The sequence below is a fragment of the Oncorhynchus mykiss genome, chromosome 20, assembly GCF_013265735.2.
Source record: "Oncorhynchus mykiss isolate Arlee chromosome 20, USDA_OmykA_1.1, whole genome shotgun sequence".
NCBI lineage: Eukaryota > Metazoa > Chordata > Actinopteri > Salmoniformes > Salmonidae > Oncorhynchus > Oncorhynchus mykiss.
Genome location: NC_048584.1, coordinates 27,417,313 through 27,478,182, shown reverse-complemented (window position 1 = coordinate 27,478,182; position 60,870 = coordinate 27,417,313). Strand labels below are relative to the sequence as shown.

At 42.1% G+C, this 60,870-nt stretch overlaps 1 protein-coding gene across 1 annotated transcript; it reads left to right on the top strand.

Annotated features, from left to right (window-relative positions):
* The first annotated feature begins 27,452 nt into the window (after positions 1-27,452).
* Positions 27,453-59,731, top strand: oprm1 (opioid receptor, mu 1). Its single transcript, XM_021576318.2, has 3 exons — positions 27,453-27,876; positions 56,533-56,900; positions 57,721-59,731. The coding sequence occupies exons 1-3, from the start codon at positions 27,632-27,634 to the stop codon at positions 58,251-58,253; spliced, it is 1,146 nt and encodes a 381-aa protein (XP_021431993.2). The 5' UTR covers positions 27,453-27,631; the 3' UTR covers positions 58,254-59,731.
* The last annotated feature ends 1,139 nt before the right edge of the window (positions 59,732-60,870 follow it).

Sequence of the window (60,870 nt, the reverse complement as noted above, 5' to 3'; positions counted from 1 at the left end):
CTTAAAACATTCCCCTACTGTTGGGCCCTTGAGCAAGGCCCTTAACCCTTCAACATGCTCTCCATTCCGGGGCGCTGCACTGTAGCTTGAACCTATGCTCGTCTCAACTGTATGTGTGAGGTCTGCTGTTTATGGGGGTTGAGAATGGAGCAGAAGACACATTTTTGTTGTTCATTGTAACTAATGGGCAAAGTTGTATTGGATTGCATGATATTCTAAAGAAGTCAGCCAGAGTTGACATGGGCCATCATTCAAACAAAGAGATGTCTCCCTGGCCACCAGTGCACATTTTCAAACTCTTTGAATATAATGATAATACATTCCAAAAACTATGCTGGTATATTTTTTTCCATCATTTAATCGTTTATTAAATGATGCTGTTAGTTCAAAAATATGACTATTTAATAGTAGCAGCCATAATTCATAAATGGCACCATGCAGGATTCTTTATGGAATCATTTAGGTTCAGTGAAGAAGAACCTTTAGGGTTCTGATCAAAGAACCCTATGAAATGGTTCTGTATAGAACTTTTAGTGGTTCCATATATGAAGCAAGCGATATAACCTTTTTGGTTCGTTAAGGAACCTTTTTTCTAAGTTTATGAGAAACCTGTTGAAACTAGCTGTCAGTGGACTGACATGGTGTATGCTCCCAGGAGGCCAGACCCACTCTGGTTTGGTCATAATCATAGCCAGTTGCTAAATAATTTTATCAGGAAAAGATTTGTTTTGGGAATTTTCTAAATTCTTTCAATATTGTGTATTTCCATTTCGGCTCTATGCTTAGAAATGCCCGTCTGGAGCAAAATATCCCAATTTCAAACGCTCCAAAAACAGTGTATACAATTCTAAAAACAGGCAATTATGGATAACAACTGAAATTATCTTTAATGAAACTATCTCAAAACAGTGATTTCTAAAAGATGTCCGGAGAGTTGGTCAACTCCGTCAGATTTGTCTAAAATCCTAAATTAATCAGGAATGAGTAGGGTCAATTACACCATAAGGACCATTCATGTCTTCATTGCATGTAGTGCAACAAGACCACTCATGGTCTGTAAAGTTCTATACTTTCGATAGATTTAAACATACACTATTGGAATCACCATGGTATGGTCACAGTCACAACAGTTAACTGTCAATTCCATCTGCCTGATAGATTACAATAGAATATACATTTTGGTTCAAATATGTTACATTTTATTAGGGTTTAGAGTTATAAAGCAACTTAGGAAAATCTAAATTGCTACTGTATAACACTTGAATGAAGAAAAATGCAATTTTTGTCAACTTTGTAAAACATCAACTCATTCATATATGTGTCTAACATCAACTCTGTCAGAGTGCTGAAAGATCTGATAGAATGGATATGTTTTTATTAGGGATTTTCAAATGAATAATTTTCTATATTTTGCAAATGTTTGTATTCAACTTTTATTTTTAAAGGCAAAAATATGTCTGTTTTGAATATCTGTTAACGACTCCGTCAATGGCTTGTCAAGTTCGTCACTGATGGCTAATACCCTTAAAGTCGAGTTATTTTTTGTCAAAAATCAGAGCAAATATTTTATTAACTTCTCTGCAACATATGCTTAAACAATTGAAGCATTTGCTGTGCTAAACCTAAGGAATCATGTTTATTTTAGAAATGTTTTATGTTCTAAATCTAGTACAACATGCAAGAATGCTGACAAAATTAGCCCTGGAGCACTTAATAGGGCTATAAAACTAAACAAAAAGATGTTTAGAAATGTGCATATTTAAATAATCTAATGCTAAAATTAAACAATCAAGGCCTTCAAACACTTGTTGAACAATAATTGTACAAATAAAATGCCCTTTATGGTGTCTGAAGTTAAAATACAATTAGGTTGTTTCTTTACATGGTGTGATAGCTGATACTTTGGTCTTTGTGGGGGAATTTAAAAAAAAATAGCATGAGATTAGCTATAAAACTAAACATTTTTCTCTCTGCCCCATGGCAAAAAGAGGGAGCCCTTGCTGGATCACCCGGATCAGCATTATCACAATACAGTATGTAATTACCAACTGGATTTAATAGGTAATTGAAATGACCAATAGCAAAAGTACAGCAAACACTCATTAAGAGAGCTCTACATAATTACATTACACAAAACAAGCAAGGATTAAAAACCATAACATCCCTCAGTAGAGAAAATTGCTCCCCTCAGTGTCTAATTTACATGTACTGCTACTTAACACTGGCTGTATATGACACAGGTGATGTTATGGAAACTCCAATCCCAACAGATGTATTACATAATACTGGCACATACAGTACACTCTTAACACACTCACATTAACAGTGTTAGTGTTCATGTGAGTGTATTAAGAGTGGACTGTATGTGCCAGTATTATGTAATACATCTGTTGGGATTGGAGTTTACATAACATTACCGCTCTCACGTTCAACAATTAACCTTTTACCTCTCTCACATTCAACAATTAACCTTCTCTAACCCAGAAACTGTTTATGATGAAACAATTAACGACAAACTGGGTTCTTTATTTCCATCATACATTCTTAATTTAAATAATGAATAACAAGTGTGTTTAAAATTGGACATTGGTCAAATTGGGTACTGCAGTCCAATGTTAGACACGTGTGTGCCTTTACTGCATCCCATAATAGTTTTGAATCAAGAATGCTGCCTTTTTAATGGAATTTTTTTTGAACATTTTGTTCGAGTTAAATATTGCCCACCACCGTATCCTGTCTTCCCAACAGATTAGACAGGATCGATTCAGCTCTATTAAAGTGTGTTCCTTGCACAAAAAGCTAGAGAAACATTGCATCAGCTCCCAGAGGAAATCACTGTTGGGCTATTAGGCTCCACTGGTCTAATCAATCACATCTATAGAGTCTCAGTTCCATTTATAGCAATAATTAACCTTGGCTTCAATCAAACACAGTGGTACATTGCCCATTTAAATAAATGTTAACTCACCTTCAAAGAACACACACAAATACAAAAAAACAAGAAATCTAAGCCATACTTGAACATGGAATTAATGGAATGTTTGAGTAGGTCTATGAGTCAGTAATAATAGCTTCCTGGAAAGCGGGCTTCTGGAAAGTCACTTGTGGATATGTCCAATAGACACCAATTGAGCTGATAGTATAGTCTATTACGGCAGACGAGATTGTCCTTCTCCTGGGAATTTAGGAAATGGGTGTTTATCAAGGCACAATTACAGGCCTGACAGCTCTAATGGGGGAGAGAACTCTTCAGTAACTAGTTTTTACTTAGTCACAGCCAACATGGGATATTATTCAGTTTGGTTTCTATTTAAATTCCTAAAATCCTTCACATGAAATGAGTGGACCATGATTCATTTACATACTTCTAGAAATAGGGATGAACTAACTATATATTCTCTTGTCTAAATACATATAGGTATACAACAAGAAGATGTATACAGGCAAATACTTCTACAAATCCTCTTGTCTGTCCTCTGTAATCACTCATAGGTAGATACTGTACATCTCTGTTGCCGAGATTAGTCCTCTAGCATTTCTCAGAAGTAGGTAACACTTATCTTAGCTTCTATCAAATTATTGTATTAATTCCTCATCAATCATGTTGGCAAACACAGAACTGCATCTGAAGGACTATGACAGTGTCACGGCTGTTGAAAGAACTGGACCAAGGTGTAGTGTGGTGAGCGTACATATTCCTTTTTGTTTAGGATGACGCAGACAAAACAAACCATACAAACACAACCGTGAAGCTTAAGGCTATAGTGCCAACAAACAAAGACAACTTCCCACAAAGACAGGTGGGAAAGGGCTACCTAAGTATGGTTCTCAATCAGAGACAACGATAGCTGTCCCTGATTGAGAACCCTACCCTGCCAAAACATAGAAATATAAATTATAGAACATAGAATACCCACCCCAAATCACACCCTGACCAAACCAAATAGAGACATAAAAAGGATCTCTAAGGTTAGGGCGTGACAGTACCCCCCCCCAAAAAAATCTGAACCTATAGGGGAGGGTCTGGATGGGCATCTATCCGTGTATCCGCGGTGGCGGCTCAGGAGTGGGACGCAGACCCCACCCCACCACCCTCGTCGCCGACCATGGACTGGGGACCCTCGTAGCGGGCCCCGGACTGGAGGCCGTCTCTGGAGGCTCCGGACTGGAGACCGTCGCAGGAGGCTCCGGACTGAAGTGCGTCGCTGGAGGCTCCGGACTGAAGTGCGTCGCTGGAAGCTCCGGACTGAAGGGCGTCGCTGGATGCTCCGTTTCATGACTACTCACTGGAAGCTTCGTGCCATGACTACTCACTGGAGGCTTCTTGCCATTGATCATCACTGGAGGCTTCTTGCCAAGGATCATCACTGGAGGCTTCGTGCCATGGATCATCACTGGAGGCTTCTTGCCATGGATCATCACTGGAGGCTTCGTGCCATGGATCATCACTGGAGGCTTCGTGCCATGGATCATCACTGGAGTGGAGAGACATACAGGAGGCTTAGTGCTTAGAGCTGGCACAGGGCTTACCGGGCTGGGCAGACGTACAGGAGACCGGGTGCGTGGAGCTGGCGACACAGTACGTGTAACCGCAAAGCATGGTGCCTGAAGGGTCACATGCTCCTCAAAGCGACTGTCTTGCTCCACACTCCAACCCCTCCAAACTCTTTCGTCCCTCTCCACTGCCAACCACTCCTTGCTCAAACGGTCCAAGAAATCCTCCTCGGTCTCGGACTCACCCCTCAGCACCGACGCCCACGTCATCTGCCCCCTTCAAAAAATATTTTGGGGGCCTCCCGGGTGGCGCAGTGGTTAAGGGCGCTGTACTGCAGCGCCAGCTGTGCCATCAGAGTCCCTGGGTTCGCGCTCTGTCGTAACGGCCGCGACCGGGAGGCGACGCACAATTGGCCTAGCGTCGCCCGGGTTAGGGAGGGCTTGGTCGGTAGGGGTGTTATCGTGCACCAGCGACTCCTGTGGCGGGCTGGGCGCAGTGTGTGCTAACCAAGGTGTCCAGGTGCATGGTGTTTCCTCTGGCGCATTGGTGCGGCTGGCTTCCGGGTTGGATGTGCGCTGTGTTAAGAAGCAGTGCGGCTTGGTTGGGTTGTGTATCGGAGGACGCATGACTTTCAACCTTCGTCTCTCCCGAGCCCGTACGGGAGTTGTAGCGTGAGACAAGATAGTAGCTACTACAACAATTGGATACCACGAAATTGGGGAGAAAAAGGGGTAAAATTAAAAATATATTTTTTTGGGGGGCTGCCGAGAGGTTTTCGTCGTGTCCTCTCCTCCTGACCATGCTGCTTGGTCTTTTGGTGGTGGGAAGTTCTGTCACGGCTGTTGAAAGAACTGGACCAAGGTGAGTGAGGTGGTGAGCGTACATATTCCTTTTTATTTAGGATGACGCCGACAAAAACAATAAACAATACAAACACAACCGTGAAGCTTAAGGCTATAGTGCCAACAAACAAAGACAACTTACACAAAGACAAGTGGGAAAGGCTTGGTATGTTTCTCAATCAGAGACAAGGATAGACAGCTACCCGGCCAAAACATAGAAATACAAATGATAGAACATATAATACCCACCCCAAATCACACCCTGACCAAACCAAATGGAGACATAAAAAGGATCTCTAAGGTCAGGGCGTGGCAGACAGCCAGTGGAGGAAAAAGTGCTAAATTGTCATACTGGAGTAAAAGTAAAAGATACCTTAATAGAAAATGACTCAAGTTAAAGTGAGTCACCCAGTAAAATACTACTTGAGTAAAAGTCTAAAAGTATTTGGTTTTAAATATACTTAAGTATCAAATGTAAATGAATTGCTAAAATGTACTTAAGTATCAAAAGTCAAAGTAAAAGTATAAACCATTTCAAATTCCTTTTTCAGACGGCACAATTTTTCATTTGACGGATATCCAGGGGCACACTACAACACAATTGACAAGAAAGCATTTGTGTTTATTGAGTCCACCAGATCAGAGGCAGTAGGGATGACCAGGGATGTTCTCTTGATAAGTGTGTGAATTTGTAACGTATACGCTGGGAGGCGGAAAGCAAGTGCAGGTGGTGAGTTTAATAATAACCGGTGCATCAAACAATATAACCAACACGAATAGAATAAAGATATGAAACGCATAAACAATACTGACTGGGGAAAGAAGCTAAGGGAGTGCCAGATATAGGGGAGGTAATAAGTGAGGTAATAGAGTCCAGGTGTGTCTGATGATGACATGCAGGAGCGCGTAATGATTGATACCAGGTGTGCATTATGATGGATCCCAGGACCAGTGGTTAGTATACTGGCGAGACGTCAAACACCGGAGGGGAGGAGACGTGACAGAATTAGACCATTTTGCTGTCAAAAATAACAACGAATACTTTTGGGTGTCAGGGAAAATGTAATGTGTAAAAAGTACATTATTTTCTTTAGGAATGTTGGGAAGTAAAACTAAAATTTAGCAAAAATATAAATAGTAAAGTACAGATACCACAAAAAACAACTTAAGTAGTACTTTAAAGTATTTTTACTTAAGTACTTTACACCATTGATGATAGCAGAATTTACATTATGTACCTGAATGCTACAAACGTATTGCCTGATGACTTATCCTGAATTTAATTCCGCTGCTCTATTCATCGCTACATATTTTCAGTCTGAATTTTCCATCATAGAAGTTGTTTTTGTGACGTTAAAACGAGGGGCATTGTACAAAACAAATTAATCAGCAATTGGATTGTCTAACAAATCTAGCCAATCAGAGTATCAAAGTTGATAACGTCATCATGTAAGCGGGCTCTTCCCCAGCCCATCAGTTTCTGGGACCAATCAGAACGGTCAGAATGTGTTCGCGTTCCAGAAGTCGCCGGGCAGGGAGGCAAATCCAGACTCACGGTTGAAAAGAAACGTTTGTGCGCATGGCGTTTGGCTGGAGCGATGTGGATGTGTAGCCAGACAAACTAATTTAGAGAAATGGCTCAGAAATTATATTCTTTCACAATGCTAGATTCAGTCAACAGACCGCTTCACACCCTATTCCCTATGTAGGGCACTACTTTTGACAGGGCACTGGAAAAAATGAATACACTATATAGGGAATAGGGTACTGCCGCAGGTGTGACTGATTGCCTCGCTAAATCTCATAGCAATCTCATTGGTTAATATGGTTCCTGACCTACAGTATTTAAAACCCCCGTTTTCTTTCTGTTTGAGGGGCGGCTGCTCACGGGAGGTGATGCAGTCCAGAGGTAAGGTTGGTTCCGGGAGTATGGGGGGGGAACAAGATGGATGCTTGCCTTCTGGGCTGCACCGCCTCCTGTGCTATTTTGTTACTTTGATTGTTTGTTGCATGGTTTGTGAATGTTCCTGGGCCAGTGAGAATGCCCACTGCTATAAAAGTGAACTTGTAAACCATTCCCTATTATTTATTAAATGCTGAAACTGGTCCTTGGTTTCTACTTCACTCTGCCTGCTCAACTCAAATCCAAAAGAACCTGTCACTTTTCCACCTCTTGACATTTGGCATAGTCTGCAGGATCTGGGCCACTGAGTGGACAGTTGTAGAGTAGTTTGTTTGCTTTTGACGTTTGTTTCCCTACAGGATGACCTATGTAGTCCTGGGAGTGGCAGGGCCGAAGATGGAGCTTTCCCCTATTGTTCTCTATGAAGACCCAGCATGTCCGAACTGGCCTTGAGCATTTTGAGGTGCCCTACAGGCTCAGCAGCCCTGCGACATGGTGTACATTGTGATGCCAAGGGGGTTAAGAGTCCAAGACAGCACTGCCATGTGGGCCATGACTGCCAGACAGGGTGGTCCACTCAAGTGGGTGATGGGTGTGGCTGTCAAGGAAAAACGATTACTCATTGAGATTCAATGAGTGAGACCATAGTCAGCTTTCTGAGGACATCAGGACAGGTCTTAATTGTCTCCCCCTGGTGGATAGATCAAGATGCTCCATCTGACAGGCTTAACTTTTTGCTGCTTTTTGCAATTGTATGTACAGAATATCACATTGTCATCAAATGGTGAGCCCTTTATCAGTCTTTGAGGTATGTTTACCAAAATAAAGTGACTGGGTGACTGTTTTGTTGTTTGAATTAGACTGCAGTGTTAAGATTGTAAATTGCGACCCTTTAGAATTCAGGATAGTTTCACTAATAAGCATTTTCATCCAAGCAACGTTTGCACCTAATATTTCAGTTGGGAATAACAAACAAAGCGAATGGAACAGTATTACTCCTCATTATAAATATCAGCACTTGCACTTCCCAATTAAAAGGCCTGCACTGTGTTTTTCTTTCTCAGCACTGAATAATCTGAATACATTTGGGGGAACCAATAGTCTGTTGAACAGGAAAGCTGAAAGGGGGAAAAGTGTTTGGGCCTCTCCAGTGTTCCCTCCTGGGCTTCTAGATTCGGACTTAGTATAATGCACCCACCCTTAGCGGCATTGGTAGAAAGCGGATGTTTCCGGTTTTCAAGGATACAGTATTTTCAACCTAACTTCCCTTTCCCCTGAAAAACCGATGTGTGGAATCAGCCCAGGCTTCTTTTACGCCTGCTACTTTAGGTTAAGTATAATGTAATGTACAGGGATCCAATCACATCTACCATGCTGTACGGCCCATTTTTTGGCAAATGGGATTATATACATGGAAATTAGCCTCCCCATCAATTACACATTGCTCAGCAATTTAAGAGCCCCCAGGTTCGTCTGGTTTCATCACCATGGAAACACTGCAGTTCATTGCACTCGTATAAATACATTTGAAATGTAAATAAGATGAGTATAATAAAGCGTTTCATGCTTTCTAGTAAGCATTCTTATGAAGACAAATGCATGTAATGGGTAGCAGATGGTCTAGTAGTAACTTTACAATAGGTCTCCTGCACACACTTCAACAGATGGGGCACTCAATTAGACAGTCTGACTGGTGAAGTTGTCCCTTTGTAAACTGTCAAACTGTCAATTTGTGAGGGAACCTATAACTTTGAAGAGGAGACTGTCAAACGCACCCCAGTTGATCTTGATGGTGTATATTTATTTATTTATTTATTTACCTTTATTTAACCAGGTAGGCAAGTTGAGAACAAGTTCTCATTTACAATTGCGACCTGGCCAAGATAAAGCAAAGCAGTTCGACAGATACAACAACACAGAGTTACACATGGAGTAAAACAAACATACAGTCAATAATAAAGTATAAACAAGTCTATATACAATGTGAGCAAATGAGGTGAGAAGGGAGGTAAAGGCAAAAAAGGCCTTGGTGGCAAGGTAAATACAATATAGCAAGTAAAACACTGGAATGGTAGTTTTGCAATGGAAGAATGTGCAAAGTAGAAATAAAAATAATGGGGTGCAAAGGAGCAAAATAAATAAATAAATTAAATACAGTTGGGAAAGAGGTAGTTGATATACAGTGTCTTGCGAAAGTATTCGGCCCCCTTGAACTTTGCGACCTTTTGCCACATTTCAGGCTTCAAACATAAAGATATAAAACTGTTTTTTTTGTGAAGAATCAACAACAAGTGGGACACAATCATGAAGTGGAACGACATTTATTGGATATTTCAAACTTTTTTAACAAATCAAAAACAGAAAAATTGGGCGTGCAAAATTATTCAGCCCCCTTAAGTTAATACTTTGTAGCGCCACCTTTTGCTGCGATTACAGCTGTAAGTCGCTTGGGGTATGTCTCTATCAGTTTTGCACATCGAGAGACTGACATTTTTTCCCATTCCTCCTTGCAAAACAGCTCGAGCTCAGTGAGGTTGGATGGAGAGCATTTGTGAACAGCAGTTTTCAGTTCTTTCCACAGATTCTTGATTGGATTCAGGTCTGGACTTTGACTTGGCCATTCTAACACCTGGATATGTTTATTTTTGAACCATTCCATTGTAGATTTTGCTTTATGTTTTGGATCATTGTCTTGTTGGAAGACAAATCTCCGTCCCAGTCTCAGGTCCTTTTCAGACTCCATCAGGTTTTCTTCCAGAATGGTCCTGTATTTGGCTCCATCCATCTTCCCATCAATTTTAACCATCTTCCCTGTCCCTGCTGAAGAAAAGCAGGCCCAAACCATGATGCTGCCACCACCATGTTTGACAGTGGGGATGGTGTGTTCAGCTGTGTTGCTTTTAAGCCAAACATAACGTTTTGCATTGTTGCCAAAAAGTTCAATTTTGGTTTCATCTGACCAGAGCACCTTCTTCCACATGTTTGGTGTGTCTCCCAGGTGGCTTGTGGCAAACTTTAAACAACACTTTTTATGGATATCTTTAAGAAATGGCTTTCTTCTTGCCACTCTTCCATAAAGGCCAGATTTGTGCAATATACGACTGATTGTTGTCCTATGGACAGAGTCTCCCACCTCAGCTGTAGATCTCTGCAGTTCATCCAGAGTGATCATGGGCCTCTTGGCTGCATCTCTGATCAGTCTTCTCCTTGTATGAGCTGAAAGTTTAGAGGGACGGCCAGGTCTTGGTAGATTTGCAGTGGTCTGATACTCCTTCCATTTCAATATTATCGCTTGCACAGTGCTCCTTGGGATGTTTAAAGCTTGGGAAATCTTTTTGTATCCAAATCCGGCTTTAAACTTCTTCACAACAGTATCTCGGACCTGCCTGGTGTGTTCCTTGTTCTTCATGATGAAACTGAAATTTTTCAGTTTTTGATTTGTTAAAAAAAAGTTTGAAATATCCAATAAATGTCGTTCCACTTCATGATTGTGTCCCACTTGTTGTTGATTCTTCACAAAAAAATACAGTTTTATATCTTTATGTTTGAAGCCTGAAATGTGGCAAAAGGTCGCAAAGTTCAAGGGGGCCGAATACTTTCGCAAGGCACTGTAAGTGTCTCTCCCATTTCTCTCATTGGCCTTGAAAAGGGCTTCTTGCTTGAGGCCTCGCTCTGTCACTGGAGAAATGGGAGCGTGACTGATTAGTGCATCATCACTTTTTTCTGATGTCCTCTTTCATTTGCATTTCAGAATACATGCTAAATACTCAAGAAGGAGCCTTGGGATTTTATTTAACCATTCACTTCAAATCCAATAGTGCAACACAGAAAAATCCCAGGGGCTGAATCCAAGTATTACACAACTACTGTAGTCTAGTTATCAGTATAAAAAAGACACAAAGAAATATAAATTAGAAATATGTCGTACTCTCTGCTTACAACAGCAGAATCCTCTGAGAGCAGCTTGATCTCACATGCTCTTGACAATATTCTTTATTTTTAAATGTAGAAATGTTACATTCTTTATGGGGGACATGCCTCATAAAAAATAATCACATTCACTCAACAAAATTAGGACTTCAAGGATGCAAGAACCGTGTAGGGTTAAGGTTAGATAATAAACCCTGTGTGGTTATGGTCAAGGTATGGGTTAGGTACAGGTTAATGAAACAGAAAGAACACATTCTGAAATAAAAAACTAAAACTAAACTAAAACATGTGCATGTTTGTTGCTTCATGATGTAGAACAACCTTGGACAAACACTTTTTTTTCAATGGTCAGAAGCTAACAACCTGCCTGCCTTGCCACATCACCCCTTTTACCTTCTGCAGACATGGCATTAAACTGACAAAGACTTCATTTTTGTTAGAAGAAGATTGATTGCATTTGCATGGATTTTCTGCAAATCCGTTCAACTCAGAATCCAACAGACTCCAATGACACATATCAATGAGTGACGTTGTATTTGTGTGAGTGTGTCTGTGCGTGCATGCGTGCCATGCGTGCCATACATTTTTATGAATATCCTCTTCTCTGGGATCAAGCGGTATCTCAAAGGCATGAGATTAATTTCTATGACATTGAGCTAAAGATTGAAATAATCAGACTAAGACGCATTTAGTCATTGTGCAAGTCATGAATGCATCATGTCAATACTGTAATAACTAACTATCATTAAAAGGAAAATATGCAGGTCAAACAACAGCAAAGCGACCATCCCACCACTGTTTTGGTAAACACTGAGGCATGGGGTTAAACAAATGTAACCACACATAAATTCATCGACATGGCTATGGATGGAAGGACTGACCATCCATTAGATCCAAATATTGTTTCTCTAAGCAGTGCAGAGTGTGAAGTCTCTTCTGCACATCAAACACTCTGAAGTGCTGCATCCTCTTTCCCTGGTCTGTCTGTTTTAGATAAGCTCTGGATGGAATATTTTCAACTAGGCAGCACAGCAGTGACAAAAGAGAGCACTGAAGACTGAATCACCCGCTAGGGAAAAACAAATACATTTGTCTACCACTGCACCAAGGCAGGGTCCTATACATACTGAAAGGCGTATGTCCAAGATGAGCAAACTCAGAACATAGTCTGCAGATTGTTTGGAGCAATGTGAAATGGAAGAATGTCAAGCTGTAATCTGAGCTCTGTCACCCATGTCACGTTCACAGGGGAAACTAAAGAAATGGCACCAGAATTAATTTAGCATCTAATTGGTCATCCAACCAATTCCAAAATGCATTCACCTCAAAGGGTGTTAAAAGTAGGTGAGCAGATCAATGTGGCAACGAGGGCATTGTGCTGTGTTTTCTGCAAACTGTAAACATGGAAAGTCTGTTAGCACTAACACGTTAGCACTAACACGTATCCAGGACTGCTGCTCCTGCTGAACTTAACCTGTGAAATCAATGACAGTGGTAATAATGAGGACCCAGGGCAGAATATTACCAAAGTGGTTGTGTGATGCATGGTAAAGCTATAACACAGCAGACCGACAAACAGTAGCTATCATCCATTGTAGTTTAAAACTGTAGTGTCCCAATTGATGAATAATCAAGAAGTAATCACAGATAGATTGTAAATCTTATCTACATGGTTGAAGACCAACTTTTTAAGATAGCTTTTTCTATAACTTGGGCAAAGTGATCATTTAATTTATGGACCTTGAAAATAGATTTAATTTTCTTTAAATGTTCAAACATAACAGCTCAGCATTTAATAATGTAATGAGAATAACATAAGAACCCTAATAGCTTTGTTCGAAGTATGTGTGCTGAATATCTAGTATTAAAAAGAAGATGAAACTGGGTGGGTGTTTGTTTGTAAAATTAATATTTCCCAATGCTGGGAAATTCATTTATGAGGATGCTCTAGTGTAAAATAGACATTTTTAATTTGTTGTTATGAGGTTTATTGAGTCTCCTAAATCACTTTTCCAGAGGTTGGGACATGCCTGGGGCATGTTTTAAGTGTGTGTGTGTGTGTGTGTGTGTGTGTGCGGCGTCAGAGAGAGACAGCGGACGACCAAGAGGGAAAAGACACTATGTTCCATGAGCACACATTCTATTATTCATGGTTGACTAGGACCCATTAGAATGTGTCAAGTCTACTCCCGATCCTCCCCTCCATTCGACGGTATACTAACTACCGGTCCTGGGGTCCATCATTACACACACCTGGCATCCATCATTACACGCACCTGCAGATCATCATGATACGCACCTGGACTCCATTACCTTCCTGATTACCTCCCCTATATCTTTAACTCCCTTGGGTTCCTTCCTCAGTCAGTATTGTTCCTGTGTTCATGGGTAAATGCCGCTGGTATGGTGTCTTGGTTCATATTTGTTTTTTATTAAAATGTTCACCTGCTTCTCTACTCACAGTGTCTCTGTTACTGACTTTTACACTTTCTTTGTCTCAAGACACTGTCACGTCCTGACCATAGAGAGACCTTATTTTCTATGGTAGAGTAGGTCAGGGTGTGACTGGGGGGGGTTTCTAGTTATTATTTTCTATGTGGGGTTCTAGTTTAGTTTTTCTATGTTGGTGTTTGGTATGATTCCCAATTAGAGGCAGCTGGCTATCGTTGTCTCTAGTTGGGGACCATATTTAAGTAGCATTTTTTACACCTGTGTTTTATGGGATATTTTTTTTAGTTAGTGCATGTTACACCTCTTAGTTACGGTTCTTTCTTTGTTGTTTTGTGCGTTTCTAGTTAATATGTGGAAACCATATTGCGCTGCAGCTTGGTCTGATATTTATTCCAGTGAATGTGACAGACCCCACCTCATCAATCAGTGCATATAAAGAACTAACTATTGAATGCATTAACGTCTAATTCTATTTTAATTGACTTTTTAGCATTTTTTGACAAAAGCAACAGCAAAGTTGTTTGAAGTACTGCAGATCAGGTGAAAAAGATCACTGACTTTTAATGGATATGGCCACATGGTTTGTAAGGAGCTCTGTAAGACTTTGATTTATGGATGACTAGCTACTTCACCAAGCCTCTCTGCTAACAGCTGGTATGCAGAGTGAGCTCATAAGATGTAGAGTTATAGTCAACTCACAGGATGGCAAACAAAGGACTACAGTGCATGGAGCTCCAACAACCCGTTAATGTCATTCATGCAATGAATGACCCATGATTGGACCACCACACAAAACGGGTACTGCTGTGAATCTGCTCTGTTTTGTCATTGCACAGAGGGAGTAAAACACTGCATTTAAAATAATTAGCTTTGTTTGACAAAGGCAGAACACATGAGCATTATTGCCTGTATAGACCCTTCCAACTGTTGCCTAGTAACAGTCCAAGTCCTCTGCCTGCAGGCCTAATAACTGAGGAACATGTTCGAGATAACACGTCACAGAATAATATCTGTAATTGACATTCATTTCAATTACACCACATGAACTATAGCCTCTTATCAAGATATGGGCAGGAGTCTCTTATGGTTGTCTAACTGGAAATGTTAAGTGCATATTTTGCTTCAGATTTTAGGTAATGTATTAGGCCTACATTCTATATATTTATAAGTACAGTACAGAATAGCTGATAACTAAGGTAGCATATACGAGAGTAACATTTGGGAATTGAAATGGTTTTAATTTAAGTATATAAACTGTAAAACCAGTTTAGGATCTGAACATAAATACTTTTGTTACACTTTTCAAATGTGTCAAGGCATTTTGAATTTCAATGAAAAGACGTCAGTTTTTAGATTGTAAACACCCGAACATGTTGATTCACTAACACTTTTTAAACAAATGAACACGTTTATTCTAGTGATGGAAAAAAACGATAGTTACATATCAGGATATTGTTTTTGACGATATATCGTATTGTTTTGACAATATTGCAATATTATTTTTGCATTAGTTGGCAGTACCTGCACCAAAGCTCTAGTATTTTTCCTTCCATATTCTTTTTAAATGATTTTTTTGACACTTTTATTTCCATGATTGATTAAAAAAAATGTGTCATGCTCTCTCTTGTCCCTCCGCAGCAGACATATGGTGAGCAATATGTTTGGAACATCGAATCGCAATAATATCCAAAAATTGAATCAAAATACTTATAGAATCGCAGTACATATCCCATCGGCAACAACGTGTTGTGATAATATCGTATTGTGAGATCCCTATCAATTCCCCAGCCTTAGTTTAAGGTGTTTAGGTTTCAAACACTAAACACCGAGAGTGTTGTTTTAACACTGTAGGGTGTAAAGCCATATTTGCATATTTCCCAGCAGACCTTTCAAGTAAATGTGAGATATACACAACCATGACTGTGTTTATTAGTGAAAAAGACATGGTTGTTGCATTCAATTATTTATATTCCTGAATCCTTCACCAAGTGACTGTGTAAGTGAATGCCTTTAAATTAAAAGTAAACCCTTCATGACCACACATATACACGTAAAGTGGTGGTGTTGGTTTCATGAACTGAAATAAAAGATTCGGTATATTTTCCATACTCACAAAAACCTTATTTCTCTCAAATGTTGTGCACAAATTTGTTTCCATCCCTGTTAATGAGCATTTCTCCTTTGCCAAGATAATCCATCCACCTGACAGGTGTGGCATATCACCTTGTGATGGGGACAATAAAAGGCCACTGTAAAATGTGCAGTTTTGTCAAACAACCCAATATGACAGATGTTTTAAGTTTTGAGGGCATGTGTAATTGGCATGCTGACTGCAGGAATGTCCACCAGAGCTGTTGCATGTTAATTTCTCTACCATAAGCCGCCTCCAACATCATTTTAGAGAATTTGGCAGTACGTCTAACTGGTCTCACAACTGAAGACCAGGACCTCTACATCTGGCATCTTCACCTGTGGGATCATCTGAGACCAACCACCCGGATAGCTGATGAAGCTGGGGGTTTGCACAACCAAATAATTTCTGCACAACTGTCAGAAACTGTCTCAGTGAAGTTCATCTGCGTGCTCATCATCCTCACCAGGGTCTTGACTTGACTGCAGTCCTGCATCGTAACCGACTTCAGTGGGAAGATCTGTACACAATTCCTGGAAGCTGAAAATATCCCAGTTCTTCCATTCCCTGCATACTCACCAAACATGTCATCCATTGAGCATGTTTGGGATGCTTTGGATTGACGTGTATGGCAAGGTGCTCCAGTTCCCACAAATATCCAGCAATTGGAGCAGGGCCGGCCTGCTCGACATTGTGGACGGAAAATCCTGGCTCATGAGCCACACCCAACCTGCAAGACACAATACACTGTTTTGTGAAGTGATCAGTAATTCCTATTGAAAACCATCCAGGGAGAGGATATCCAATCATTTTCTCATCCACAAACTGCACTCAGAATGACCGCTATGGTGAAGGGTGTAACAAATAAGACTACCTGTCATACTAAATTAAAACTGGAACAACCATCTCAGTAATGGGTGCAATAGATCAACCACTCACGGATTTAATTAGTTTAGAAAAGTATTTATTATCATTATTATTATTATTTATCTTTGTATAGTATAAGATCTAATAATCAATCAATGTGCATAAGAAAACATATAGTAAAACAAACTGTTCTAAAAATCAACCTGCAACAAAGCATGCTGGGAAATATGATAATAATGCCCTCCCACATATTTTTCACTCAGAGAGTTAATAAAATTAACTCAACACAGTCGAGGAACAACAACGCGATTGAAACAATTTATTGAATCAAATGTTCTGTTCAGTTGTGCTGAAATGTAGCTAACACTGATCTGAATAAAGGGATGGAAAGTCACACTAGTGTTTAAAATCGGAATACTTAGGAGATATACGTGTTCTCCTGGTTGGAATCTGACTGGACAAATTGACTGTCATGTTTAATCTTGCATTTTAAATGCCTGTGTTTAAGATGAGACCACATATTGGCAAATCTAAATGCCGAATGTTTAAGTTTTAAACACTGACGTGTAGGTTATAAATTTGTCACATTTCATGGTTTTACAGTGTGTGTAGCCGTGAGGGTAGAGATTCCAAGTCCGAAAGGAAATTCTGGTGGGGAGTGTTTTGATGGCAATTGTATCTTAGATGCCATCTACCTTGAGCAAGGCATTTGTTTACAGTTTCATGAAATGTTCTTGTTTCTATTACAATGTTTGAACTGTAGTTTTTTTTTATTTTTAAAGTCCCTAATATAGCTTGATTGCTGTCCATTGAGCTGAAGAGAAAAAAATCCAATAAAGAAATTAAATAAACCCTGGCTTTCAACTGCTCAGGTTGTGTGTGTTTTTCAGGGAGTTGGGTTTAAAAGACAGTGTGATACAGTCTGTGATTATCTCACCTACCTTTGATGAATGCACTGACTGTAAGTTGCTCTGGATGAGAGTGTCTGAGAAATTAACAAAATGTCAAATGTAAATGTAAAAAGAAAAAAACACACATTTCCATGATCTGAAAAGAAAATGGACAATAGTCTCCTTTTGATGTCTCAGATATATCAAACATCAAACAGCAAATAATAAGAATGTATTACAAGAAGATAGTTGAAATGTCAAGAGATCATTATGGTCTATGTTGTTAAGGGAGACCACAGTTCCAAGCTGATGCTTGAGGCATGTTTTTGAAGCTCCTAAAAGAACATCTCCATAAGAGATACAGTAATTACAATTTCAATGGATCTTCACTACAAGAGGGCTCTGTTTGACAGACCTGGGTTTAAATAGAATTTGTTTTATTTCATATACCTTCAGTGTTTGATTAAGCTTTTCTGGTGCAAAGTTATAGTCCCAAAAGTACATTTCCCGCCCATTTAGCACTCCTGGCTGGCTTCATCAAACCTTTTCAACGTTTTTGAAATATGTACTATTTGAACCCAGGTCTGACAGCCCTCTTGTTGTGAAGATCCAGCTTTGGTTCCATTGCACCAGGCAAGCTCAAACAAACGCAGCTAAAGTTTTCACAATAAAACTCGAATCCTGGTCTGCACAATAATGTTACAGAAAGTACCTCTTTATTCACCTCAAACACTAGTTAAACTTACAACACAATCTCTTTAGACAGTATGGGGAAAGGGAATACCTAGTCAGTTGCACAGCTGAATGCATTCAACCCAACCCCTCTGAATCCCCATCTACAGCACCTAGGGAGTTTACTGCTTTCCTCAAGGCCAGAACATCAGATTATTCCACCTTGGGGATGTGAACCAGCAATCTTTTGTTTACTGGCCCAGCACTCTTCACCGCTAGGCTACAGCTAAAATTACGATCTAGTTTTGCCAGACCGTAATTGGAAATAAGAATTTGTTCTTCCCTCAGCAGGAATAAGTCCAGAACCAAATATAGTCCAGAACCAAAATATCTGTTAACTATAAGATGCCATCTACTTGCCTGAATTCCACACAATGTATAACCTTAATCAGATAGCAATATAATATGGGACAAAAATGTGCCCTTTTGTTAAGAGAATTATGTTATCAATGTTCATAAACTGAACTTCAATTAAAGTTTATGACCTAAACTGGGACATGCTTAAACCTCCTGACCAAGGCTCGGCACACGCATACTCAGGCTGACTGGCGTTCGTTCAGGCAAATGAGAAATAAGTGCACTCAGGCTATCCGGAAGGCCAAAGTTGGTTACTTTAAGGATCAGTTCTCTCTCTGTGGGTCTAATCCCAAGAAGTTCTATAAAACAGTTAAAGACCTGGAGAATAAACCCTCCTCCTCACAGCTGCCCATGTCCCTTAATGTTGATGATGTGGTTGTTACTGACAAGAAGGACATGGCTGAGCTCTTTAATCATCACTTCATTAAGTCAGGATTCCGTTTTTACTCAGCCATGCCTCCTTGCCCGTCCAACATTTCCTCATCTCCCACCCCTTCTAATGCAACGAGCCCTGATGCTCCTCCCTCTTTTTCCCTTGCCCCACTACAAAGTTTCTCCCTGCAGGCGGTCACTGAGTCCGAGGTGCTAAAGGAGCTCCTTAAACTTGACCCGAAAAAAACATCTGGGTCAGATGGTTTAGACCCTTTCTTCTTTAAGGTTGCTGCCCATATCATCGTCAAGCCTATCTCGGACCTTTTGAACCCATCTCTCCTCTCTAGGGAGGTTCCCATTGTTTGGAAGGCAGCCACAGTTCGTCCTTTATTTAAAGTGGGAGATCAAGCTGATCCTAACTGTTATAGGTCTATTTCTAGTTTGCTCTGTTTATCAAAAGTGTTGGAAAAAGTTGTCAATATTCAACTGACAGGCTTTCTTGATGTCTATAGTATTCTCTCTGGTATACAATGTTGTTTCCGCTCAGGTTATGGATGTGTCACTGTAACCTTATAGGGCCTCAGTTATGTCACCATTGCCCTTGATTCCAAGCAATGTTGTGCTGCTATTTTTATTGACTTGGCCAAATCTTTTGATAAGATAGACAATTCCATTCTTGTGGGCCGACTAAGGAGTATTGGTTTCTCTGAGGGGTCTTTGGCCTGGTTTACTAACTACCTCTCTCAAAGAGTGCAGTGTATTTACGTAAGAACATCTGCTGTTTCAGCCACTGCCTGTCACCAAGGGAGTACCCCAAGGCTCGATCCTAGGCCCCACCTCTTCTCAATTTACATCAACAACATAGCTCAGGCAGTAGGAAGCTCGCTCATCCATTTGCATGCAGATGATAGTCTTATACTCAGCTGGCCCCTCCCTGGATTTTGTGTTAAACACTCTACAACAAAGCTTTCTTAGTGTTCAACAAGCTTTCTCTGCCCTTAACCTTGTTCTGAACACCTTCAAGACAAAGGTCATGTGGTTTGATAAGAAGAATGCCCCTCTCACCACAGGTGTGATTACTACCTCCTGAGGGTTTAGAGCTTGAGGTAGTCACCTCATACAAGTACTTTGGAGTATGGCTAGATGGTACACTGTCCTTCTCTCAGCACATATCAAAGCTGCAGGCTAAAGTTAAATCCATACTTGGTTTCCTCTATCGTATTCACTCCCCTTTCACCCCAGCTGCCAAACTAACCCTGATTCAGATGACTATCCTACTGTCATGATGTTGGCCTCTTTGGGTATAGTAAGCCCCATCCCCCTCTCCCTGCCTCCCCCTTTCCTCCTTCAACTAGGTTGCTGTGGTCAGAGAGACGTCGTAAATTCCTGAGGATCTCCTCATGGACACACAGTATAGAGAGAGTAAATTTTCATAGAGGACAAAGGAAATCCTTCCACCTCACAGAACTTGAGGTACGAACAAATTTCATGTTCCGGAGAAAGTATAAAAGATCGGTGAAGAATCCAGCTACGAACTGGTCCGTTTGTCACAACTTGGGGAAGCTCATGGTAGATGGTGTGGCCACATTACCATAACGCTGTTTATATAATAGTTTAATATGATTTTGGACTGTTTAATGAAGAATAATACAATTCCCTTTTGATTTGAACTAAATCAGAGGACCACCCCTGAGCCCAGTTAGGGTCAGGCCTCCTGGTGACCGCCCTTTTTCGCCCCTTTCGAATAAAAGACCGAGCTTACCTCAATTACGAGATGGCTATAGGTTGCAGACAATGTATTTCTCCATTAGGGGAGACAAAGGTTGTAGACCGTTGCTGAATATTTTAACCATACCATATGGTTAAACTCTTAGACTATCGATACCGACAGAATAAGAACAAGTCTTTGATATTAATTACTAGTCTGCAGCTAGGAATTCGGTATCATTGAACTCGAAGAACGACAACCGCCGAAACATCCATTCTATAACGAATGTCACTCTGAACTATCCCCTCTAACCAGAAACCGACAGAGAGAGAGGAAGAGAGATGGACAATTCTACAAAAGAAACAAACTTTTCACCAGCGATCAAGATGACACACTGAGCGTAAATATATTGATTGATTGCAATTGTTCCCGAATGAGTGAGCGTTCATGTGTAAGGGATTAGCATTTCAATTGTTATAATTGTTATCACTCTGTAGTGACTTCTTAGTCGACCCCCACTTCCCCTTTTGTCTAACAAGCCGCCATGCCGGTTTAGCCCACTAGGGCACATTCTCCTTGTCATTTCATGTAACCACATTTACCTTGTTTGTTTGTTTATGCATTTCTGTGAATTACTTAGTAATAAATAAATGATTTAAGCCCATTGATGTATGGATGACTCATAGTGAAGACTGGGTTCGTGCAGATAACCAACAATTTACGACGTTTGGAATGAGACTAACGTGAGGTAAAGTCAATAATTAATTAATTCGAAGACGAATTGATCAGATAAAATATCTGAAAAGTTATTTTAGGAAATGATAACTTTGTAATCTGAATATTTTTCCTTGGTGCCCCAACTTCCTAGTAATTAAGGTTACATGATTAATCAGTCTAATCGCGTAATACTAATTACAAAGAATCTCTGTAAAAACGATCAGTCTTCAGTTAATGATAGTAAAGACACGACACTACCCATGCTAGATTGTGGAGACGTAATTTATAGATCGGTAGGGAAGGGTTGTAATGAACACGATGGGAGACCGAGAGCTGGTTTCAAGTGCAGGGCACAGCAGGTGTTTTATTGTAAAGGACCACAGGAGGAGGCAGGTAGCTGGGTCCAGGGGCAGGCAGAAGGTCATACACAGAGGGTCCAACAAGGCAACAGTACAGGCAGGGAAAAGGCTAGTAACGTCATCCGGAAGATGAGGCAATAGGTTGATAACAGGAAATCCGATAGGCAAAAGGCGTCGTTAGTGCGGCAGGCAAAAACTATCATTCACAGGAGGATTCAATTACGGAAAAACAAAGCTCAGTATAAAAGTGTGTCACAAAACAAACAACAGCTCAAAATGATGGGTTGCAAGGACCTCAATTAAATAGTGTGTGACCATAAATTACATATAGGTGTGTGAACAGGTGATCAGAATTCAGGTGATTGGGATCTGGAGAGTGAGCTGCGTTCAGGGGATCTATGTGTTTGAGAGTGTGAGTTGGAAGCAGACGTTAAAAGGGTGCTCATGAGCAGCTAGATGTTCTTTAGCATTCGGCAATCAGATTTGCCACCAATGCTCCTTATAGGACACATCAGTGCACTCTATACTCCTCTGTAAACTGGTCATCTCTGTATACCAGTCGCAAGACCCACTGGTTGATGCTTATAAAAAACCCTTAGGCCTCACTCCCCCCTATCTGAGATATCTACTGCAGTCCTCACCCTCCACATACAGCACCCGTTCTGCCAGTCACATTCTGTTAAAAATCCCCAACGCACACACATCCCTGGGTCGCTCGTCTTTTCAGTTCGCTGCAGCTAGCGACTGGAACGAGCTGCAACAAACACTCAAATTGGACAGTTTTATCTCTTCATTCAAAGACTCAATCATAGACAATCTTACTGACAGTTGTGGCTGCTTTGCGGGATGTATTGTTGTCTCTTACCTCAATAATTTATTGTTAAAACGAGAGGCTGCCTGGATCTTTAATTTAAAGACCCTTGCTCCCTTCGGTCTCAACGTAGACTTTGATCTGAAGCCATTCTTGTGATTATTGTGACTTTGCCATTGTAATTGTTTGTAGGCTTATGTAGTCTAAATTGAATCTATGATCGTATGCTATCCATTTGTTTTTTGTATGTTGTTCTTTGTATGTCATTTTAATATTTGACAATTAACCAATGGTATTAGGCCATACTTGGCCATGATTACAGACACCTGTGTGTGTGTGTGTCTTTTGACACTATATAAACGAGTCACCCTGCAGTGCTTGTGATTATACCCTGACGAAGACGCCTTGCCTGTCGAAATGTTGGACATTACATTTTTGCATCTGCGCTCTTAGAGTGTGTGGCTCTCCTTTATTTTGGGGTTTTCCTCTCCGCTGGCCAGCACCTCGCCTAAATAGGTGTGTGCTTCTTTTTCCTCTAGATATGTCTCTTACTTCTTGCCATTTGTGCTGTTGTCTCTGCTCAATAATGTTTATACCATGTTTTATGCTGCTACCATGTTGTGCTGCCGCCATGTTGTGTTGCTACCATGCTGTTATGTGTTGCTGCCTTGCTATGTTGTCTTAGGTCTCTCTTTAGGTAGTGTTGTCTCTCTTGTTGCGATGTGTGTTTTTGTCTTATATATGATTTTTTTTTATCCCAGCCCCCGTCCCCGCAGGAGGCTTTTTGCCTTTTGGCAGGCCGTCATTGTTCTTAACTGACTTGCTTAGTTAAATAAATATAGCTGTAGCTCTCTGAGCAATTTACAGTACCTAACATGTAGCTGTAGCTCTCTGAGCAATTTACAGTACCTAACATGTAGCTGTAGCTCTCTGAGCAATTTACAGTACCTAACATGTAGCTGTAGCTCTCTGAGTAATTTACAGTACCTAACATGTAGCTCTCTGAGCAATTTACTGTAGTAGTACAGTACCTAACATGTAGCTGTAGCTCCCTGAGCCATTTCCAGCTGTAGACTCCTATGAGCATACATTACTACAAAGACTTGAGAAAGCTGGGCTTGTGATCGATCCTGTGATAGATGATTTTAAATATTTTTGATAACATCACAACAACAATGATTGTCTAAGTTTGCAAATGACTCAAATAGGACTCACTGTAACAATTGTCGTAACTTAATGTCTTAGGTGTCTCTTGGGATGGCAGGTAGCCTAGCGGTTAGAGCTTTGGAACAGTAACTGGAAAGTTGCATGATCAAATTCCTGAATTGGCAAGATGGAAAACTTTGCTGTTCTGCCCTAAAGCAAGGTTGGGTTAAATGCAGAAGCCACATTTTTTTGTTGAACACATTCAGTTGTGCAACTGACTAGGGATCCCCTTTCCAAGCTGCTTTGTTCTGTACCAAAGTTTCTCGGCATTCAATACATTTAACAAATAAATGTGATCCACTTAACTTTTCCCAGAAATAGTAGTGTAACACACAGTTGCATTATCATGATTAAAATCAATGACTATTGGATTATAGAACTGTTGGGACCAGACCTCTTTCACTTATAATGCAATTAAAATGCAACACAAAACATTGACTATAAGAATACCTCAAACTGCCCTCACCACCACCACTACTACCCCCACATATTTGTAAGCAATATCTTTCTGATATTGGTAGCTTACCAAGCTCGCACACAACGTTCAGAGAACCATATGTTTCTTAGAGTGGTTATCCTATGTTAACTTTGCATACAACCTTCCCAAAACGTTTCCTCATGGTTCTATTTAAAGTCATGTCTCAGAATATTACACAAAAAAAACATTAGTTATGTTCTAAGAACATTCTAAGAACGTTATTTAAAAACATATACATTCCGTTCTCAATCAACAAAACTCTATTCTCTTTCTTGTTAAGTGTGTTCAGGTGTGTTGGCGGCACCCTTTAATTGGTCACACCTGATCTTAATGAGTGCTTGTTTGCTTTATAATAGGGACTCTTTGAATAGACTTAAATTGACAGCTTTGTATTAGTAAAAAAAAACATGGCGCGCCAGCTCCTTCCTGGTGGCGCTGTATACCAATTCCATGGGTAGAGAGTAGATCATACGTTCAAATCTCATTGATGCCATGCCACAATAAAAAAAAATGTGTTTGCATGATTAATGCCGAAGCAAATTCATTTCCATGTGTCCCATCTGTGCTTGGGGTTCAAAACAGTTAAGTTAGCAGTATTATTGAAACACCACCCCCCCCCCCCCCCCCCCCCCCTCCCTTCCCCCTTCTAGTTCTGAGCTGACACTACAGAAGGTAGGCTTGATTACCAACAACGACGAGACAGCCTACAGGGAGGAGGTGAGGGCCCTCGGAGTGTGGTGTCAGGAAAATAACCTCACACTCAACGTCAACAAAACAAAGGAGGCCTCCCGGGTGGCGCAGTGGTTAAGGGCGCCAGCTGTGCCACCAGAGACTCTGGGTTCGCGCCCAGGCTCTGTCGTAACCGGCCGCGGTTTTGCCGGTAGGGATATCCTTGTCTCATCCCGCACCAGCGACTCCTGTGACGGGCCGGGCGCAGTGCGCGCTAACCAAGGTTGCCAGGTGTTTCCTCCGACACATTGGTGCGGCTGGCTTCCGGGTTGGATGCGCGCTGTGTTAAGAAGCAGTGCGGCTTGGTTGGGTTGTGTATCGGAGGCTGCATGACTTTCAACCTTCGTCTCTCCCGAGCCCGTACGGGAGTTGTAGCGATGAGACAAGATAGTAGCTACTAACAATTGGATACTACGAAAAAGGGGTAAAAATTCAATAAAAGAAAAAAACAACAACAAAGGACTTCAGGAAACAGCAGAGGGAACACCCCCCTATCCACATCGACGGGACAGTAGTGGAGAGGGTAGTAAGTTCCTCGGCGTACACATCACGGACAAACTGAATTGGTCCACACAGACAGCGTTGAGGCTGAAGAAATTCGGCACTCACAAACTTCTACAGATGCACAATCGAGAGCATCCTGTCGGGCTGTATCACCATGTGTGGGGTAGTGAGGTCTGCACAACGCATCACCGGGTTTCCTCCAGGACACCTACACCACCCGGTGTCACAGGAAGGCCATAAAGATCATCAAGGACAACAACCACCACTGCCTGTTCACCCCGCTATCATCCAGAAGTGCATCAAAGCAAATGATAGGTTGTGTAATAATGTTCTGAGAACATGTTTAGATTTTCATTTTAGTCATTTAGCAGACGTTCTTATCCAGAGCGACTTACATATACATATACACATGAGATGAGATGAGTAATGTATGTAAACATTATATTATATTAAGTGGCATTGTTTAAAATGGCTAGTGAGAGACTGAAAAACAGCTTCTATCTCAAGGCCATCAGATTGTTAAACAGCCACCACTAACATTGAGTGGCTGCTGCCAACATACTGACTCAACTCCAGCCACTTTAATAATGGAAATGGATGGAAATTGATGTAAAAATTTATCACTAGCCATTTTAAACAATGCCACTTAATATAATATAATGTTTACATACCCTACATTACTCATCTCATCTCATATGCATATGTATATACTGTACTCTATATCATCTATTGCATCCTTATGTAATACATGTATCACTAGCCACTTTAAACTATGCCACTTTGTTTACATACCCTACATTACTCATCTCATATGTATATACTGTACTTGATACCATCTACTGCATCTTGCCTATGCCGTTCTGTACCATCACTCATTCATATATCTTTATGTACATATTCTTTATCCCCTTACACTTGTGTGTATAAGGTAGTATTGTGGAATTGTTAGGTTAGATTACTCATTGGTTATTACTGCATTGTCGGAACTAGAAGCACAAGCATTTCGCTACACTCGCATTAACATCTGCTAACCATGTGTATGTGACAAATACAATTTGATTTGACTACTAGCAGCTACATTATTTAAAAAAATGTACTTACTATGCTTGTGATATGTGGTTGTCCCACCGAGCTATTTTAAGAGTGTAAGTCGCTCTGGATAAGAACGTCTGCTAAATGACTAAAATGAAAATCTAAACATGTTCTCAGAACATTATTACACAACCTATCATTTCCTTTCTCAGAATGTTAATAACCCCCCCCCCCCCCCCCCCCCCCCCCCCCCCACACACACAAAAAAAAACAAAAAAACAATCAGGGAACCATAGAAAAACATTCTCTTAAATTCCCTGCGACCTAAAAATGTTAGTTCCCAGAAAAGTCTACATTTTCACTTCCGTTCTGAAAACATTTTAAAAAACGTTATGTTTTAATGGTCAGGAAACTTCTGGCTTCGTTCCCAGAACCAATGGGAAACCAAAAACGTAAGTTCCCACCGACACGTTCACTTGTAGCCTATAGGCTAGGGTCTACAGCTGCACTTCAGATTGACCTCCATTACAAAAAAAGATTGCAGTTTTGAAACTGCAGTAAAAGTACAGTAACAGCAGTCGACTGGTATTTTGGGCGCAGTAATTGCAGAATAACTGCAGTGTACTGCAGTCGAACTGCAGTTACACTGCAAAATTACTGAAGTAAAAAATACTTATTTTGGATCAGTATTTGCGCATATTGCAGTTATATTGCACTCTAACTACAGTTATACTGCTGTGTACTGCAGTTATACTGCACTCTGATTGAAATATTTTTTCGTAAGGGCTGAGTTTGAAAATGTATGCAGTCTACTGTAGCGCAATATTGTTAAATAATTCTGAAGGCTAATGCTTCGCTATAGGCAATTACCGCATTCTAACGCCAGTGCCTCGGGGTTGGTTCATGGAGTGACGTCATTTTGCTTGATAAATTGAGAACGCAATAGGGGGAACTGGTAACATGCATTTATGTTTCATCCACGTCCAATAACTCGTGCGTAAGGGTACTTGGTGTGACACAAAAACGCCTTAACTCACACCGTGCAGCCTTGAACGTGAGAGAATCGTTGCGAGATTTCTTGTCCTGAGCGCCTCAGCCGGGACAGCTTCAGCTGACCATGGAAAGCGGTGGCAACACGTCGAACTATCCGTACCATTTCTCGAATATGGCCATGATGAACAATAGTGTTTTTTGTCGGAACTTCAGCGATAACATGAGTTTGGATGCCAAATGTGAGAGAACAGACAATCTGGCCAAAGATTCGACACCAGTGATCATCGCGATTATAATCACGACTCTTTACTCTATTGTGTGTGTGCTTGGTCTGGTGGGAAATGTGCTCGTCATGTATGTCATTATCAGGTAAGATATCAACAACTAATACCAGGTTTTATAGCCTATAAGAAGGGGATACCCTGACACTATTGTTCTGATGCATGGTAAATCAGAGTCTAGGTTATATTAGTAGTATGTGTACATTTCATAGTTTAATTGGAAAATCAACTGACAGTAACCCGCCATAGAAGGGGATACCGTCAGGAACCACATTGTGGTAAATTGAAAGAAACAGGTTGTTGATAGACCAATATGGCACCATGCTCAATAATTGTTCTGAACAGAGCACGTGAAAGAATTCCACCAGGAATTAGGCGCATGTAAATCATGAAATAGACCAGTAAATGGCTACATTATTCCGCCTGTAATTAAAGGGAATTCATTACAACTAGAGTATGTGTCGAAGGCCATCATAAAAAAAATGTATTGCAAACATTTTGTCAATAGACTATCAGAGTATTGCACCATGTGTAATTTTATATAGCATAGTCACAACTGCCTGCTGTTAAAGATAGCATTTTATTGCAACCACAGACATCTGCAGTGGCTCGAACGGTCAGAAATGAACGCGTTTGGATTCGGCTATAACGCAATGGATTTCCAGACCCCAGTGGAGTCACCATAATAATATTAACTGTCAAAGAAACCATTGATGTGGGACCATTGATAGGCGGACATTGGCTACATATGATTTTGACATAATTCGATTATTATTGGTATTTAACTCTCATAAACACTTTACTTTGAAAACATCAGAAAAATATATATTTTGAGAGCGTATCCCCCCCCCCCCCCCCCCCCCCCCCCAAATAAATGCAGGAAAAAAAATAGCAGTTGTAAGAGCAATGTAACAATGTGTACTTACACTGTAATTACACTGAACTTGTCTATATGTCAGTAAATTGGTATTAGGGTCACTTATTGTACGGTGGGACCTCACCGCTTAAGAAGGACTTTTCCCACTAGAAGGACTTGGTGTAGGCAATACCCTGGCCTATACCCTTTCACAGAAGAATAATTCACTAGGGTAATGGCTCATTAGAAGTGTAGAGCATGTGTAGCCCGTGATCTGCCATTGTGAGACTGAGCCTGCATGGAGACATTGAGAGGATGGATTGGCCATGAGACTGCTGATAGCTTTCTGATTTACATAGTAACATGTTACTTTGATATCATCACACCACTTGCCATACAGACATGCCATCATTGTCACAGGTGTGTTGAATGGTGGCAGCTCATGACACATCTGTTAGCACATATTATTAGACAGATATGTGTTTTTAATGAAACAGCTTCACTAACCTTCTTCATATTATTAGATTAGATCAGGTTTTTATTTAGTCACATGCATAGTATCGCAGATGTAGTTGCAGTGTACAGTGAAATACTTAAGCTCTGAGCTCCAACAGTGCAGGTGTGAATGAAACAATAAAATAAATTATAATATATACAGTACCAGTCAAAAGTGTGGACACACCTACTCATTCAAGGGATTTTCTTTATTTTTACAATTTTCTACATTGTAGAATAATAGTGAAGACATCAAAACTATGAAATAGCATATAGTAATAGTAACCAAAAAAGTGGAATTTCTTTCTTAATGCGTTTCTGCCAATCAGTTGTGTTGTGACAAGGTAAGGGAGGTATACAGAAGATAGCCCTATTTGGTAAAAGACCAAGTCCATATTATGGCAAGGACAGCTCAAATAAGCAACGAGAAATGACAGTCCATCATTACTTTAATACATGAAGGTCAGTCAGTGCGGAACATTTCAAGAACTTTTAAAGTTTCTTCAAGTGCAGTCGTAAAAACCATCAACCACTATGATTAAACTGGCTCTCATGATGACCGCCACAGGAATGGAAGACCCAGAGTTATCTCTGCTGCAGAGGATAAGTTCTTTAGAGTTAACAGCCTACGAAATTGCAGCCCAAATAAATACTTCACAGAGTTCAAGTAACAAACACATCTCAACATCAACTGTTCAGAGGAGACTGCGTCAATCAGGCCTACATTGTCGGACACCAATAAGAAGAAGAGACTTGCTTGGGCCAATAAACACTAGCAATGGACATTAGATCGGTGGAAATCTGTCCTTTGGTCTGATGAATCCATATTTGAGATTTTGTCTTCCAACCGCCGTGTCTTTGTGAGATGCAGAGGAGGTGAACGGATGGTCTCTGCATGTGTGGTTCCCACTGGGAAGCATTGAGGAGGAGGTGTGATGGTGTGGGCATGCTTTGCTAGTGACACTGTCAGTAATTTATTTAGAATTCAAGGCACACTTAACCAGCATGGCTACCAAAGCATTCTGCAAGCCATCCCATCTGGTTTGCGCTTAGTGGGACTATAATTTGTTTTCAACAGGACAATGACACAACACACCTCCAGGATGTGTAAGGGCTATTTGACCAAGGAGAGTAATGGAGACCTGCATCAGATGACCTGGCCTCCACAATTACCCAACCTCGAGATGAGTTGGACAGCAGATTGAAGGAAAAGCAGCCAACAAGTGCTCAGCATATGTGGGAACTTATTCAAGACTGTTGGAAAAGCATTCCAGGTGAAGCTGGTTGAGAGAATGCCAAGAGTGAATGGGCAAGACAAAATATTTAAGTTGCTTTGAACGGGGTATGGTAGTAAGTGCCAGGCACATCGGTTTGAGTGTGTCAAGAACTGCAAAGCTGCTTGGTTTTTCACGCTCAACTGTTTCGCGTGTGTATCAAGACTGATCCACCACCCAAAGGACATCCAGCCAAGTGTTGTCTCATCGCTGCAACTCCCATTTAGACTTGGGAGAGACAAAGGTTGAGAGCTGTGCGTCCTCCGAAGCACAACCCAGGCGTGCCGCACTGCTTCTTGACACAATGCCCGCTTAACCCCGGAAGCCAGCCGCACCAATGTGCCAGAGGAAACACTGTACACCTGGCGACTGTGTCAGCGTGCATTGCGCCTGGTCCGCCACAGGAGTCGCTAGAGCGCGATGGGACAAGGACATCCCTGCCGGCCAAACCATCCCCTAACCCAGACGACGCTGGGCCAATTGTGCACCGCCCCATGGGTCTCCCAGTCGCGGCCGGGTGCGACAGAGCCTGGACTTGAACCAGGATCTCTAGTGGCACAGCGGTGCCTTAGACCACTGCGCCACTCGGGAGGCCTACATTTGACATTTTTGACAGTCTTCACGGCGGCCCTGTTGGTGAGTATGGGGGCGTGCTCAGCTGGTTCTTCCTGAAATCAACAATCAGCTCCTTTGTTTTGCTGATGTTGAGGGAGAGGTTGGTTACCTGGCACCAGTGTCTACCTTTTCCCGGTAGGCCGTCTCGTCGTTGTTGGTAATCAGGCCTACTACTGTCGTGACGTCAGCGAACTTGATGATGAAGTTGGAACTGTGTGAGGCCATGTAGTAGTGGGTATACAGGGAGTACAGCAGGGGACTGGGGATGCAGCGTTGTGGGGGCCCCCATGTTGAGGATCAGTATGGAGGAGGTAATGTTGCCTACCTTCACTACCTGGGGGCGGCCCATCAGGAAGTCCAGGACCCAGTTGCATAGGAAGGAGTTCAGTCCCAGGGCTGTGAGTTTTGTGGTGAGCTTAGAGAGCACTATGGTATTGAAGGCAGAGCTGTAGTCGATGACGAACATCCTCACATATGCATCCCTATTGTCCAGGTGGGTGAGAGCAGTGTGCAAGGCAATGGCGATTGCGTCATCCTTGGATCTGTTGGGGCAGTAGGCAAATTGGCGAGGGTCGAGTTTATCAGGGAGGGAGAAGGTGATGTAGTCTTTGACTAGCCTTTCAAAGTACTTCATGATGACGGAAGTGAGTGCTACGGATCGGTAGTCAGTCAGTTCAGTTACTTTCCCTTTCTTGGGCATGGGATGGTAATTGACATCTTGAAGCAGGTGGGGATAACGGCCTGAATTAGAGAGGAATGGAAAATATCAGAAACACAACAAAGCCTTGAATCATTGGAGCATCGCCATTCCCCAGTCACAATCCCAAAAGGTCAAGGTCAACCGTAAATCAACGATGTTACTCAGAAATGTCTTCCTCAGCCAGGGGTGTTTGTAGTAGGATTAGTAGTACATAAGCATTCACCTGCTTCATTTATTCTTTGATGAATAAGAGGATGTGATGACCAACTGATCTCTGCTGATGACATACAGTAGTCTAAGAGTCCTGGGTCGAGTTCAGTCTTATACAGACGTACTACTACCTGAACTTGTTCAATAAGAATACAGATATTCGTTATCCACAGCACAAGTTTCGGTATGGTTTTCCCCCCATATTGCCACTCTTCACTGCTTCACTATGACCCTGAGGCATGTAAGCTACTGTAAGCGCAACCGCGAGAGTCAACTCCCTTGGGGAATTCAGAATCTACTCACAAAGTCCTCCATCTAACCCAATGCACTGGTGTAGCCAATGATGTATATTAACCCTGGATTACTTTCAAGCCACCGGTCGGCCATATTGGCCCTTACCAGTAGAAGCAGTCCTCCATAGGAATGAATGGAATTTTACAGTATTTCAATTAAATGTTTGAATTACATGTATTTAAGTATTGTTTTGTTGTAGTGGGGACAGTAACGTTAGTAATCTCTCAAAATTATACATTTGTAAAAATATATTTAGGCTTTTTTTATTTTTATGTTTAGCTCACATACGATAATTTAAAAGTTTGCATTAAGGTGACAATAAATGCATTTCTATAGCTTCCAAAATATTTTTTACAATGGTGGCGGAGTGCCAAGATTGAGACACGGTGTCTCAGCTTCATGGCAAAATGTGTAGAATAGCAGGAAATTAGCTCAGGTATTCTTGAAAGTCGGGACAATCCTTTGTCTGGCATTGAAACCTTATTTTTACAGTTGACATTTTTTATTTTGTTGCATTATTTGAGTTAAGCGTTTACATTTAGGGGCATTTTATAAAATAAAATATTTGTTTGGGGAATTCTCTAAATACTTTCACATACAAAATATTATTAATTTCCATTTCATTCCTAAAAGTTGTGTTCAGAGATTTGATTTACTCTGTCAGATTGGTCTAAAATCCTAAATGAATCAGGAATGAGCAGGGTCAGCTATACCATAAGGACCCCTTATTCATGTCCTCAATACATGTAGTGCGACAGGACCACTCTTAGTCTGTAAAGTTTTCTACATTTGACAAACAATATTGGAATCACCATGGTCACAACCATAAACTGTCATTCCATCTGCCAGATATATTGAAATAGAATATACATTTTGGTAAAAATGTGTTACATTTAATTAGGTTTTAGATTTATTAAGCAAAAAATGAGAAGATGAAGAAGAAAAGGCCATTTTTGTCAACCCTGTAAAACATCAACTCCGTCAGATTTTTGGTTATGTTTTCATTTGGGGATTATTTTCAAAATAGTAATTTTCCATATTTTACAAATGTTTGTATTGAACTTTTAGAGGCAAAAATATGTCTGTTTTGAGTATATGTTGTCAATTCCATCACTGTCTGCAATATATGCTTAAACAATGGTAGTATTTCCTGTGCTAAACCCAAGGGATCATGTTTGCTGTATAAATGTTTTATGTTCTAAATGTAGAAAATGATGGCACAAATGCTAATGAAATTAGCCCTGGAGGATTTAATAGTGCAATAAAACAAAAATAAGTTTGCACATTTGTATTTGTATGAAATATCTAATGTTAGAATTAAACAATCAATGCCTTTAAACATTTGTTGGACAATAATTGAACAAATGAAATGCCGTTTAATGTGTCTGACGGAGTTGACATAAATCCACTTAGTTGCAATTTATATATTTTTTTAGTTTTTACTTTACATGGTGTGATAGCAGATACCTTGCTCTGACATTGCGTGGAGACTTGCGAAATTGCACTAAGCCACTGCTCCAATGAGCAGGTGTTGAACTGATATTCATTATGATAAAAAAAACATTTTTAAAGACAAGTAGCTTTGCTCATATCTCGTGCAAATCTTGCATTGACATCAATGCATGATTTACGCAAAATCAGGCTAATCATTCCCATCTCAAAACTGGAAGTGCAGATCAACCCAAACTATCTTAAATGAATATACCTTTTTAACCTTTCTTGGTCTTTGCTGAGCACCTACATGGTGGATAACGTTCATGCCATTAGCAACGACACCGATCAGACAAGTTCCACCAGATCAGTGCTTACATCCAGGAACTCTCACAAGCACAAACAAATGACAAGTTGTGTCACCCACAGAATGATATCTGCACGCTCATGTGATAAATCAATTCTAGAACTGCAGGAAACCGCAGGGAAAATAGTAGAGTGCTGTTTGTTGTCATGGAGACACCGATGCGTTCTCTCCGACCATCCCTTCCCCGAGTCAGCCTACCTGCAAGAGCAGAGCGTGTTTCCTATCTTACAGTACAATAAATCATCACGTGTGATCCATTGCCGTAATTGTTGTTAACACTTAAGTTTTTGGGTCACAAACAATGCATTCAAGATGGACCTGTACCCTTCATGGCCATATGTTTGTTCATTGATTAACAAAAAGGTGGCCTATTGTCAGGCTAGTACTTGTGTTTTTATCATAATTTTGTACAATGTGCAAACCTCTGCGAGATAGGGAAATTGATTCAGGGTACAATTTCCCTCCATGCACAAACAAAATGATATTGATTAATGAAGATTTATCATTTCATTTGTCCTCTTATCACAGCTGCCTAATACAGCAGGTCCAATTCATGTATTACATAAAGGAGGGTTCTGAGCTAAGGGATACAGAATAAATAAAAACATTAGGTTTCTTTTTCTCTAAGTGTTCCCTGATCGATTACTCAACATCATTCAACAACACTTTAGTAATAAAATCTCTCCTTGTTTCATGATGTTAGTAGGTTTCATAAGTCACTTCAAAGATTACTCGCCATGTGCTGGAGGTCCTGTGGGGATAACTACGGGTTTAGAAACATGTTTGGATAGGTTCAACACAGTACTCTAAGCCAAACAGAATCATTTCAATGGGCAGAAAATACAGGTTAATACTACACTCCTAGAAAAAAGGTGCTATCTAGAACCAACAAGGGTTCTTCGGCTGTCCCTATAGGAGAACCCATTAAAGAACCCTGTTTGGTTCCAGGGAGAAGCCGTTTGGTTCCAGGTAAAACCCTTTTGAGTTCCATGTAGAACCTTTTCCACAGAGGGTTCTACATGGAACCAAAACTGTTCTCCAATGGGGACAGCCAAAGAATCCTTTTGGAATGCTTTTTTCTAAGAGTTTAGTTGTTCCATCCTCTCAAACTCCAGGAAATAACATGCACAGAATTGATGTCCATTGTAACTCAGCCTCCTATGGATCCCCAACAAGCAGTTTATGTCACACTGTGTTACGCTCAATATGTTGGCTCTCCTTATGATTAACTCCTGAGATCTATTTATAGGATGTAGCATGCTGTGTGATTCCTTACACATTTGGTTTCCTGGGCACTGCCCTTATTCTCATACTCAATGACTTTCCATCTTTATTAAGGGAGATTAATAATATTGGTCTTGAACAGTGCTTCACTTGATCTGAAATAGGTTCCAGTACTCATTTTGGGTGCCAGTACCATTTGTATTTAGGTGCATAATCCTTTTGTCTCATAATCCTTTTGAGATAATATTCTAGAAGCGGAACAGGAGCTCAAGCAGTAGACAATTTGAGGTGTCAGTACTCAGCTCCGGTGAGCTCCTGCCCAAGTCAAGCACTGGTCTTGAAAGGTCATCAGTGGTGAACAATTATAGGTCCACCATTTCCTCCCTCCCATAGGAATGTCTTTCTTCAAGGTAAGATGAGGACAAGAATAGGCCTGTTCCTGAACAGTAAACATTTATTCACAGTATGATTGATAGTAGCTTTGTCAATGAATGCATTACTCATGTAGATATTGTTTTGGCCTCCACTCATTATATACTCTTGTCTTTGTTTTATCTGCCACTCAAATGATTATAATTCAGTGTAGGAGATGGAGCAAAACATGTCACACTACAGAAAGAAAATAGTTTATAATCAGACTCATTACTGCTTTCTTTGGCTCCTATATTAACAGTGGCTTTTGTGATGTTTTTTGACAGAACGAACATGTCTTTGACTGTTTGACATTTCCAACTGAATAACGTATTCCTTTTGACAAAGATTTTCTGTTTTAAAATGCTGGATACCACAGGGTTAAATTCTCGGGCCGACTCTTTTCTCTGTATATATCATTTATGTTGCTCTTGCTGCGGGTGATTCCCTGATCCACCTCTACGCAGACAACACCATTCTGTATACTTCTGGCCCTTCCTTGGACACTGTGCTAACTAACCTCCAAACGAGCTTCAATGCCATACAACACTCCTTCCGTGGCCTCCAACTGCTCTTAAACGCTAGTAAAACCAAATGCATGCATTTCAACCGTTCGCTGCCCGCACCCACCCGCCCGAGTAGCATCACCACCCTGGACGGTTCCGAACTAGAATATGTGGACAACTATAAATACCTAGGTGTCTGGCTAGACTGTAAACTATCCTTCCAGACTCATATTAAACATCTCCAATCCAAAATCTAATCTAGAATCGGCTTTCTATTTCGCAACAAAGCCTCCTTCACTCACGCCACCAAACTTACCCTAGTAAAACTGACTATCCTACCGATCCTCGACTTCGACGATGTCATCTACAAAATAGCTTCCAACACTCTACTCAGCAAACTGGATGTAGTCTGTCACAGTGCCATCCGTTTTGTTACCAAATCACCTTACACCACCCACCACTGCGACAACACCCACCCGTAGCACACGTTCCAGCAGGTATATCTCACTGATCATCCCCAAAGCCAACACCTCATTTGGCCACCTTTCCTTCCAGTTCTCTGCTGCCAGTGACTGGAACGAATTGCAAAAATCGCTGAAGTTGGAGACTTTTATTTCCCTCACCAACTTTAAACATCAACTATCTGAGCAGCTAACCGATCACTGCAGCTGTACATAGTCCATCTGTAAATAGCCCACCCAATCTACCTACCTCATCCCCATACTGTTTTTATTTTATTTACTTTTCTGCTCTTTTGCACACCAGTATCTCTACTTGCACATGATCATCTGCTCATTTATCACTCCAGTGTTAATCTGCTAAATTGTAATTATTCGCTCCTATGGCCTATTTATTGCCTACCTCCTCATGCCTTTTGCACACACTGTATATATAGTTTTTTTGTCTACTGTGTCATTGACTTGTTTATTGTGTTATTGGCTTGTTTATTGTTTACTCCATGTGTAACTCTGTGTTGTTGTCTGTGTCACACTGCTTTGCTTTATCTTGGCCAGGTCACAGTTGCAAATGAGAACTTGTTCTCAACTAGCCTACCTGGTTAAATAAAGGTGAAATAAAACAATAAATTAAAAATAAAGGAAAGACGTCAGAGTATACATTGCCCACTTTACATTTTAATATTCATTAGAAGTTTAACTTGTTTGTACCAAAGGAATTCAACTCAAGTGTTTCCCCTACAATTGATTTCAATTGAAATGATTAAAGAAGCCCATGTTGAAAAACAATCTTGGAGAAACACTGTCTTGGCCTGAATGTAATGGAATGCTGTATCAGGAGAAGATAATCACAGTCAGAGGACATGTTCCGGTTGTTCCTTAGCAACAAGCCTTCATTGCTATAGGCTACTCTGCTGCTCTGTTTCTGCGGTTATACTCGGGTTACCATTCATGTCATTCATTTCCTAAAATCCTAAAATGTTTTATATATAGGCATACGATGCCATAGTGAGTTGCTGTGTATATTTATTGCCTATAAACACATTCTAGATGTTTTCACAGTGACGACATAAATTGTAATGGCACTGATGAGGATGGAGCTGTCCGTGAAAAGGCATGTTTACGCCTACTCTATGTCAGCTGTCACTATGCATGTGCATTAGGCCTTACAACACGCCATGCACAAAAGCCACGTGTCAGCGGTGAACATCCCAAAGTATTTGCGAATTTGTTCCACTAGACATCATCTGCTGGCACTGAGGAATCAGAAAAGACAGCTGGCTGCGCAGGGATATCTGCTCTATTTGAATCGAGGTAACTGCCACCGTTGTGATCATGTCTGCCAGCCAAGCGGACCATCACACTCAGTAATTCCAGAGGCAGCTACCATGAGGCAGCTGAAGTGTTTTAGTGTTAAGCTGCTGTCTGTCTTTATCAGATGCTTTGATGACTGTGCTCCCTCTTTCATAGTGAACTAGTCTCCGCTAACTATAGACAGCGCTGATGGAGGAGGCCTCCTTCCCTTTACTCCCTCCTACACACTCCCTTGCTGGACGGCAGGTAGCCTATCGGTTAATAATGTTGGGCCAGTAACTGAAAGGTTGCTGGTTTGAATCCCTGAGCCAACTAGGTTAAACTATTGTTGTGCCTTTGTCCAAGGCACTTAACCCGAATTGGTCCTTTAAGTTGCCAGTAGTGGTGCGTGGGTAAAATCACTGGGGAAGAAAAGCTGAAAAAAAGCCATATTACAACCTATGTGTTGTGATAATAACCTGTCAGTGTCATGTACTGTCATGTTGTGTCTTGTCTCTGTCCTTTCCCTTCACCCTGTCTCCCTCTGCTGGTCGTTGTTAGGTTACCTTTTCTCCCCCGCTTTCCCCCAGCTGTTCCTTGTCTCCTCTAACTACCCATTCACCCCGTTTCCCACCTGTTCCCTTTTTCCCTCTGATTAGGTCCCTATATCTCTCTCTGTTTCTGTTCCTGTCCTTGTCGGATTCTTGTTTGTTGTGTTTCATGCCTGAGCCAGACTATCGTCATGTTTGCTGTAACCTTGTCCTGTCCTGTCGGAATCTGCCGGTCTATCTGAGCCTACCTATGTTTGGTTATTAAAGAAGCTCTGTTTAAGTTAGTTCGCCTTTGGGTCCTCATTCACTCACCATAACAGAAGAATCCGACCAAGAATGGACCCAGCGACTTCGGATCCTCTCCACTCAGCCGTCGGGATCCAGGGAGCGATGCTAGGCAGACACGAGCAGGAAGTGTCTGCTGCTCGACATGCCGTTGAGACCCTGGCCACCCAAGTCTCCAACCTCACAGAACAGGTTCACCATCTCCGCCTCGATCCACCGGCCACTTCCAGGGCTTTCGAATCTCCGGAGCCCAGAATCAATAACCCGCCGTGTTACTCTGGGGAGCCCACTGAATGCCGCTCGTTCCTCACCCAGTGTGATATTGTGTTTTCTCTCCAGCCCAACACTTACTCCAGGAGCACTGCTCGTGTCGCCTACGTCATATCTCTCCTTATTGGACGGGCTCGTGAGTGGGGCACGGCAATCTGGGAGGCAAGGGCTGAGTGTACTAACCAGTATCAAGACTTTAAGGAGGAGATGATACGGGTTTTTGATCGATCTGTTTTTGGGGAGGAGGCTTCCAGGGCCCTGTCTTCCCTATGTCAAGGCAATCGATCCATAACAGACTACTCTATTGAGTTTCGCACTCTTGCTGTCTCCAGTGGCTGGAACGAGCCGGCCTTGCTCGCTCGTCTTCTGGAGGGTTTCCGCGCAGAGGTAAAGGATGAGATTCTCTCCCGGGAGGTTCCTTCCAGCGTGGATTCCTTGATTGAACTCGCTATTCGCATTGAGCGACGGGTTGATCTTCGTCACCGAGCTCGTGGAAAGGAGCTCGCGCTCTCCGTCGCCTCCCTCTCCGCATCACTACCATCTTCCTCTGCCGGCTCGGGTGCTGAGCCCATGCAGCTGGGAGGTATCCGCATCTCGACTAAGGAGAGGGAACGGAGAATCACCAACCGCCTCTGTCTCTATTGCGGTTCCGCTGGTCATTTTGTCACTTCATGTCCAGTAAAAGGCCAGAGCTCGTCAGTAAGCGGAGGGCTACTGGTGAGCGCTACTACTCCTGTCTCTCCTTCAAGATCCTGCACTACCTTGTCGGTCCATCTACGCTGGACCGGTTCGTCAGCTTCCTGCAGTGCCTTAATAGACTCTGGGGCGGAGGGCTGTTTTATGGACGAGACCTGGGCTCGGGAACATGACATTCCTCTCAGACAGTTAAAGGAGCCCACGGCCTTGTTCGCCCTGGATGGTAGTCCTCTCCCCAGGATTCAGCGTGAGACGCTACCTTTAACCCTCACTGTTTCTGGTAATCATAGTGAAACCATTTCTTTTTTAATTTTTCGTTCATCTTTTACACCTGTTGTTTTGGGCCATCCCTGGCTAGTTTGTCATAATCCTTCCATTAATTGGTCTAGTAATTCTATCCTCTCCTGGAACGTCTCTTGTCATGTGAAATGTTTAATGTCTGCTATCCCTCCTGTTTCCTCTGTCTCTTCTTCACAGGAGGAGCCTGGTGATTTGACAGGGGTGCCGGAGGAATATCACGATCTGCGCACGGTGTTCAGTCGGTCCAGGGCCACCTCTCTTCCTCCACACCGGTCGTATGATTGTAGTATTGATCTCCTTCCGGGAACCACCCCCCCCCGGGGTAGACTATACTCTCTGTCGGCTCCCGAACGTAAGGCTCTCGAAGATTATTTGTCTGTAGCTCTTGACGCCGGTACCATAGTCCCCTCCTCCTCTCCCGCCGGAGCGGGGGTTTTTTTTGTCAAGAAGAAGGACGGGTCTCTGCGCCCCTGCATAGATTATCGAGGGCTGAATGACATAACAGTGAAGAATCGTTATCCGCTTCCTCTTATGTCTTCAGCCTTCGAGATCCTGCAGGGAGCCAGGTTTTTCACTAAGTTGGACCTTCGTAACGCTTACCATCTCGTGCGCATCAGGGAGGGGGACGAGTGGAAGACGGCGTTTAACACTCCGTTAGGGCACTTTGAATACCGGGTTCTTCCTTTCGGCCTCGCTAACGCTCCAGCTGTCTTTCAGGCATTAGTCAATGATGTCCTGAGAGACATGCTGAACATCTTTGTTTTCGTTTACCTTGACGATATCCTGATTTTTTTCACCGTCACTCCAGATTCATGTTCAGCACGTTCGACGTGTCCTCCAGCGCCTTTTAGAGAATTGTCTTTTTGTGAAGGCTGAGAAGTGCACTTTTCATGCCTCCTCCGTCACATTTCTCGGTTCTGTTATTTCCGCTGAAGGCATTAAGATGGATCCCGCTAAGGTCCAAGCTGTCATTGATTGGCCCGTCCCTAAGTCACGCGTCGAGCTGCAGCGCTTTCTCGGCTTCGCGAACTTCTATCGTCGTTTCATCCGTAATTTCGGTCAGGTGGCAGCTCCTCTCACAGCCCTTACTTCTGTCAAGACGTGCTTTAAGTGGTCCGTTTCCGCCCAGGGAGCTTTTGATCTCCTCAAGAATCGTTTTACATCCGCTCCTATCCTTGTTACACCTGACGTCTCTAGACAGTTCGTTGTCGAGGTTGACGCGTCAGAGGTGGGCGTGGGAGCCATCCTTTCTCAGCGCTCCCTCTCTGACGACAAGGTCCACCCATGCGCGTATTTTTCTCATCGCCTGTCGCCGTCGGAACGTAACTATGATGTGGGTAACCGCGAACTGCTCGCCATCCGGTTAGCCCTAGGCGAATGGCGACAGTGATTGGAGGGGGCGACCGTTCCTTTTGTCGTTTGGACTGACCATAGGAACCTTGAGTACATCCGTTCTGCCAAACGACTTAATGCGCGTCAGGCGCGTTGGGCGCTGTTTTTCGCTCGTTTCGAGTTCGTGATTTCTTATCGTCCGGGCTCTAAGAACACCAAGCCTGATGCTTTGTCTCGTCTCTTCAGTTCTTCAGTAGCCTCCACTGACCCCGAGGGGATTCTCCCTGAGGGGCGTGTTGTCGGGTTGACTGTCTGGGGAATTGAGAGGCAGGTAAAACAAGCGCTCACTCACACTCCGTCGCCGCGCGCTTGTCCTAGGAACCTTCTTTTCGTTCCCGTTCCTACTCGTCTGGCCGTTCTTCAGTGGGCTCACTCTGCCAAGTTAGCCGGCCACCCTGGCGTTCAGGGTACGCTTGCTTCCATTCGCCAGCGTTTTTGGTGGCCCACCCGGGAGCATGACACGCGTCGTTTCGTGGCTGCTTGTTCGGTCTGCGCGCAGACTAAGTCCGGTAACTCTCCTCCTGCCGGCCGTCTCAGGCCGCTTCCTATTCCCTCTCGACCGTGGTCTCACATTGCCTTAGATTTTGTCACCGGACTGCCTTCGTCAGCGGGGAAGACTGTTATTCTTACGGTTGTCGATAGGTTCTCTAAGGCGGCTCATTTCATTCCCCTTGCTAAGCTTCCTTCTGCTAAAGAGACAGCACAAATCATCATCGAGAATGTTTTCAGAATTCATGGCCTTCCGTCAGACGTCGTTTCGGACAGAGGTCCGCAATTCACGTCTCAATTTTGGAGGGAGTTTTGCCGTTTGATTGGGGCTTCCGTCAGTCTCTCTTCCGGCTTTCACCCCCAGTCTAACGGTCAAGCAGAACGGGCCAATCAGACTATTGGTCGCATCTTACGCAGTCTTTCTTTTCGTAACCCTGCGTCTTGGTCAGAACAGCTCCCCTGGGCAGAATACGCCCACAACTCGCTTCCTTCGTCTGCGACCGGGCTATCTCCTTTTCAGAGTAGCCTCGGGTACCAGCCTCCGCTGTTCTCATCTCAGTTCGCCGAGTCCAGCGTCCCCTCCGCTCAGGCTTTTGTCCAACGTTGCGAGCGCACCTGGAAGAGGGTCAGGTCTGCACTTTGCCGTTATAGGACGCAGACTGTGAGGGCTGCTAATAAGCGTAGAACTAAGAGTCCTAGATATTGTCGCGGTCAGAGAGTTTGGCTCTCCACTCAGAACCTTCCCCTTAAGACGGCTTCTCGCAAGTTGACCCCGCGGTTCATTGGTCCGTTCCGTATTTCTCGGGTCATTAATCCTGTCGCAGTTCGACTTCTTCTTCCGCGATACCTTCGTCGCGTCCACCCGGTCTTCCATGTCTCCTGCATCAAGCCCGTCCTTCGCGCCCCCGCTCGTCTTCCCCCCCCCCCCCCCCCCATCCTTGTCGAGGGCGCACCCATCTACAGGGTCCGTAGAATTTTGGACATGCGTCCTCGGGGCCGTGGTCACCAGTACCTCGTAGATTGGGAGGGGTACGGTCCTGAGGAGAGGAGTTGGGTTCCCTCTCGGGACGTGCTGGACCGTGCGCTGATCGAGGATTTCCTCCGTTGCCGCCAGGTTTCCTCCTCGAGTGCGCCAGGAGGCGCTCGGTGAGTGGGGGGGTACTGTCATGTACTGTCATGTTGTGTCTTGTCTCTGTCCTTTCCCTTCACCCTGTCTCCCTCTGCTGGTCGTTGTTAGGTTACCTTTTCTCCCCCGCTTTCCCCCAGCTGTTCCTTGTCTCCTCTAACTACCCATTCACCCCGTTTCCCACCTGTTCCCTTTTTCCCTCTGATTAGGTCCCTATATCTCTCTCTGTTTCTGTTCCTGTCCTTGTCGGATTCTTGTTTGTTGTGTTTCATGCCTGAGCCAGACTATCGTCATGTTTGCTGTAACCTTGTCCTGTCCTGTCGGAATCTGCCGGTCTATCTGAGCCTACCTATGTTTGGTTATTAAAGAAGCTCTGTTTAAGTTAGTTCGCCTTTGGGTCCTCATTCACTCACCATAACAGTCAGTTAATTTGTGACCATGATAGCTAGGCCTAAGGCAGAGACAATAAGAAGACACAGTGGCAGAATAAATACCTGAGAGCTACGTCTGTCTGGTAGAGTCCACAAAGTTTATTGCATGTTACAAACACTTACATGACCTACCACATGGTCAAGCAAGTTAATGTTTCGGACATTTTGGGGCGACTAAACAACTATTGATTTAGAACCACAGAGTTACCGCAAGTCACAAAGAAAACAGGAGCTGCCTCCACTATTGCAGCACCATTTCAACTTCAACATTTCAACATCATCAAATCACCTATACTTAGTATTTTACAGTGACAACTAAAAGATACCAAAAACAATGTAGTCCAATCAACGTAAGCTAAATATGATGTGGCTGTCCATGGTTTTGATTTCTCTCGCTCTCTCTCTGTATGTGTGTGTGTGCGCAAGTAGAAAAAACATGTTGACTCACCCTACTTGTAGAGAAACGCCAATGCCATCCTCCTCTCTTTCCTGTCGATGTAATGGTCTATGACTTTGTCATACAGTACACACTTGTATTTTTTATTGTCTTAGGCTACCTGGCTAAAGTGCTTGCTCGCTAGCCTAACTTCCTTTTTATGGGCAACGTTAGCTAGTTAACATTAGCCTTCTACATCTAGATAGATAATGAACTTCCATCCTCTCAGGCCGTGGGCACAATGTATTAATTTATGGTTGGATCAGAATCGCTGTTATAATTTTTGGCCAGTACAGAGAATTAAGTAAAACCAGTCCAAATCCATATATCCATCCATGGCTAATTTAGGAAAGGGCCAATTTTATCTAGCTAGCTAGCCAGTGGACAACACAACGAGATGCAACAATTCAAGTTGTTTCTGTCAATGACGTATTGCTCTCGATGTGATGTGATGTGATTGGAGAGAAGCAAAATCCAAACTAGCCTCCCTTGACACTTTTTTGGGGGGGGATGCGCCAGGATCATTCACAGTTGAGCTCACTCAATTTAGCTTAACGCTGATTTGATATTTTTTTTATCAAGGGAGGATAATTGGATAAGTGTGTTGACTGAAATGTAAATGTGACTAGTTTCAGGAAAATAGCCGTATGTCACACGTCACTACTTCACAGTAGCGCTATTTGAGCGTAAACTTTTTTTTAAAATCAGAACCGTTTTTTGGGGGCAGAAATTCCTTCTGGAACATGTGAACTTTCATGGGCCTTAATAACAAACTTGTATGCCATCTGTAAATACGAATACAATTGTTAAATTACAAGCCTAGTTGGTTTAGCCATGGAGAAAAGTTAGGCAATCTTCCCGCTAGCTGAGATAATGGTTGAGATAATGAGTGGGCTGGGCATGCCGAGAGATGAGTTTGGATTGGTCCGCCATGTAGCATGCTTCTGTCAATAATATGAGGTGGTCAGTTTGTGTTGGTAATCCTTTCTAACGCAGGTTTTTCGAAATATATCACATAGTAGATCTGCATAAGTGTTGCTCTCCACTTTCTGGAGGACCGAGTTTTGAAATCAGTTGAATGAATTAGAGTATGATAGCTAAGGAGATGGAGAATATTCTGGCATTTGATTGCAAATATGTAGACGGAGCCAGAGTGTCCAATGCGGAAGACACATTTCAGTTGAATACATTCAGTTGGACTAACTAGGTATCGCCCTTTCCCTTTCCCAGTTTGCGCTCCGAGAGCGAAACTCTCTGATTTTAGGAACGGCTAATCTGACAACGCTTGAGTCTATGAACGCCCAGAGCACACTCTGGCACTCCAGATTAAATTTCAAACACACCCGTAGTATAAACCAGCCTTTAATCTTGAAATCTTTGGTTGTTTAGTACACAGCCTCACTTGCGAATCCTTAAAGAGATGGGTGGGGTTAAAGCTTAGAAGGGTGTGAACGATGCTGAATGGGTGTAGACAAAGAAGAGCTCTCCAACAGGTACCAGAACATTCATGGCCCATTTTCTCAAAAGTGAGGTTTCAAGTTTATCAACTTTCAAAGCAGAATTACTTTCCTATTATTCCTTCCTATGATACACTGCAGTGTATCATAGACAATTTTCTACCTCTGAGTTTATCCAATGTAAAAAACACAATTTCAAATTTTGCCACATAAGATCGAATCGAGCCCGTCAGTCACAAATGGTGGAAGACTTCTTGTCCTATACAAATTATAAGGCCCAAGTGACGTGCAAGACTCACTATGGGCAAAGTTAATGGGAAAAGGTTGTTGTGGTGGCGTCAAGTGGATTTTTCCTCAAAAAAATTATATATACGGGTCTTCCGGGTGGCGCAGTGGTTAAGGGTGCTGTACTGCAGCGCCAGCTGTGCCATCAGAGACTCTGGGTTCGCGCCCAGGCTCTGTCGTAACCGGCCGCGACCGGGAGGTCCGTGGGGCGACGCACAATTGGCCTAATGTCGTCCGGGTTAGGGAGGGCTTGGCCGGTAGGGATGTCCTTGTCTCATCACGCACCAGCGACTCCTGTGGCGTACCGGGCGCAATGCGCGCTAACCAAGGTTGCCAGGTGCACGAGGTTTCCTCCAACACATTGGTGCGGCTGGCTTCCGGGTTGGATGCGCGCTCTGTTAAGAAGCAGTGCGGCTTGGTTGGGTTGTGTAGCGGAGGACGCATGACTTTCAACCTTTGTTGTAGCGATGAGACAAGATAGTAGCTACTAAAACAATTGGATACCACGAAATTGGGGAGAAAAAAGGGTCAAATTCAAACAAAAAAAACACACAAAAAAAATGTTACATACATTCAATGTATGGCTATTCAGTTCTAAGGACCTGACTCACCTGTAATCACTAAACCCAAATCACAGCACAATAAATGTTTTCCAGAGGGGAAAATAATCCATTTTAGATGGCTTGCCACTTCTATCCTATCTCTCTGTGCTGCACCAGAGGATTTGTCATTACTTTAACCCACAATAATCACTCCACCTTAAAGAGAATGAAGCCAGACTAAAGAATTCCGGGAGATGATTCATCTGTGGTATCTCTGATTATGAGGACAATTTCCTTAATGAGGAAAAACCTGCAAAATGCATTCAACTTAAGAGAAAGACTTTTGATTCTTCAACAATATTTGCTCTACTTATAATTGGCTTGTTATCTAAACCCAGGAACAAATATCTTATTTGAAAAAGGTTACTTATACCAATTTGAAGGGATTCTGTTTGAGGGCTATTTACAATCTGTTGTCAATCATTTGCGCTTATCCTGTGTAAATAATGCAAAACTTATATTTCTTGTGTGAGTGACAGGATGAGCGTAGTAGCATATAGCATGTGATATGAAGAGGAACTCGAACCATTGCTGTCACTAGCCCATTACTGATCGTGCTTCTGAACTTCTCTTCTGTTTCCATCCAATGTCAAATACTGGCTTAAACAAATCAGCCTGCTAACAACCTTTAGTAAACTTTTGGAAAAGATTGTGTTTCACCAGATACAATACTATTTCACAGTAAACAAATTATAATTTGGCTTTTAGGGAACGGCACTCAACATGTATGGCATTACACAAATGACTGAAGATAGATGGTTGTAGCTCCCTCCAGTAACCACGAGCACAACCGTTACTTGATTTTAACTGGCGGCTTTTTTCTGTAGATTTAGTCAGAATTATCACCTTCCGTGAGAACTATAAAGTAAATGAAAATACAGTTAAGCACACTCTTACAACCTTATCTTACGAGTGACTTATTAGCTTGGTATAACTCTGAAGTGCTTACATACATAAACAGTTTAGCCGTAGCTATAACAGTATCAGATTAAACACATGAATAAAGGAAGAATACCTCATTGGCTGCTTATTACAGAAGGGAGGAAATCAAACTTCACACTTATTATTCCTGGCACGAATTCACACTTCAATTATTCAACTTCAATTATTATAACGTTACCATCCTAACATACACACTTCAACCTTTACGAACTACACCCGATGACATGAAAACTTAGCTAACACAGCGCGGGATTGCCTTCCCTCCAAAGGTGTGTTGCTACAATAATGATCCCCGTTACAACAGTTATTAGCTACGTAGTTCCGCTTGTCTTATCATTTCGAACACGTAAACAATTCAAACAAAAAAACAACGACATAGACTTACAGGTTAACTGTCAGTTACACTGGTGCGGATGTCTCGTATCAAATCAAATGTATTTATATAGCCCTTCTTACATCAGCTGATATCTCAAAGTGCTGTACAGAAACCCAGCCTAAAACCCCAAACAGCAAGCAATGCAGGTGTAGAAGCACATGGCCAAAACCTAGGAAGAAACCTAGAGAGGAATCAGGCTATGAGGGGTGGCCAGCCCTCTTCTGGCTGTGCCGGGTGGAGATTATAACAGAACATGGCCAAGATGTTCAAATGTTCATAAATGTCCAGCATGGTCAAATAATAATAATCACAGTAGTTGTCGAGGGTGCAACAGGTCAGCACCTCAGGAGTAAATGTCAGTTAGCTTTTCATAGCCGATCATTGAGAGTATCTCTACCACTCCTGCTGTCTGTAGAGAGTTGAAAACAGCAGGTCTGGGACAGGTAGCACGTCCGGTAAAGAAGTCCCGAGATATAGCTCGCCTAAGGCAGAATACCTCATGATAAGTTGAAGACCACACTATCTACCAAGAAAGTTCTCATCTATATTATTTGTAGCTGTCTATTTACCACCACAAACTGATGCTGGCACTAAGACTGGCACTAAGACCACACTCAACCAACTAAGACCAAGACCATAAGCAAACAAGAAAATGCTCATTCAGATGTGCTGCACCTAGTAGCCGGGGACTTTAATGCAGGTAAACTTAAAACCGTTTTACCTCATTTCTACCAGCATGTCACATGTGCAACCAGAGGTAAAATAACTCTAGCCCACCTTTACTCCACACACAGAGATGCATACAAAGTTCACCCTTGCCCTCCATTTGGCAAATCTGACTATAATAAACACCTCCCTCTGCAAATTGGATCCTGGATTTCCTGACGGGCCACCCCCAGGTGGTAAGGGTGGCAGATGTGTTGTTACCTACCTTTACCATGGGGCCCCTGTAATCCCTGTTCACCTACGACAGCATGGCCAAGCACGACTCCAACAACATCATTAAGTTTGCTGACGACAGTGGTAGACCTGATCATCGACAACGATGAGACAGCCTATAGGGAGGAGGTCAGAGACCACAACAACCTCTCCCTCAATGTGAACAAGACAAAGGAGCTGATTGTGGACTATAGGAAAAGGAGGGCTGGACAGGCCCCCATTAACTTTGACAGGGCTGAAGTGGAGGGGGTTGAGAGATTCAAGTTCCTTGGTGTCCATATCACCAATTAACTATTATGGTCCAAACACATCAAGACATTAAGAGTCCGCGACAATGCCTTTCCCCCCTCAGGAGACTGAAAATATTTTACATGGGTCCCCAGAAAACATCTAAAGCTGCACCATCGAGATCATCTTTACCGGTTGCATCACCGCCTGGTATGGCAACTGCTCGGCATCTGACCGTAAGGCGCTACTGAGGGTAGTGCGTATGGCCCAGTACATCACTGTGGCAAAGCTCCCTGACATCCAGGACCTATCTACTAGGTGGTGTCAGAGGAAGGCCCCAAAAATTGTCAAAGACTCCAGTCACCCAAGTCATAGACTGTTCTCTCTGCTACCGCACGGCAAGCGGTACCGGAGCATCAAGTCTCGGACCAAAAGGCTCCTTAACAGATTCTACCCCCAAATTAATTAATCAAGTGGACACCTGTACTATTTACATTGACCCCCCCCCCTCCCCAAACAAAAAAAATGTATTTGGCAAATATTTTCTTAACTCTATTTCTGTAACGTTCGTCGTCCTCGTCTGAGGAGTATGAAGGAGGACCAATGCGCAGCGTGGTACGTGTTCATGATGAATTTATTAAACACAGAACACTAAAACAAAGAGAATGAAACGAAACAGTCCTGTCTGGTGACATACACAAAGACAGAAAACAATCACCCACCAAATACAGGTGGGAAAAGGCTACCTAAGTATGATTCTCAATCAGAGACAACTAACGACACCTGTCTCTGATTGAGATCCATACCAGGCCAAACGCAAAACACAACATAGAAAAACGAACATAGACAACCCACCCCAACTCACGCCCTGACCAACCTAAAACAAAGACATAACAAAAGAACTAAGGTCAGAACGTGACAATTTCTTGAACTGTATTGTTTGTTAAGGGCTTGTAAGTAAGCACTTCACGGTAATACATGTTGTATTCAGTGCATATGACAAATACAATTAGATTTGATTTTATTGGCCGAACTACATTGATAATAAGATGCTTGTTGGAGCTATAGACTTCAGTGCAGCTTTTTACATTATCAATCATAATCTGCTGCTGGAAAAAATGTATGTGTTTTGGCTTTACATCCCCTGCTATATCATGGATTGAGTTACCTGTCTAACAGAACACAGAGGGTGTTCTTTAATGGAAGCATCTCCAACATAATCCAGGTAGAGTCGGGTATTCCCCAGTGTAGTTATCTAGGCCCCTTACTTTTTTCAATCACTAATGACCTGGCACTGAGTAAAGCCTGTGTGTCTATGGACACTGATGACTCAACATTATACACATGAACTACCACAGCAAGTGAAGTCACTGCAACACTTATCAAAGAGCTGCAGACAGCTTTAGAATTGGTGGCAAGTAATAAGATAGTACTAAATACACTGAACAAAAATATAAATGCAACATGTTATGTTTCATGAGCTGAAATAAAAGATCCCAGAAATGTTCCATACTCATAAAAAGCTTATTTCTCTCAAATATTTAGCACAAATTTGATTACATCCCTGTTAGTGAGCATTTCTCCTTTGCCAAGATGATCCATCCATCTGAGAAGCTAATTAAACAGCTTGCATGTTGTGCTGGGGATAATAAAAGGCTACTCTAAAATGCCTGGTTTTGTCACACAACACAATACCACAGATGTCTCAAGTTCTGAGGGAGCGTGCAATTGGCATGCTGACTGCAGGAATGTCCACCAGAGCTGTGGCCAGAGAATTTAATATTAATTTCTCTTCCATAAGCCTTCTCCAACATCGTTTTAGAGAATTTGGCAGTACGTCCAACCGACCTTACAAGAGCAGACCACGTGTATGGTGTCAAGTGGCCGAGCAGTTTGCTGATGTCTTCGCTGTGAACAGAGTGCCCCATGGTGTCGGTGGTGTTATGGTATGGGCCGGCATAAGCTGCGGACAACAAACACAATTGCATTTTATCAATGGCAATTTTAATGCATAGAAATACTGTGACGAGATCCAGAGGCCCATTTTTTAAAGGTATCTGTGAACAACAAATGCATATCTGTATTCCCAGTCATGTGTGCGTTTATATTTTTGCTCAGTATATTTAAAAAAACTAAAAGCATTGTACTTGAAGGAAACCTGCTGAACATGTGTATGTGACCAATGTGTATGTGATTTTAAACCCTAAATCCTCAACTAAATCTTGTAATGAATAATGTGGAAAATTTAGCAAGTTGAAGAGACTAAACTGCTTGGAGTAACTCTGGATGTTATGGTCGAAACATATTGGTACAACAGTAGCTGAGATTGGATAATAAAGCTCTACTCTTCTGTCTTGACATTGATATCAACAAAAGAACTCCTACGGGCCCGAGTTTTGTCGCACCTGGACTACTGCCCAGGCATATGGTCAAGTGCCCCAAAGAGGGATATAGGCTAATTACAGTTGTCCCAGAACAGAGCAGCACAACTGGCCCTTAAATATATATGGAGAGCTAACATCAATAGCATGCATGTCAATCTCTCCTGGCTCAATGTAGAGGATAGATTGGCTGAATCACTACTTGTCTTTGTGAGAGGTATTGACATGTTGAAAGCACTGAGCTGTCTATTCAAAAGACTAGAACACAGCTCAGACACCCATGCATACCCCACAAGACATTCCACAAGGGGTCTCTTCACAGTCCCCAATTCCAGAACAGACTCTGATAAACAAACAGTACTACACAGAGCCATGATTACATGGAACTCTATTCCACATCAAGTAACTCATGCATGCAGTAAAATCTGATTTAAAAACAGATAAAACTACACCTTGTGGAACAAAGATGACTGTGACGAGACACACACAGGCACACAGACACACACGCTAGCACATGGACTCTACACAACGTGGAAAAATCTGCCGTTCTTGCCCCAATAATAACTGCTCCGCGGGCGCTGATAACGTGGACGTCGATTAAGGCAGCCCCCTGCAACTCTGATTCAGAGGGTTTGGGTTAAATGCAGGAGACACATTTTGGTTGAGTGCAACTGACTAGGTATCCTCCTTTCCCTTTCACATTGTAATATTGTTGTATGGTGGTATTATATATTTTATATTGTAGATATGTAGTGGCGTAATAAAGTTATATGATGTACTGTTTGTTTTTTGTGTGATGTAAGTGCCTCAATATGTTTATACCCCAGGAATACTAGCTGCTGCCCTATATTATTTCCCCTTATATTGGAGCCATCTTTTCAGTTTATCTCACTGGAACCGTTAGGTAATCATAATTTTTTGTCTGGGAGACTCAAGCTTCACACAGAAGACAGACATGATCAACAATTCACCCCAGCTGTGTTTTGTGGTCTTGTTATAGAGAGCAATTTTATGTTCCAGAATGTGCAATACAAAACATCCATCAGACACGGACTGTGCATTAGCAGACCATGTAATGCTTAAAGGTCAAGGCATCCAGTTCCGTGTTTACATCCATGGCTTATGTACAATGCATGACTCCATGCTCAAACTGCAAACATAGCAGACAAAAAAAGGAGTTCTCTTTTAAAGTAAAATAGTTTGATTTATTTTGGCATACATGCCCCAGCTATCTCAATCTTCAGCCAGGTTTCAATCCACGTGCAATGCAGGACCGACAAGGCAATTTCCATGACGTTCTCGGAGATTGCATTCACTGTAAACCCTGCTGATGTCAGCTCAAGTGTAAATGACCTTTTAAGTGTAATTTTAACTGACTTCTGCAGTAGAGAGAGAGAGAGAGCAAGAGAGAGAGAAATGGTATCATTTATGCTGCCGTTCTTTGCTTTTCACGAGAGTGGTGCGTGTAGCTTATTTTTGCGGTGGCCAATCATAAGTCCTCAAAACAGCAATAGGCTACAGTCATAGAATCTCAGTTTGGGGCAAAGTTAGGAGATATCTACTCAATGGAAGATTAAATGAAAATGATGTAATTAAAAGTTAAAGGAGAATAATCTACAACGACCAAGAGCCAACAGGTAGGCTGCTACTTTATATTCTGAATTTAGTTGTAGTTTGTAACTGTGTAGGGCGAGAAAGTGTGTGCAGCCTCAATTAGCCTAGTTAGCTAGCTAGCTATCATCTTTTTTTTTTAACTTTTTTTCTACCTAATTTCATAGTGTCGAATTGGTAGTTACAGTCTTGTCCCATCGCTGTAACTCCCGTATGGACTCGGGAGAGGCGAAGGTCGAGAGCCATGCGTCCTCCTAAACACAACCCAGACAAGCCGCACTGCTTCTTGCCACAATGCCGCTAAACCCGGAAGCCAGCCACACCAATGTGTCAGAGGAAACACCGTAACCTGGCGACCGTTTCAGCGTGCATTGCGTCCGGCCTGCCACAGGAGTTGCTAGTGCGCAATGGGACAAGAACATCCCTGCCAGCCAAACCCTTCCCTAACCCGGACAATGCTGGGCCAATTGTGCGCCCCTCCATGGGTCTCCTGGTCACGGCCCGGCTGCGACAGAGCTTGGACTCGAACCAGGATCTCTAGTGGCACAGCCATAGACCACTGCGCCACTCGGGAGGCCCTTAGCTAGCTATCTTAACTACCTTTGCCCGGGTTGATGCAGTCAAGACAGGTAGTAAGTAATCATATTGGATGATAAGTAACCTAGCTACAGTATGGCAGCTATTAGTCTACCATAGTGGAAGTCAGCTTGCTTGGTTGCCGTCTCTCATCTCTCCCTCCCTCCTCCTCCCTGTTCCTGTGTAACTCGCTCACACTCACAGTAGCCTAGTCACACAGCACGGCCCCTGCTAGAGCATCACCTCTCTCTATCTCCTCTCCCTCGCGCTTTATCAGCTCTGGTTAATAAAGTAGCTTACAAAATGACGTTTTTGCTGCTTCCCTCACTCGGCTCAGGTCTGGATCCGGCCAGATCTATACGGAACTGGTATAGTTGACCTCGGGTCCATTTGGGACGGGTCTCTATTTTAAAAAAAATATCGGGTCCGGATGGTAAAGCCCCATGTCCATTTCGGGAACGGATCCAACTTTTTGGACCCGTGAAAGCCTCTAGTACGTTAGTGCATTCATGTGTTAGTCAAATGCGATATTTCAGACAGAACTGGATCGATTTTGACTAAATGTGGGTAAATGATGCGTCTTTGCATTAGAGATCTGGCATTTATCAAATTACACTGATTGGCCAAATGGTGGCGCTATAACAAGAGATTGAAAATGCTTACTTTGAAAGGTCATGCTCCTTACCCCATTTGACTTAAAGTCATGAAATCTGGTACATAGGTCCTTCTCCTCATAAGGAACACATTTGCCTCAGGGACCCATAGGGTGGCCATGATGTTTTTTTATTTAACACTTAAAGTGCTACTCTTCTGGCACCGAATTACCAATCTGCACAAAACATGATATGTGGCATCTATGGACAAAGGTCTCAACACAATTTTTTCCCAGACTAGTATCTTAAACAACATGGCCGCTATGGATAAATAAACAATCCGTGGGCATGGTCTAGTACATAAATGGATATAAATCAGTCAAGGATATCGGTATTGTAACAACATTTGGTACACATGTTATAAACACTGTCAAGATTCCTCATATGCAAGAAAACTAATATCGATCACACGGTGACCTATAGCAGGCACATGTTTATATCTCTTGATCTGTTTGACTGTTTGGTGAAATTTGGAAAGCCTAATTATCAAATGTAATTTAGAATATTTTACTCTGGAAGGTTGATAAACGGAATCTTGGCCCGGTTTCCCAAAAGCATCTTAAGGCTAAGTTCATCGTTAGAACCTGCGTAGGAGTATCATTAAATCTCGGAGCTGTTTCCCAAAACCATCTTTGCTAACGTTGCGCTTGAAAACGCTCAGAAGATCTCCACTAAATATAAAATTACATGGTTTATCTGTCTCTCTGTGACTGCCGAAAACTTCTGAATAAAGTTGACTACATATACCAAGGTGTAATGTCTTTGCACAATTGATACAAACAATCATTGATTAAAAAAACGAGATGACTGCAAATATAAATACAGTAGGCTATAGGCATTTCATGTTAAATTGAGTTCTATTTTGCTACTTGTAGGCTACTGTAATTTGTGTCAATATATTTAATGATTTATTCTTATTTAAATTGCATTGTGCGCAATGGTGTGCCAAATCGGCGATTTAGTGCATTTTTATCAGGTAAGCAGTAAAATAAGATGACTTGATATTTTCAGCAGTTGGTGGTAACATCTCTATAGGAGTTTATCTGTCGTCAGTGTTGTGAAATAATTATAATGTTAAGGTAAGATTTGAATGGAGAAAGCTGATCCGAGAGCAGCACTCCCTTTCCTATCAGTATCGATGCACGCTCCAACGACGCACTTAGTGACCGCTCTCTCACAGGCCACTTGTTTTGGGAAATGCATGTTACATCTTCTGCATTTGTAGGAAAGTAGAAAGTAGCATTAAGTAGAACACTTGTAAGCGTAAGTTCCATCACTTCGGGAAACTGGGCCCAGGTTAGTTATAAGGGGGTTGGAGTGAAAACCTACAGGAGGATAGCTCTCCAGGAACAGGGTTGAAGAGTTCTGACGTAGAGTATACATTATTTGGGAATTTGAACTTGCCATTTCTTGGTTGAGAGTACATCAGTGTTTCTTCAGTGCCACCAGGCTCATACTAATTGTTTGGAACATACTGTATATTAACACATTGAAAAAAACATGGGTATGGTTAGGGTCCACTACAGTGTTGTTATCTGGGGTACAAAAACGTCAAAGTTACACTTCACAGGTACACATATGAACTCCATGATACAGATTGGTACCTTGTAGGTATAATGGGAAATGTTTCTACCCAATATTTTGAATATAAGGCACGATCATCACTCCGGTTTGAAATATAGGTGGGGGCAATGTACTGGTGGGGCTCATTAGCATAGTTGGGGTCTTGGTCAAATATGTGTGCATTTGTGGAAGTGTTTGACGGTTATGCCGATAAAAGTAGAGTGTCTCCTTTAATGTTGACTGTTCTGCAACCTTTGTAAGATAATGTGTCTGTAATGAGGTGCACTGTGAAGAGGTTATTGTGCATTTGCCAGTAACTTAATGGCAACATGTGAATTTGTCAGATCACAACTGATTTCACATGTGGAACTATCATGTGGCTTTTCTCTCAGGGAAAGAATGTTTCAACAGAGCGCTAAATTACGTTTCCATGATAATCTGTTTATTTAACATTATTAGAGTACTTTAACAGACATGTGCAACTGTTGTATTACATTTGAGTCATTTAGCAGATGTTCTAATCCAGAGCAATTTAACAGTAGTGAGTGCATACATTTTCATACTGTTTTTAGCACTGGTACCCCGTGGGAATCGAACCCACAACCCTGGTGTTGCACATATAGAGTCTCAGAATCTGTCTAGCTACTTGTGTACATTTTTAGAATCTCCCATGACATGCAATGCAATAGTATCATCCTAGTAAGTAACTCTCCGTAAAGAGAAATTGGATTATAGTTAATTGACAGTTGTGTTTGTGTGTCAATACACCATCCATCTATATGTTTGTAACATCAATTCCTTATAAATCCATTGCAATATTTTGTAATCCTGTTCTGGTAGGCATGACTTGACTGAGAAACTGAGACACAGCAGTAAGACGAACGACAGAGTGAACCAAAGATATTTCTGAGTCTACCTTTAAATGGTTTTACGATAGACGAGTTGCTGTCCAGATTATTTGTTTTCTGATAAGCACACCCTAATTTGGTCTCTTAATTTTTATTTTTGTATGTTGTCTTTCCAGATACACTAAAATGAAGACTGCCACAAATATCTACATCTTCAACCTGGCCTTGGCTGATGCACTAGCCACCAGTACGCTGCCCTTCCAGAGTGTCAACTTCCTGATGGGGACCTGGCCGTTTGGAGACGTGCTGTGCAAGATAGTGATATCCATCGACTACTACAACATGTTCACCAGTATCTTCACCTTGACCACCATGAGTATTGACCGTTACATTGCAGTGTGCCACCCCGTCAAGGCCTTAGACTTCCGCACGCCCCGTAACGCGAAGATTGTCAACGTGTGCAACTGGATCCTGTCCTCTGCCATCGGTCTACCTGTCATGTTCACCGCCTTAACTACTGTAACCGATAACGGCAAGTACGACAGTACGTTTCCCCCTGTTGTTTTTCTTTGATCCTCAATTATAGATATCCTATCCGTAATGTTCGTGAGCATACCACAGCAGCGAGAGTAACAATTATGTTTGATAGTTATTTCTGTGAAGTGAACGGAAAGCTTAAACGGAATTTAAGCACTTTGCTGTTCTACGCATGGTCTGGGTCTGTCATAGAGAGAAATCGAGTGCCACGTTAGCTATGAAGCATGTTTTTATTATCATATTATCATATCATAAGCATGTTTTTATTATCAATAAGAACACTTTCAGATCCTTTATTTAGGTTTACATGTGACACAAACTCATTAAATTGTTTTGCAAGCGTTCATCCCTAATTGGCCTTAATGTAGGCCTCCAAATCTAGTCATCAATATTATGCTTTAAAGATGGTATATATGGCCATAGACTAGCAGCTACCACCATGTATAATCTTCAGAAAGTTTGTGCATAATTGTAGTAGTAGTAGTGGGATAGAAACTTGTCACCAACATTGGTGATGCTTGATTCCTGAATTAGGTTTTCAAAGTGCCTGTCAAAATCTTCTTAGCTCTTGTTATTGGTTAGATGAGAATAGATAGTGTTATTTGCAGTCTCATGATGAAAATATATCTGATGTCAGCCTGAGGAATACAAGCTGTCAGCACAAGCTTGTTTAACAAACGAAAACATAACTGACTTCTATGTTTATCATTTTGAGCAATGCTTTGGAGCCTATATACTGTAGTTTTATCTACCTGTGAAAAATACTGCTGTGAGGCATGGATTTCCTCATATGCTACATTCGTTCAACTGTGTCTTCACATTTTCAGGAATCATCGACTGCACTTTGATCTTCCCCCACCCATCCCGGTACTGGGAGAATCTTCTGAAGATCTGCGTCTTCATCTTTGCCTTCATCATCCCCGTCCTCATCATCACCGTGTGCTATGGGCTAATGATCTTGCGCCTGAAGAGCGTGCGCATGTTGTCCGGCTCCAAGGAGAAGGACCGCAACCTGCGCCGCATCACCCGTATGGTCCTGGTGGTGGTGGCCGTCTTCATCATCTGCTGGACGCCCATCCACATCTACGTCATCATCAAAGCCCTTATCAATATCCCCAACTCCCTGCTGCAGTCCGTCACCTGGCACTTCTGCATCGCTCTGGGCTACACCAACAGCTGCCTGAATCCCGTCCTCTACGCCTTCCTGGACGAGAACTTCAAGCGCTGCTTCCGCGAGTTCTGCATCCCCTTGAGTCCTTCGATGCTGGAGCTGCAGAATTCTTCTCGTACTCGCCACCACCACCAACACGAGCACCACTCCAGCGCCAACACGGTGGAGAGGTCCAATCAAGAGGTATGACTAGGTATGGAGATGTTGTCGTTAGACTCATGCTGCCAGCCCAACGATGACATGATCTCGGAAGTCACCCAGGTAACCACGGTGCTCTGACACAAAGCTCTGACACGTAATGCGCCAAGATGCTGAAATGCAACGTGGCGTGAGCATCTATGTTGCTGTCGCCTCTTTCTGGCAAGGCTGACAAATATTTGAATGTAGAATAGCGCTCAGCGTAAGGCTTTCTGTCAGGTAGCATTATTAAAATGTTGTACTTTGGGCTAAACACTGAAATAAACCAACATCAGCTGTTATGTGCACAGTAGGCTATCCTTTTAGACAGGTATACTGAACATACTGAAAATTATAAATTGGCCATGTTTTGAAGTTGTACATTGTTTGTTCACAATTACATTATTGTTTGCTTCAAGAGTCAATGGCTATATATCATTAATTTAAAAGTCAGAAAAATGGATGTAGCCTACCAATCACAGACTGCAGCTTTAAAGCTGTGTATAGCTGCTTTTATATGTTATATGATCTGTGCTAAATTGTTATGTATTGTATGTGTATGTGAATTGCCTTTAATGTAGCCCTGCAAAATATCCAAACTGAAAGTGATTAAAAAAAAATGTAAAAAAAATTATATTTAGTTATTATCAGATATTGTATTGAATACTGTTTGTCATTTTTAACAGTGCTTGGCAGAACTTGCTCACCTGCAAAATGTTCCATCAACATGATAATGCTGCTTTATCAACGTCAAGTAACTGAAATATTTATTGATATTTAAAACGGATATATTACAGTGCTTGCAAGTTTACGGAGATAAAGTCCTAACCATTGGGTTGTGGCAGACCTGGGTTCAAATACATGCTTAATTAAAGACATGGTGACTTTGGTGAAAAAATACATGGTGACTTTGGTGACTACTAAGTATTTTTTAAACCTCTCACTTTGGGCTGTATTTGCAAATGTGTAGTTCATAAATGCATAATCCATCATCTATGAGCAGAAGTACTGTTTTACGTCAATTAGCCACGAAATCCTTAGTTGGAAAGGGGCTATTTTCTGGAAGCTGTGCTGCACCTTGTTCCCTACATTTTCCCCCGTGTGGGCCAGCCCCCTAGCATTTCAAGTTTCAGCCAATGAGCTTCAACCCCTAACCATATGAGTGACAGCTATCAAGATGCACGCGATTTACCCACAGCAGAGCAGAGGGAAACAGCAATGACGTGGTGCACATATTTGCACATATGTGACAGTACGCAATTTTCGGAAAACAGTTTTGGCTCGTGAGCGCTACTTTCAGAAGTACTGGCTAAAAAGTATTGAAAAGTACTGGAGAATCTCTTTAAGTATTTGTATTTTAAATACTTAGAGTACACTGAACAAAAATATAAACGCAACACGTAAAGTGGTGATCCCAGAAATGTTCCATGTGCACAAAAAAACATATTTCTCAAAAATGTTGTGCAGAAATGTGTTTACATCCCTGCTAGTGAGCATTTCCCCTTTGCCAAGATGATCCATCCATCTGACAGGTGTGGCATATCCAGAAGCTAAACAGCATGATCAGTACACAGGTGCACCTTGTGCTGAGGAAAATAAAAGGCCACTCTAACATTTGCAATTTTGTCAAACACCACAATGCCACAGATGTCTCAAGTTTTGAGAGAGTGTTGGCATGCTGCCTGCAGGAATGTCCACCAAAGCTGTTGCCAGAGAATTTATTATTCATTTCTCTACCATAAGCCGCCTCCAACGTTGTTTTAGAGAATTTGGCAGTAGGTCCAACCGGCCTGAGAACCGCAGACCACATGTATGGTGTCGTGTGGGCGAGCAGTTTGCTGACGAAAAAAGTGCCCCATGGTGGCGGTAAGGTTATGGTATGGGCAGGCATAAGCTACAGACAACTAACACAATTACATTTTATTGATGGAAATTTGAATGCAAAGAGATACCGTGACGAGATCATGAGGCCCATTGTCGTGCCATTCATCCGCCACCATCACCTCATGTTTTAGCATGATAATGCACAGCCCCATATCGCAAGGATCTATACACAATACCTGGAAGCTGAAAATGTCCCAGTTCTTCCATGGCCTGCATACTCACCAGTCATGTCACCCATTGAGCATGTTTGGGATGTTCTGGATCAACTTGTACGACAGCGTGTTCCAGTTCACTCCAATATCCAGAAACTTCGCACAGCCATTAAAACACAAGCATTTCGCTACACCCGCAATAGCATCTGCTTAACACGTGTATGTGACCAATACAATTTTATTTGATTTGAAGAGGAGTGGGACAACAATCCACAGGCCACAATCAACAGCCTGATCAAGTCTATGCGAAGGAGATGTGTCACACTGCATGAGGCAAATCGTGGTCACAACAGATGGTTATCTGATCCATGCCCCTACCTTTTTTTTAAAGGTAACTGTGACCAACAGATGCATATTTGTATTCCCAGTCATGTGAAATCCGTAGATTAGGGCCTAATTTATTTATTTCAATTTCATGATTTCATGATATGAACTATAACTCAGTCAAATCTTTAAAATTGTTGCATGTTGCGTTTATATTTTTGCACATATTTTCGGTGTATTTCAGTATTTTTAAATAATGGGACTGAAAC

Coding starts and splice junctions, on each gene's coding strand:
- oprm1 (XM_021576318.2), top strand. CDS start 27,632: ATGGAAAGCGGTGGCAACACGTCGAACTATCCGTACCATTTCTCGAAT. Junction 27,877..56,532: donor GTCATGTATGTCATTATCAG/GTAAGATATCAA, acceptor TTGTCTTTCCAG/ATACACTAAAATGAAGACTG. Junction 56,901..57,720: donor CGATAACGGCAAGTACGACA/GTACGTTTCCCC, acceptor TCACATTTTCAG/GAATCATCGACTGCACTTTG.